The sequence below is a fragment of the Diplotaxodon limnothrissa genome, linkage group LG15, assembly GCF_057381915.1.
Source record: "Diplotaxodon limnothrissa isolate DT_005_m linkage group LG15, D_limnothrissa_male_GT1.1, whole genome shotgun sequence".
In the NCBI taxonomy this organism is placed as follows: Eukaryota; Metazoa; Chordata; class Actinopteri; order Cichliformes; family Cichlidae; genus Diplotaxodon; species Diplotaxodon limnothrissa.
The window spans coordinates 33,706,125-33,778,213 of record NC_140610.1 but is presented as its reverse complement, the minus strand read 5'-3'; the positions used below and the strand labels follow the sequence as shown (position 1 = coordinate 33,778,213).

Below are 72,089 nucleotides of genomic sequence, written 5' to 3'. Positions count from 1 at the left end.
CTCCTGTGTCTTTTCTGTGAATTATTTAGCATGGGGGAAACGTAATTATATCAAGTGAATGTTTATTTTGTTTTATATTATGATTACAGCTCTTACGATGTGTCTATGGTAACTTGTGAATAAATGGGTTGGAATACCCCACCATGGTCCATCGATTATGATCATTGAGTGCATCGTCTGAATAAGGTCCGGCTGGAATGCTACAATCACTTAAGTCTCTTCAAGACATGTGAAAGCATAGTCCACTAGTTTCTTGTATGTTAGGTTCCTGAATTCATATATTGCCATTTGTAGCTGGAAGCTAAATATTGATGTCCTTTTTGATCCATTCACTTACCTAACACACATGGAATAGAGTTGGCCAACTTATTTTGAAATCAGCCATAAACGGTGCTTCATGTACCAATTAACTTATGAGACCAAAGCTTGCTGCCACCCTGGGGTCATTGTTTTTCCTTAGCTCTCTGAACTCTTCTAACATCTCTGCAGGTTCACCAACTGGATAGGTGGGGCAATAATTCACTTCTCTACCTCTTCAGAAGGTAGAGGGCTACATAGTGGCTGTAGCTCAGGAGGTAGAGCAGGTCATCTGCTAATTGGAAGGTTGGTTTTTCCATCCCTGGCTACTTGCCACATATCCTTGTGTCCTTGTGCAAGACACTAACTGCAATGCATCCATCAGAGTATGAATGTGTGTGAAAGGTAGATAGAAAAAGTGCTTGTGGGTGAATGAGATAAGTTGTGTGAAGTGCTCTGAGTGCTCGGATAGATTAAATAAAAAGTGCATTTACTTCAGCTTTTTTTTGGCTTCTTCACATCATATGCAGGAGGATATTTGTGGCATCAGCTGAGTAAATATGGAGCTGTGAGTCACCAGGCTGGGCAGATGCAACTGAGCTGATGATGACCTTGATGGTACTTTTGTCCTGGATGTCCGACATTGACTCCAAGTTGGTGAATTTCTTCTCAAACTCTGCATCCGTGAACTAAAGCCAGATGTCCCCATTAACTCCACACTGTCCCTTTATTTGCTGATCAAGTTCCCTGATAGACTTTGGCATCCCATTTGGAAAGATCAATCTCCACGAATCATTTTCACCAAGAATGATTCTGAGTTTCACCACAGCAGCCATTTCACAACAGCCTAAGAAAAGAAATTAAGACGTTAACCGTTATAACAACAGCAAATCTGATTTCAGCAAAGCAATTAGAACAACAATATGTAATGCTGTCTTCATTTAAATGACTTTGAAATAAAAATGCCACATTTGTTTTCAATACATTTTAAATTTCCATTTCGGTGATGATTATCACAGATTCAGACCAAAGCAACAAGACCATGACAGCACTACCAACACTAGCTGTTTTGCAAAAAAGAAGAAAAAAAGAACAAAAGAAGGAGATAAAGAAGAAGAGAAAAAGATGAGAAGGAGGACAAAAGAAAAGATTAGAAAGTAGATGATTTTGGAATAGTGTGGGAGGCATTATTAGTCTCTGAATGTGAATAAGACTATAGAGATGGTGATAGACTTCAGATGGAATGGATAAGTGATCCCAATATTTATCAGTCTAGCCAGAAGAGTGTTTACATAAAAGCAGTGATGTTGGGAGATGATATACTGTTATATCAGAAAATGTGCATAGGCTGAACATGGATTTGGATCTTAAAACCCAACACTGAACCTGAGGTCAACTGGATAAGTCCTGCTTTGTAGTACAGTCCAACACAGAGGCTTTACAGAAGGAAAGAATAAGCAAGATCTATATCCCAAGGAAACTAAGATCCTTGAATATGTGCAGTTAGTCAGTTATGGTGAGCCTTGTGTACATTTTTGTGGTCTGCTGGGGGAACAGCACTGGTGAAGCCAGCAGACTGAAAATGATCAGGAAGCCTGACTCTTTGAGCTACACCCTGTACACATTTAAAGTTGCTAAATGGTGAATGGACTGATAGCACTTTTCTCCTCTAGCTCAGCTCTTAAAGCAGTTTACATAACTTGCCTCATTCACCCATTCACACAAGTGCCTTCTATCTAACATGCACATGCATTCATATGAAGTGAAGAACAAGATCCATAACAGAAGATCTGGAGGAGCTTGAAAGAGATTCCAGAGAAGAATTGGCTGGGATTGCTCAGGGGACGTGTGCAAGACTTGCAGAAAATTTGAACTAGTGCGGGATATTATTCAACAAAAAAGATAGACAACTGACTATTAGACTCAAAGGGGCTAATGTTTTTCTTTCTTTTGTGAAATAATTTTGTTTCCATGCGCCAAATAGAATAATGTAAGTATCCAAAATAAGTATGTTTAGAAAAACTATGTTACAAATGCTTTGCTTCATCTAACAGCTTTTGGGAAATACAAAAATAAAACTTTCATGATGGTCTGGGGGTGAAGGGTGGGGTTTATTCTGCCCTAATCTGTAAATCTCTTAATATTTTACTCAAAGGCAGGCTAAGGCTAATGCAGCCAGCCTTGTCTGTGGTTTAGGTAGATACTATAGAATACACTGGTTTTACACTAATTCTCCAAAAGAAGAGCAAATTCACACTATCACACATAAAAAGCAGACTCAAGAGACACAATTCACCTGAAATTCACCCCACTGGTCCTTACCATTGCTGCAGCAATTTCACACATTTTTTTGAAGACCTTTGGAGTCCAGCCTCCTTCCACCTTAAATAACATGAAGTTGGGGAAAGCAGAGCTGCTCTATTACATTGCTATGGCACCCCAAGGGGAGATGTAACACCACATCTTATACTTCTATAGGCCTTCAGAGACTAGAAGTGAGGGAAGAGAAGGTCGGAAAGAAAAAGAGAAACCCAGAATGTTTGAGGGGAAAGCAACAGAGACAAAGAGTGTCCTCAATATACAGTGTAAAATGAGTGTTTTGTAGACTAACTGACAGACGTGCCTCAGAGTTAAGATACAGTCCCGATCAAAAGCTTAAGAACATTTGAAAAATGGCAAAAACATGCAACAAGAAGAAATGGGAGTGAGACAAAACATTTTTTTGAGCATGCAGTTTATTGAAAACAATGCTTAAACTGAAGCAGGCTGTTTTACAGCTGATCAAAAGTTTAAGACCACATGCCTGTAAAAGGCCAAATCTGTGCAAAAATGAGGATTTATTGTCATTTTCTGTCAGGTAGTCACACTGACATGATGTTCTATTATCTATGGAATAACCTCCCCATCTGATTCCATTCAATCCTTCAAATCGTGGTTAAAAACCCACTAATTTAGCCTCGCCTTTTCTACCAGTTAATGATTGTTTGTTAGTTAGTTTAATGCTTATTTCTACAGGGCTTAAGCCCGGGTTGTTTTGTCAGAAGCCCGGGGTCTTTTGGAGTGTAATTTTTTCATAGTTAGATGCCTGGCTGACAACTGTATAAAACAAAAAACTACACACAATATTCGAAGCACATAGTGCACACTGTGGGAATTTACGACTGTGCGTAAATCCCCCCTAATATTGGTATGATCCGAGCTCAGGCACTGCCTGCAAGGGCGCTGTTGGAGAAACGGAGCTAGGCAGACAGAAGAGAACTGAAGTTTGACCAGGTACCAAAGCAAATCATTCGTACTGTACAAATAATGTAAATATGATGGTGTATCAAGAAAGATTGATGTCAAACTGATCACTTGACCCATATTACGTTACTTTCTCTTCAAGTGAATCAACAAATGGCGATATGAAAAGCCGAACAACAACAATGCTGTTTTTTTTAGAGAGTCTTAGCTTACATGTGTGTTTATTTCATATTTTCAGTTGTTACCCTCCACGGCTAAATAAATTAGTTTCAGTAATGCACTGATATACAAGAATGGACATAAGGGGCTTCTTTCAAAGAAAAAACTCTGGTAGATGTTATTTTATATATTATGCTTTGTATGTTGTTCAGTATATTTCTATGCAAAACAAGAGGAACTTCAATACACAGCAGTATATTCACAGTTTAAACCAGATATTTACATACACTTTATGGAAAACACAAGAACATTTTTTTTACTGTAGAACATCAATTTAAAGTAAACTTGTTTTGTTTTAGATAAATAAATATTGAAATATCTTTTGAATTAGTTAAATGTCAGAATAAAGAGAGACAGAGCTGTCTATTTTTTATCACTTTCATCAAATTTAGGAGCACATATACACTAAGTTTACTGTTAATTAATAAGAAAACTCCAGACGATTCCATTCTGAGCTGAAGAAGCTTCTGATGGGTTAGTAGAGTCCATGTGAGTAAATTGGTGGCACACCTGTGGATGCATATAAGGCAAAACACAGAGCCTGTTTCTTTGAAATGGGAAAATCAAGAGATGTCAACCAAAACACCAGAAAAAGAACTGTGGAGCTCCATAAGTGTGGCTCAATTTTGAATACAATTTGGTGCCATTTGCAATTAAGAAATACAAATAGTTTCTCTCTTTACTCTTGAAGTTAACAAATATGTTTTTTTTATCTTTATCAATCTAAAATAAATAAACATTTAGTCTGATTTGATGTTACAATTAAAAAAGTGTCTGTGTTTTGATCTGAAGAGTATGTAAATATCTGGTTTCAACTGTATATTTGATGATTGTCAGCACAGAGGGAGAAAGAGAAACAGAGAGGGAGAGAGAGGAACAGAGAGGGAGAGAGAGGAGAATGAGGACAGAGCAGAGATGAACAAGAGCAGGTGAGACACACATGTTAGTCAAATGGTTGTTTACCAAAAGTATCACCGTATCATAGGTACTCATGTATCTTGTACCTAGTGTTTCTTTTTAGGTTTGTTATTTTTCAAGTTATATATTTATTAAGCTATGCAGACTTGTTTGCACAACAAGGCTAAATAATTATATAAACTTTTCTGAATCTAAATAGTGTACTTTGGTAGAATTAAAAAAATAAGTGTAGTGCAGGTGATGATTTTTAGTGCTACTATCATCTAGTTCTGATTCTGGTTCTGTTTTGGTTAAGTCCTAAGTACTCCTGATTTTGAACTGTTGTAGTCCTGTTTTAATTCCGGATCAGTTCTTGGTCTGGTTGAATGGGGGTTTAGTCCTTGTGTCTTGATACAGCCCTGATTTTGTTCTGCCTTGCTGCTTAATTAAAAACCTAGCTTAAGGTGTCCTGCATATGTGATATATATTTTTCCCTATATGAAGTCATTCTTTTTTGAACAAAACTCAAAACAGACCAAGATCAACTTGTAGCAGAGTGATGGGAAGAGAAGAGTATGGAGAAGGAAAGGAACTGCTCATGATCCAAAGCATACCACCTCATCAATGAAGCATTGTGGTGGAAGTGTCATGGCGTGGGCATGTATGGCTGCCAGTGGAACTGGTTCTCTTGTATTCATTGATGATGTGACTGCTGACAAAAGCAGCACGATGAATTCTGAAGTGTTAGGGGCAATAATATCTGCTCATATTCAGACAAATGCTTCAAAACTCATTGGACGACGCTTCACAGTGCAGATGGACAACGACCCAAAGAATACTGCAAAAGCAACCAAAGAGTTTTTGAATGGAAAGAAGTGGACTGTTTTGCAATGGCCAAGTCAATCACCTGAACTGAACTACAAAGTGGCCTCATACGGCGTGCGGCGCGCGGTGAGAGATGCCAAACGCCGATACCGGGAACGTGTGGAGTCCCGCTTCCACCAGGGCGACACACGGAGTATGTGGCACGGACTACGCACCATTACGGACTACAAAGCCAGGGACACTGCGCCGATCAACGCCGACTCTGCATTCACCAACGAGCTGAATCGGTTCTACGCCCGTTTCGAGGTTAGCCAGGCGGCTAATGCTATCTACCGCCTGACTACCGAGGACAGTGACGTCATCAGCGAGAGACCGGTGACCAGCATCGCGGAGCATGACGTCCGAGCGGCACTGAGGAGAGTGAACACAAGGAAAGCGGCGGGGCCAGACGGCATCACCGGCCGTCTGCTGCGCTGCTGTGCTGACCAGCTAGCAGGTGTGTTCACTTACATCTTCAACGAGTCCCTGGCGAAGTCTGTGGTCCCCACATGCTTCAAAAGATCCACCATCATCCCTGTGCCCAAGAACAGCAAACCCTCATCCCTGAACGATTACCGGCCAGTTGCACTGACCTCGGTAGTAATGAAGGTGTTTGAGAGGCTGCTGAAGAACATCATCTCCTCCTCCATCCCAGTCACCACAGATCCGCTGCAGTTCGCCTACAGATCCAACAGATCCACAGAGGATGCCATCGCCCACATCCTACACACCACTCTCAGCCACGTGGACAAGAAACAGGGTAACTATGTGCGAATGCTGTTTGTTGATTACAGTTCAGCGTTTAACACAATAGTGCCCTGCAGACTGTTCACAAAGCTGAGGGATCTGGGACTTAACAGCCGTCTGTGTGCATGGGTGTTGGACTTCCTCACTGGCAGAACTCAGGTGGTGAGGGTGGGCAGGTGCTTCTCCAACAGCATCACCATCAACACAGGAGCACCTCAGGGATGTGTCCTCTCGCCACTGCTCTACTCCCTCTACACTTCAGACTGTGTGGCCACCCATGGCTCCAACACCATTGTGAAGTTTGCTGACGACACAGTGGTGTTGGGTGCCATCTCCAACAACGATGAGGCGGCCTACATGGATGAAGTGAAGAATCTGGCATCGTGGTGCCAGGACAACCACCTCCAGCTGAACGTCAGCAAGACCAAGGAGCTGGTGGTGGACTTCAGAAGGGGTCAGCACAGACTACAAGCCCATTATCATCAATGGAGCTCCAGTGGAGAGGGTGCAGTCCTTCAAGTATCTTGGTGTCCACATCTCCTCAGACCTGACATGGGCTGCCCACATTCAGGTCCAGACCAAAAAGGCTAGGCAGCGCCTGTATCACCTACGACAACTGAGGAAGTTCAGGGTCTCTCCAAAGATCCTCAGGATTTTCTATACAGGCGCTGTGGAGATCATCCTCACACAGAACATGACATCGTGGTTCGGGAACAGCTGTGTGAAGGACCAAAAAGCTCTCCAGAGAGTGATCCGTACAGCAGAACGCTGCTGCAGGATTGCTCTCCCCCCGCTTCAGGACACCTACACCAGGAGATGCCGGACTAGAGCAGCGCAGATACTGAAGGACCCGTCCCATCCTGGCAACAAACTGTTCCAACTTCTGCAATCTGGTAGAAGGTTCCTCATCATCCGGGCAAGGACAGAGAGACTCAAGAGGAGCTTCTATCCCCAAGCCATCCGTGCCCTAAACACACACACCCGCCCGCTCACATCATCTATAATTGACTGAGACAGGACTCTTCCAGACACTCTAAACCAAGGCACAATGTACATTTCAAATTCCTTTAATTTTAAATATGTTTATATTGTCTATCCTGTAAAATAGTCAGATGTCTATTCATATTAATGTACAGAATTCACCTGCTTGCTGCTACTACTGCACATTCACCCAGTGTATATACTATATGTGTGTGTATATATATATATATATATATATATATATATATATATAATGTTCTTCCTCTACACCCCCCCAATTTTTGCACATGTCAAGGAGCGTGTCAGGCTACATTTCACTGTGTGTTATACTTGTATAACTATGCATGTGACAAATAAAGAACCTTGAACCTTGAACCTTGAATCCAACTGAGCATGCATTTCACTTGCTGAAGACAAAACTGAAGGGAAAATGTCCCAAGAACAAGCAGGAACTGAAGACGGTTGCAGTTAGGGATGGGGATGGCACAATCTGGTCAGCCTTTCTTCCTGGCAAGATTGACTACCTCCCCAAGTACCTCTCACTTTAATTGGGAGGTCTTAAAGTTGGTCATATTGTCAGGGCCAATGGCCAAGTCAAAGTAAAACGACTCAAGTACAGAATTCAGACGGAGGCGTAGGATAGACATGTGAAACAATGTTTATTTACAGCCATAGCTGGACTGGCCATCGGGCATACCGGGCATTTGCCCAGTGGGCCGCTGGCGATTTTTTGTTTTTATGGGCCGATCGATTTTTTTTTTTTTTGGAAGGGTATAAATAATGAAAGGTGTTGGATTGGCCAATTGGTCATGATCGACTCTGAGCTGGACCAATTACAGCCGAGGAGGTCGGATGCACCCTCCCCCTTGTTTAGCAATCTTATAGACAAACTAAAGAAAATGGAGAACAAAAAAAGGAAAGGAGGTGCAGAAGAAATTAGGGAGAAAGAAATTTGTTAGTTTGAAATGCTACAGGGAACTATGTACCTGTACATTAATGCTGTGGAAAGACTTCCTGTTCACATAGTCTCCTTCATTTACTGAAGGAGCAATGATTGGAATGTGAGTGCCATCTATACAGCCAATCACGCCTGGGAACCCTGAAAATAAATGTAAAATTTAAGTAGTAGTTCAAGTATCACCACATCATGAATTAAGTTTTGTTCATCCTGCTACCTGCAATTTTGTGGAATCCCTCTTTGATAAATCTTGTGGGTCTATGACCGGGGAACACCACAAACGAGTGCAGGAGACGTTTCAGTGCAACTGTAACATTCCTGACTGCCCGACAGACGGTAGCCTTGGAAACGTGCTCAGCATCACCAATATTATATAGAAAGCTCCCGTTTGCAAAAAACCGAAGTGCAATACAAGTAATATGTACAGAACTGAGAGAATGTCCGCGATGTGTCACATGAGCAATATTAGGCCTGAGGATGTTATTCAAATAAATTATAGATTGTGCTGAAAAACAGTAACGTTCACACAGAAAATCATCAGGAAATGATAAAATGTCCAAACGCGCTCTAATCACTCTCTCCCGGCGGAGAGCTCTGCGGAGAATTTGGGCTTCAACATCTACTGGCTCTTCAAGGAAGGGGCACGCCATGTCTGACACTTCCTACAGTCAGGTTTCTGACAAAGAGGCGGAGAACGTCAGGGTTAGTTGAAGTAAACCTGCTAGGGGGCAGGTTAGCTTCACGGAGTGTGTCGTCATAGTAACTCACTCAGAATTAATCTAAACTCGCTTTGTGAAACCGAAAACCCAGAGTTTTCGTTAACTCAGGGTATACTTACTCAGAGTTTGCACTAAACCGGCTTTCTGAAACAGGGCCCTGCTGTCTATCTGTGTCAGATATAAACCAAGTTTAGTTGTAAGGCAAGGCAAGGCAAGGCAAGGCAAGTTTATTTGTATAGCACAATTCAACAACAAGGTGATTCAAAGTGCTTTACAGAGACATTAGAAACAAGAACAAATAAAAAGCATGATTTAAAATTGATTAAAACAAGCAAATAAACTAACTAACTAATTAACAAACAAACAAACAAACAAACAAACAAACAAAACAGTATATAAAATCAAAACAGATAAAATCAGAACAGTAGATAAAATCAGTAGTTAAATGTAAGTTTTGAAATTTAAGCTTAAAGTGTGGATTTGGTGCTTTATTCAAATGCAGCTGAGAACAGGTGAGTCTTCAACCTGGATTTAAATAAACTGAGTGTTTCAGCTGATCTGAGGCTTTCTGGGAGTTTGTTCCAGATATAAGGAGCATAAAAGCTGAATGCAGCTTCTCCGTGTCTGGTTCTGACTCTGGGAACTGATAAAAGACCGGATCCAGATGACCTGAGGGATCTGGATGGTTCATACTGGGTCAGGAGGTCATTGATGTATTTTGGTCCTAAACCATTCAGAGCTTTATAGGCCAGCATCAGAACTTTAAAGTCTATCCTCTGACGGACAGGCAGCCAGTGTAAGGACCTCAGAGCTGGACTGATGTGGTCCACTTTTTTGGTCTTAGTGAGGACTCGAGCAGCAGAGTTCTGAATGAGCTGTAGTTGTCTGACTGATTTTTTAGGTAGACCTGTAAAGATGCTGTTACAGTAATCAAGCCTACTAAAGATGAATGCATGGACTAGTTTTTCCAGGTCCTGTTGAGACATCAGATCTTTTATCCTTGATATATTCTTGAGGTGATAGTAAGCTGACTTTGTTATTGTCTTAATGTGTTTTTCTAAGTTTAGGTCTGCATCCATCACTACACCCAAATTTCTCGCCTGGTTTGTGGTTTTTAGATGTATAGATTGAAGTTCTCTGGTGACCTGTAATCGTTTTTCTTTGGCGCCAAAGACTATTACCTCAGTTTTGTTTTTGTTTAGCTGGAGAAAATTGTGGCACAACCAGTCATTGATTTCCTCAATGCATTTACCAAGAGCCTGTACAGGGCCTCGGTCTCCTGGTGACATTGTGATATATATTTGTGTGTCATCTGCATAGCTGTGATAGTTTATTTTGTTGTTGTTTATAATCTGTGCCAGTGGGAGCATGTAGATGTTAAACAGAAGGGGTCCCAAGATGGAACCTTGGGGAACTCCACATGTGATACTTGTCTGCTCAGATGTGAAGTTACCTATAGTAGTTTGTTTTCGCTGTGCTGACTTTTTACAGTCACTTAGAATAACTAGTACTGCGTACTAGCTAGCATGACGGAGTTTGTATACTGCTGGGCGGGTGCTATGAAGTTACTGATAGTAAATTTTATTTTATGCTTAAGGTTAGTTTTTCAAACTCCTCAAAATCTTAACAAATTGTGCCAATCCTTACATGTTGCACCAGGCTGATTTATCATCAAAAGTGGAGAAGTCTGTGACAGAGGAGACAGAAGAGCAGCAGAGAGAGATGGAGCAAGAGAGAGAAATAAAAGAGCAGGAGAGAGAGATGGAGATGGAGAGATGATTTTATGTCATCCATGAGGGATGCATTTGACATATGTTTCACATATTATAGCCCAACAAGTTACTTATAGCAATTTAAATACGAGCAATCAGTTTTTGGCAGACAATCACTTTTTGGCACAACACCGGCTATTGCAGTTAATAATACAACAGCTTCTTGCCATTTTTTGTGTTTCTTTTTATCACTGTGTAACTGAGTTCAATTGAAAGCCTGCATGTGCTAGTACCTCTTGCCACAAGTTCCCAGAATCCTTTGCGGTTTTACCCCTGAATGACGTCACATTTTTGGTGGGCCGGTCTCTAGTCAAAATGCCCGGGCCGATTTTTTGTCCCAGTCCAGCCCTGTTTACAGCGCAGTGAAATAATTAAATGAATGAGCATTAACTGGTACGATGAACAATTAAGTAAACCTGAGCTAAGACAAGGACGTGAAATACTAAGCAAAACTTGAGCAAGGCAGAAAACGTGAGCTAGACACTGTTCTGACTGGAGCTTTTGTGATGTGGGGCAAGGGAAAGTCCGGCTGAGTGATGGGAACTGGGGAGCTCAGAGTCACTGGAATGAGAGAGACAGGTTCAGAACTTGTCCAAGGATATGCGGCAGGCATGAACATGAGTCCGATCTTGGTGCTTATTTGTCACAGGTAGAGAAATGCCATGGAGGGGTAAGGTCCGGGTGAGAGATGGTGAGTCTAAGTTGCTCCAATTACTGCAGCAGGGAGGCAGGAAAGTAAGTGGAATGGGCAAGAACTGTGGCTGTGAAGTTGTCGAGAGGCCCAGCGTCCTGAGGAGAGGATTATTTTCAGAGGTAGAATGTGGCAGTCTGGTGAGTAGCTGAGAAACAGAAAGCACGAGGTAAGTTAAAGTAATTTTCTATGAGTCTCGCAAAACTGTGGCGACATGCATTAACTAGGGTTAGCTGAAGATCTGGCGAAGAATGGCTGAGAAGACTGGCCCTAAATACAGACAGCTTGATTACCAGACGGTGTGGAAAATTCGCAGGAATGAGGTGGCTGCTCCTAGAAGTGACACTGCCGGCTCTAATGCCGGCTGAAATTAACAGCAACATTTTTCCACATTTAGCTCATAACCTTACAAAAACATTTTTTTGAGTCATTTTTTACAACATTTAGTAAAATATTTGTAACTTTTCATATTTAAAGCACAATTTCAAATGTTAAATCTAAATGTTAAATATTAAATCTAAATAATATATTTAAATCTAAATGTTAAATCTAAATGTTAAGTGTTAAATCTAAATGTTAAATCTAAATGTTACAGGAAACGAAATATTTAGCTAACATGCAAATTTATTGTACGGATCAACGGAAATACCAAAATAAAAGCTTTACGAAAACCTCCGGTGCAAAAGTGTGCCGGTAGTGGTCAGATTGTGTCTGCTCTCTCCTGATGGTCACTTCTTAACACCATAAGCGGCTTCACTTCTTGCCTACCAGTACGTCCAGCGATTTAGCTGAAAACATCGGAAGATCCGTTTTGTCGGCCATCCAAAGGTTCAGCAGTAGTGGACTCTCAGCAGCTGCAGTCTCCACTTCACAATCGCTGCAGCACATGTCCAGCTAAATCGCTAGAAATGCTCGTAACTAACTCTAACTCTCTAACTCAAGAAGTGAAGCAGCTAACTAATAAAATGAGCTAGAAATTAACATTATGGAAAACTGTTACTTTAAGTTACATAGAACAAAAAAAAAAAGTGATGAGTAGTGTTGATGACATGCATCTTCATAAATCTCTATGGGCATACATCTGAGACTTGCTGGTCTTGATGATTTGACAACAGCAATGCTAATGGTTGACCTTTCTTTCAACTCAAGCTGTTTGTCTTCCCGCTGATTATGCTGGCTTGCATGTCTAAAAGATTATTTATTCCCCTTCTCGTTTCATCTCCATCTGAAGTTTCCTGATATGCCAAAGGGGATGTGATTCAGTGTAAGATCTGTTGAAGAGCATTACAGTGATAAGTTTATTCAAAAGACTTGAAAGGGAATGCCATAATAAGCTGTCTGCCCCAAAGTATTTTAGACTGTGAGAGTGTGTAAGAATTTTAATCACATCGCTGTGTTCTCCAGCACATTTATGTCCTGCCAACAAATGACATCTTTTGCAGGACAAATGAGAACTTTACGGTATATCTAGTTTTAATTTGAAGACAATGAATATTAAGCTACAACGTCTCTCAGCATAGGAGATAAATACCTAAGGATATGGTTCAATCCTAACAGTATGTAAGTGGGTTGGTTGGCAGCACCTTGGCTGCAGCCAAGGAGTACTTGGGCTCATTTTTATAGCAATTTGCTATGAAGCAAGTGTGAAAATCATCCAGCAGGACAAGTGTTAAACAGCATTTTTATTTTGCTTTTCTTCACACTCTAAAACAAAGAACATAAAGCAGTTGCAGAGGTGTATTTCAACCTGTTGAAGTGCTGTATTAATATAGTAGGTAGGGAAACTGGGCATACAGGACATTCGGTACATGACGTACAGTGGTCCCTCGCTATAACGCGGTTCACCATTGTCAATCAATCTCATGCCTTGTCTCCTGTACAGTACAGAATACGTTCAGCTTGTGAAATTTACATAAATCTTCGATCGCTAGCAGTGTGACTCTGAAGTGCTGTACTGTATGTTTGTAAGTTTTCTCCCCAACAAACACAACAATGTCAACGAAACACAGTTTTGCACTGTCAAAGGCACCTGTGCTCGCCTTTGGTTTCATTCTATAATTCTGGACTTATTTTTCTACGAAGGTTTGAACTTTGAGAGTGTTTAAACAAGAGAGAAAAGTGTGAAAATGTTAGTGCCTGTCTGAGAAAATTGTATAAAGTTTGTAGTAAGGGGTTTTACAGCCTTAAAACATCTATAATAATCGTAAAAAATAAAATTGGCTACTTCGTAGATTTCACTTATCTTGGGTTATTTTTTGAATGTAACTCCCGTGATTAGCGAGGGACCACTGTAATTACATTAAAATCCAGCTTATTCAGTAGATTAACTTTGAGCTTTAAAAAATGACTGCATTGTTCGCCTACCAGAATGTATTACGTTTTCACCTACTTTGACAATATTATCAGTGAAAATAAGTAACGTGCAAAAAAACCCCAAATCACTAATAGTGATTTCTTTCCCCCCCTGACCTTTGCACGGACAAATTCTGATCATTGTATTGAGTTGTGGAATTTGATGTCTCTATCTATGTAAGATGCCAGGCACACATACAGTTAAATAGTCAGCTAAAAGGTGATAGCTCTAGGGCAATGTTCCCTCTAATTTTTCATGTATCTGAGCGAACACACAAACTCCCTGAGCGGTCCCTTGGACCACTCTGAGCAACATTAGACGTGTGCACTGTGGTCACGCCAGCGTCGAATCCATCCAAGTTACATGGTTTATTAAAATAATCAAATTACAGCATTTACATTTATGTTAGACTACTTTTAAATAACTGCTTTTAGCCCACTTACAATGAAAATTAAAAAAATCTTGTTCATGACCTGTGTAGTATGTTAACACTGTTGGAAGTAAAAATAACTCAAAAAATAACTTAACTCCAATTTTGAAAACACAACTTTTTTTTTATAAAGCTCTGACTTGTATTATGAGTATGAGTCTGTGGTCTGGAAGAAAGTCCTGTAACTCTGTTTGCAAAATACAGTATATAATGACCAATGTTGGGCAATTAATTACATAGTTACTTCTTCAAAAAAGTAACTGAGTTTTGCAAACAACAAGGTTTTTTGCAGCTGTTTACCTAAAAACTATTAAAACTATTTACAGAACAATCAGGTGTTCTGCATCAAATCTGATGCCACACAAATTATTTGTGCCACTCCAAAAAATAATTTCTGTCCACTATGAGATAAAGGAGAAAAACAGTCTGATACCTGCAGGCCTGACAACAGGAGATGTATCGCTCCTGTAACACCTGTAACATTCAGCAGTCGCCTCATTGTTCTGACACACACAACAAAACTATTGACTACACTATACACTAACTACACATGATTTGCGCTAAACGTCGCACATCTCAAACACCGCCGTCACTCGTAAAACCTCCCCCCGTTTCTTAACACCTAAATGCCATGTTGCCATATAAGTTTTTGATTGGTCGACATGGTACAGTTTTCCACCAATTGGAAAGGGCGGGGTTTTTGCTTTTGTCTTTGCTCACAGGCGGAGAGTTCTTTCGAGTGTTTCTTCCTGCAGTAAAAATAAACAACGATAGTATTCAGGAAGATAACCAAACATTACGTGGCCTATCAACACAATTTAAAAACTGGTATAAAGTCCACACTTTTTCCGTCAATTGTTCCGCCTGTCCTGCTCACATCTCCAATGGTTGTACACGTTGTCATTAACGTGGCTTCACTCCACAGCAACCACGCCGCTTTGCTAGCTAAAACATCGGTGTCGGCACATAAGGACGCTGTCATAGCCTGTCAACCACGTTGATTAGCTGTGTTTAAACGAATGTGAATCGCATTATTGGCTGGACTATGGGATAAGGTGGCATCGTTCTAATCCCATACAGGAGCAGCTAGTCACTTACTAACACTGCAAAACAGAATTGTTAACGTATTAATTTTAATTTCAATTCAGGTTAGATTTTTTTTTTGTTCGCAATTGCACACGCGCGCAGCTTAGAGGGAACATTGCTCTGGCATATGTTGGCTTATCATTTATTTTACCCAATATGTGTGTAATTTAGCAGCTATATGGCATACAGACTGTGGACTGAGATGCAAAGCCAAAATGTGGTGGGCAGGAGCAAGTCAAACTGAAAATCAGGAAACACTAAGCAGGGACACACACAACTAAGTTTTCTCTGTTGATCTCACGTGGACCCACGGCAGCTGCACTTCCTTCATGTCCTGATAAAGAATAACCTGGACCGGAAACTGCTGCTGGCCAATGTGAATCATTTGCTAATACCTAAACACTAAGGATTTGAAAGAAAACATCATCATCATACAGTTGGTGTCACACGATTTGTGTCATTCTCTGTGTTTGGGTCATCAACTCAAACCTCACTGGGTCTGCACTCCCTGCATCCTGCTGGTGAAACAAGTCATTTTAAATTGTAACTGTGGTACTGCCTATTTGAAACCTTCATTCCAAATAGCTGCAAATAGCTGCTCATAAAGGAGTCGTATGATTGTTGGAGTTCTTTTACTAATATTGTAATATCATCCCATAGCATAAACAAGTAGCAAATCTGGGTTTGTCAAAGCCAGGATAAATCATTATCCATGTTTCAAAACACCCAAACAAAATGACTACATGTAAAATGCATAAACATGAACAGTGCATATTCCCACGGCAGGCCACTCTTTCTTATGGTTTCTTTTGAAGATACTCCAAAACACCTTCATGCTGGAAGGGATTCACAGCTGTCTTCAAAATTTTCTTTCTTTCTTGGCAGTTTATTTCTAAACTCTAGAACAATATGTGCAAAAGTTGTTTTTAGGGATTAAAGTAAAGGGTATTTGGTATGAATTTGCATTTCATATCATTGTGGTTTGCAAGAACTTCAAATAGCTGATCTTATCTTTTTTGTTCCGTCCGTGTGGTAACCTCTCGATTTTTTTACTTTTGCATGAATTCTTCACGCCTGTTCATCGAAGAGGGTGGAAAACACATCAGGCAAACAGAAGATTACAATGTATTTTTAAATTACTCCAGTGATGTATTAATGGAAATTTTTGTCTTGTTTGGGATCACTTTGAATTGTTGCCGTTTACATTTGTTTTCACCTGATTTATTTTTACCTGATTTGAAGTTTAAACAATAAGTTTAAAATTAACTAAAAGCCTACACCACTGCAAAACCATTTTTTGAAGTTAAAACATTATTTTCAGTATTTAAGACCAGCAGTGTGAATGTTGTAACTAAGCAGCAACCTGAGCAGAGCAGCTACCTGAACGCTACTCCAACATGTGAGTGAAGTTGCCCCCCCCCCCCCCCCCCCCCCTTCTTCAAATCCAACAAAAGTGGTATCAAACGTTTGTGCTACATTTGTGCTGGTTTGTGCTGCAAAAATTTTCGTTTGTGCTGCTATCATTTTAAAGATATTAATAGAAATTTCTAGAGGTCATCAGAGGTCAACCAGCCCCCCCACATTACCCAAATCAAACAAAATGGGTGTCAATCAACTGTGCTACGTTTGTGCTGGTTTGTGCTGCAAAATTTTTCATTTGTGCTGCCTCTGTTTTAAAGATATTAATGAAAAGGTAAAGGTCAAAAGGTCAACCAGCCCCCCCACATTACCCAAATCCAACAAAATTGATGTTAAACGTTTGTGCTACGTTTGTGCTGCAGAAATTTTTGTTTGTGCCGCTATTATTTTAAAGATATTAACAAAAATTTCTAGAGGTCAACCAGCCCCCCCATATTAATGGAATCAAACAAAATTGATGTCAAACGTTTGTGCTGGTTTGTGCTGCAAAAATGTTTGTTTGTGCTGCTAACATTTAAAAAATTTTAATAAAATAACGTCTTGATGCGTGCTTAATCATCCAGGTAAGTAAATCCCAAAAGGTTGATTCTGTTCATCTGGACATTTTCAGTTGGAGAAACGTTTCGTCACTCATCCAAGTGACTTCTTCAGTCTCAGCTGACTGCAGGTTTCCCCAACCTTATAAACAGTACATTTGCATAGTGAAGGAAACTAGCACCACTGAATGAACAATGTGCTGGGGGGTTAGTTCCATGATTGTTAGTATGCAAATTCTTATGACCATTGATCAATGACAACTAATCAAAGCCTACTGATCAATGGCCATGAGTACCATTCACAGAAAGTGGGGAATGGCTACAATCACAGCATTGTAAGATGGCAAAAGATGTACCCTTGGGCCCCTCTTCTCGATTCAGAGATGATCAGCATCCTGACAGCCTGATGGACTAAGCTGTCTCTCAGTCTGCTGGTTCTGGCCCGGAGGCTCTTCAGTATCCTTCCTGATGGCAGCAAACTGAAGATGCTGTTGAAGGGATGAGTGGAGTCACCTGTAATGGAGAGGACCTTCCAGATGAGGCAGGTGCAGTAGATCTCCTGGGGAGGGAGGCAAGAGAGGTCCCCACAATGCTCTCACTACCCGTTGTCATTTTTTCCTGCAGAACCCAATGCAGGAGTCATACCACACAGTGATGCAGCTGGTGAGGATACTCTCAACTGTGCCTCTGTAAAAGGTGCTCATAATGGGGGTTGAATCTCTTGTGCTTCTCAGTTTGCAGAGGAAGTAGAGTCGCTGTTGGTCTTCTCCACATTCAGGGACAGGTTGTTGTTGTTGCTGTACCACTCTGGCAGATGGTTAACTTCACCCCTGTAGTAGATCTTGTCGTGGGTCAGCAGAGTGAAGAGAAGGGAGCTCAACACACATCCTTGGGGAGCCCCCGTATTCCGTGTTCTTGGGCTGGAGGTGTTGCTGTCGACCCGTACTGTCTGCTGTCTTCCTGTCAAGAAATCTAGCAGCCCGTTATACAGCAAGGTGCTGATCCCCAGCAGATCCAGTTTGTGAATGAGTTGCTGGGGAATGATGGTGTTGAATGCTGAACTGAAGTCTATGAACAGCACTCTGACATATGAGTCTCTAGTGTTCAGATGTGTGAGGGCTGAGTGAGGGGCAGTTGAAATTCCATCATCGGTTGAGCGTTTTGACCGGTATGCGAACTGAAATGGATCCAGGTTGGGGGAAAGCGATAATTTGATTTGATGCATGACTAACCGTTCAAAGCACTTAACTTAATAATGATGGAGGTGAGTTTGACAGGACGGTAGTCCTTAAAGCAGGAGATAGATGACTTCTTGGGTACAGTAATGATGGTGGAGGCTTTGAGGCATGTGGGAACGACGGCCTGACCCTAGTGATGTGTTAAAGATGTCTGTGAAGACATTTGTGAGTTCCACAGCATAGTCCGTCAGTGCTTGTCCAAGGATGTTATCAGGACCTGGAGCTTTGCGTGTACTGATTTTGGAAAGGGATCTCCACACACTGTCTGGGGATTGTGTCACCACGGTCTGTAGAGTGGGCTTGTAGTCTGTGATGGTTTGTATTCCTTGCCACTGCCTCCAAGTATTTCTGCTGTCGCTGAAGCTTTGCTGTAGCTGATGCCACGTGACAGGTTTGCCCTTGCTGTTCTTAGACTCACCTAATTCCCGGCTCTGAAGGCTTGCATTTTTCAACCTTAGGAGCATTTAAACCTGACCTGTGAGCCATGGTTTCTGATTGGCCCGGACAGTGATAGTCCTGGTCTCTGTGACATCATCGATGCATTTTGGGATGTAGGCAGTGACAGTTTCTGTATATTCCTGAAAGTCTGTGGTGTTGTCGTGTGTGGCAGCCTATGGTGGAAAAGCAGTGCCTCTGAGGACCCTTCTGGCCACACCTGTACCTGCTTACGAACTGGTTTGGTGACTTTGAGCAGGGGCCTGTGGGAACCCATGGCACACCTAGATTTCTGCCTGTACTGACCCTTATGCAAAATAGGTGGAATTAAGACACAGTTCCAAAAGCAAACACAACTGATCAGTGCTGAGAGTGGTCCTGTTGCTGAGGTTGGGATGATCCTGTAATCTCTTATGAACGACCTCCAACGCTTCTATGACTGGGATGCAAGTGAAGACAGATGTAACATCTCTCTCTCACTGTACATGTATTGTTTACAAAATTAGGGAAACATAACCTGCACAAACAAAATAAGGTTGGGGAAACCTGCAGTCAGCTGAGACTGAAGAAGTCACTTGGATGAGTGACGAAACGTTTCTCCAACTGAAAATGTCCAGATGAACAGAATCAACCTTTTGGGATTTACTTACCTGGATGATTAAGCACGCATCAAGACGTTATTTTATTAAAAATTTTAAAATGTTAGCAGCACAAACAAACATTTTTGCAGCACAAACCAGCACAAACGTAGCACAAACGTTTAACATCAATTTTGTTTGATTCCATTAATATGGGGGGGCTGGTTGACCTCTAGAAATTTTTGCTAATATCTTTAAAATGATAGCAGCACAAACACAAATTTCTGCAGCACAAACCAGCACAAACGTAGCACAAACGTTTAACATCAATTTTGTTGGATTTGGGTAATGTGGGGGGGCTGGTTGACCTTTTGACCTTTACCTTTTCATTAATATCTTTAAAACAGAAGCAGCACAAACAAAACTTTTAGCAGCACAAACCAGCACAGTTGATTGACACCCATTTTGTCTGATTTGGGTAATGTGGGGGGGCTGGTTGACCTCTGATGACCTCTAGAAATTTCTATTAATATCTTTAAAATGATAGTAGCACAAACGAAAATTTTTGCAGCACAAACCAGCACAAACGCAGCACAAACGTTTGATACCACTTTTGTTGGATTTGGGTAATGTGGGGGGGCTGGTTGACCTCTGATGACCTCTAGAAATTTTTATTAATATCTTTAAAATGATAGCAGCACAAACGAAAATTTTTGCAGCACAAACCAGCACAAACGTTTGACATCAATTTTGTTTGATTTGGGTAATGTGGGGGGGCTGGTTGACCTTTTGAACTTTACATTTTCATTAATATCTTTAAAACAGAAGCAGCACAAACGAAACCTTTAGCAGCACAAACCAGCACAAACGTAGCACAGTTGATTGACACCCATTTTGTTTGATTTAATTAATGTGTGGGGGCTGGTTGACCTCTGATGACCTCTAGAAATTTCTATTAATATCTTTAAAATGATAGTAGCACAAACGAAAATTTTTGCAGCACAAACCAGCACAAACGTAGCACAAACGTTTGATACCACTTTTGTTGGATTTGAAGAAGGTGGGGGGGCCAACTTCACTCACATGTAAAAAATTGAGCCTTAAAAAATAGTTTGCTGCTTTGTAAAAAGAAAGCCCTCTGTGAATCTAGAACATCTTACAGTACATCACTGATTGAAGAAAATAAGAATAACCCTAGATTTGTCTTCAACACTGTAGCCAGCCTGACAAAAAGTCAGAGCACTGTTGAACCAACCATCGTTTAATCTTACCTAGTAATTACTTCATGAACTTCTTCACAAATAAAATTTTAACTATTAGAGAAAACATTACCCATAATTACCTCACAGACATAACATTATGTATAGCTTCTTTCAGTACCCTTGATACTTATTTAGTCTTTTTCTCCAGTAGAGCTTTCTGAGTTAACTTCAGTAATTACTTCCTCCAAACCATCAACGTGTCTTTTAGACCCTATTTCTACAAGACTACAAGGTCAGCCATCATTCAGAGGAAGCTAATTTCTGCCTCTTGTATCTGTGATCTCATTCTTTTGGTCACTACCCACAGCTTATCAACCAGAGGTGAGGGTAAGGACATCGATCAACTTGTAAATTGAGAGCTTCAGTTTTACACAGCTCTCTCTACAGCATGACAAACTGGTACAGTGTCCACATCACTGCAGCTGCACACCAATCCATTTGTCGATCTCCTGCTCCCATCTGCCGTCACTCATGAACAAGATCCAGAGATACTTAAACTCCTCCACTTGTGAGCTGGAGGCCATCACCCGATGAAGCCAACAGAACCACATTATCTGTGAAAAGCAGAAATGAGATTGTGAGACTACCCAAGTGAAAGCCTTCCACCACTTGACTACGCCTATAAATTCTGTCAATAAAAATTACAAACAGAATCAGTGACAAAGGGCAGCCGTAGCAGAGTCCATCGCCCACGAGAAACAAGTCCGACTATTGGCGGCTATGTGGACCAAGCTCTTACAACGGTTGTATAAGGATCGAATGGCCCGTAGCAATGGGCCCATTGCTTCCCCACCCCATACTTCCGAAGCACCTCCCACTGAACATTCTGAGGGACACGGTTGAATGCCTTCTCCAAGTCCACCAAACACATGTAGACTGGTTGGGTAAACTTCCATGCATCCTTGAGAGGATAAAGAGCTGGTCCAGTGTTCCACAACCAGGACAAAAACTGCATTGTTCCTGCTGTAGCCGAGGTTTGACTCACGAACGTACTCTCCCGTCCAGCACGCTGGCATAGACTTTCCCAGGGAGACTGACGAGTTTGATCCCTCTATAGTTGGAGCACACCCTTCGGTCCCCCTTCTTAAAGATGGGAACCACCACCCTGGTCTGCCATCCAGAGGTACCATGCAACAGAGGTGTGTCAACCAAGACAGCCTTACAACATCCATAGCCTTCAGGAACTCAGGGCTAACCTCATCCACCCTAGGGGCCCTGCTACCAAGGAGTTGTTTAACTGCCTCAGTAACCAGTGACATATTCATGCAATAGGTCGTCCTATGCATACATTATATGTGGTTACATTAGCAATATACTAATACACAAACCTACCAAAATGTTAATAAAATATGGCTCTATAATCTTAAGTCAACAAGTACTCACAGATGATGCTTTCGAAGGCATAAACAAGAAATAGGATTGCAGCGGATAACTACAGGAACCCTTCAGCACATGTGAACCTGCTTACCCCAACTAACATGGCCAACTTCCTGTTCTGGTTCAAAGTGCATGTCACATTAACAACAATTTACAAGGCCCAGTAGGGGGCACTAAACCTAAGGCAGAAAACTCAGTGTGGATCATCTGGTGTCAAGTCTCCTGTGTTAAGTTTATTTATGTGTAGTGATATCATGTCAGTCCTTTGTCAGAACATCACCTTCCTTTTGTGCCTCCTAGTTTTACTGCTCCTGCCTTCTTGTGGTCCCACTTTAGGTTTCTGATGGTAGAAGATCTTCAGTTCCCTTTTCTGTTTTTGCATTTCCTCTTTAACTTGTAAATGGCTTTCCTTTTCTTTACCTCACCCTGCCTGCATGTGCCATGGGTCCACTTCCCACATTAATACGTTAAAAGGGAACCATCTGTAAACCAAGCCTTAATTTAACCCTGTCAGGCTCAAATTAAACTTTTTGTTGCTATTGCACAACCAAGTCCTGCAGTGGTACTTCTGAGTAAAAAAAACTCATAAAATATGTATGTGGGGTAATCAGGTTGTTAGATTTCAACTGTTGCAAATGGGCAACGCCTGCCTGGAGAGGGTTAAAGCTTTCAGTCACGACCCCCAAGGGCGGATTCCAGACGCCCTAAACCGTGAAAGGAAAAAGAAAAGAAACATGAGCCAAAATAAGGACAGAAAACATAACTCTGGAGGTCAGATACTCAACGTCCATCACTCAGAATTTCAGGAGGACGACTTGGAGGGTGGCAGTACAATGGTCCAAAATGAAAAAGTTCTGGGGGTCGACCTGGAGGTTGATGGCTTAACAGTCCATGCACTGCAAATTATCTGGTGCTTGCCATGATTTAAAATCCTATTTTTAGACAGGCCAGATTATTTGCCTTGTTTTAAAAAAGATTTACTTGTTTCTAAGTCTGGATTTTAGATAATAAACTTAAATTGAGAATAACCATATAATTGTGTCTATATTAGTACAGAAATCCAGAAATGGGAAGAATAACTCTTAAAATAGCCTACATTAGGTCTCTCACCAGATGTCTCTCAAAATATCACTTGTTTCAAGATAGAGTGACAAACTCAATTTGCTTGATTTAGGAAATTCACAAAAGGCACCTGTTGAAAATATGATTTATTCAAAATCATGTCTGACTTCAAAGTTGTACATATAAAGGAAAAAAATTAACCACAATTTATGATACAAATCACATTTCAAAGACAGCTGTTTGTCACAGCATGCCAGCATTATGTGGTACAACATTGACATTGGTTTAGGGAACATTTAATGACTGTCAACTGATATCATCACAAACTACACTAAGCCAATACTTGGTGCAACCCTAATCTTAAGGGTGATTTCTATGGGAAATAATATCAGAAAGACTGTATTTGATTGGCACAAACACACTGTCCCTAAAACTAATAGAAAAGTATGAAGTATAATCAATGAGCTCATGGGCTAATTCTGTAGCTTGAGCAACAATGGGCACAGTTACTTCATATGCCAATAAGTCTTCATTTAAATTCAAAGTTTCATAGCGTTGGTACTCAAAAGCAATAAAAGATGAGTCAATCAAAAAGATATCCTTTATCAGTCCAAACACAGGGAAAGTGCCATCCACGTCTGCAATAATCATGGACTTCCCAGCAATGTATTTATTGCCATTTAGAACATACCATTTCACTGAGACAACAGACTGCATGACATCTATTCCAAAAAATTCTTTAATTTTTTTCCTAACATATTCATTATTTTTAGCTGATACTGGCCCGGATTCCTTTTCTTTCGCAAAAATAGGATGTTCAGTGCCTATTTCATTTTGACAACACTCAAGAAATTGATTGTGGTTTGCAAGGGATTTACAAATATTTTTAAAATTTAACTTAGAAGCCCACTGTTTAAAATAGGAGTGCTTTGCCTCAAAGCGCATGCACATACTCCTTATTAAAGGTCCAAGCGATAAGATTTGACTGGGAAGATGCAACATATAATGTTGCTTAGGTATTATATTGGCTTCGGGAAAAAGTTGCTTGAACTGATACAGGTGTTCTTCAATCATACTTCTCAGTTGCAATACAGTTTGTAAAGAAATAATGGGAGCAAGAACTATTTGAACTATCATAATTAACTTTCTAATAAATACAACATACTCACTCTCCACACCATACAAAAGAAAAAGTAATATTTTTAAAAGAATTAGCATCTGTCCACAAGACTGTTTCAATTTGTTGTCGTTAGCCGCTAAAGTGCCAAAGCTAATAGGACATGGTTTATCCCGTATTTCAAGAGGTGAGTAAGGAAAATTTTGAATGTCTGAATTAAACTTGTCTAATTCTAATTGTCCTGAGAGAATTAGGTGTTTTAATACAAATTTAACTTCCATTGATGCAACACCTTCAAAAATAACATGCATTATGTCCTGTGGAGTTTGTTTGATCAGGTCAAATGCAGGAACATCAACTAGTCTGCTTCTTCTATTAATTCCATAAGTAGTTTTGAGGGACGCTTTCAATAAATCTGTGCTTGCTTTATCTATTTCAAAACACTGCCTGATATGTTTCTCCAGAGTTCTGTGAACAAACTTCTTCTCCTCAAAAACACTTTGCATATCATCAAAGTTGCATTCACAGTGTCTACATTTGCTATAAGCAAAACCAATCCCTTCTTTAAAGCCAGCAATCTCATGCTGGGCTAGCGTGTCTCCGCAAATGGCTATAACAGCACCAAACAATTCAATTTCACCATTTGACATTTTAATCCTTACACCATTGTAAAGCAGTGATAGATCTTGAAGTATTCTTTTCAGTACAACATCAATACCCCACTGAGAAATGTCACTTGCTTTAGCAATAGCAAGAAGTCGTATTGCAGCTAACTTTGACCTAAATTTTGGATCAATATTTCCTAAAGTATAATAAAACATGACCAATTTGTTTGCAGAAGCATGGGACCCTAAGGGGTTACATATTTCAATTTCATCTGTGTACAGTATTAATTGCAATGCATTTGGCCTCTGAGAAAACAAGGGGTGAGATGTAAAGAGGGACCCGTCTCTAAAATCATAGAAGAATCCCTCTCTGCTTCTTTGTGGTGCAGTGTTCAACATGGTAAAGATTCTCTCATTAGTCATTAACTGCTTTAGACTTTCAATTAATGGTACATAGTAAAAACTTTTGTTCCTTAAAGACATGACCCTTGAAAGACCTTGCTTTACCCAACATATCTTCTGGGATACTACTACTTCCTCTGCGTTGACTGGACAGAACATTTCCCCTATGGCTCTACTCTGTCCATATGCAATGGTGGAGAAAGGATCCATGAATTTATCAAATGTAGCCAAAGCCTCATCTTGAAGCTGAGTGGTTCCCTCGGCATTATCTTCAAACACTGTCTTCATTCTTTCCTTGAGCGTATCCAAAAGAACAGCCTGATACTGTTGCACTCCTGAGATGATATGTTTGACCGTTCTCTGTGAAAACATTTGAAATAAAAGTAACTTATTCTGCATTTATATAAAATAATAATAATTCTGAATTCCATTATGAACAAGTAAGACATTGATTGCCTTATGTAATGTATTGATCCATTAAGACTATAACATACCTGTGATAAGTGGCACTGTTCTTGAACACAGATAGCAAAAGCTGCAGCAGATCTGGTAATATCATGTCTGGTAAAGGATGTTGTAGCAACAGCTTCTTCCTTTAGAGCAGAAAAACAAAGTTACTCCAAATTCCTGGCCAATTATAGAAATTCTTACATAACAGGTATAATCAGTTACACCTAATGATTGGTCCATTAAAAAACAAAGTGCATGACAGTGACTAGTGTTACAGTTGTGAATATTCAATATAATATAAGATAATATAATATTCATTCTTTGGAATAAAGAAAAAAGAAATGGAAAAGAAATCAAAGACAAAGAAACAATAAAAAAGGGGTTGTCCATTTTTTTGATGAGGCTAGGGATTGGATTCATGAGAATGAGATTTTATCTTTTTAAATAATGAATTTTTGTTTGCACTTAGATATTAGTTTCTTTACATGTTTGTTGTATTTATTAAATTATTTATGTATTTTTAAATCACGTAATTTAGATTTGCACTCAGAATTTATGTTAGTATTAGTATATGGATATATTTTATTGTATGCATTTATTAATTTATTTAATTTTCAAGAAAATCATTCTTATCCATGTTTTGGCAGTATTTCTAGCCAACAGATTTTTTTTACAGTGCTTCCAAATACTCTGTGTCTTACCTGAAACTGTAATTCCTACGAGATACCCAAATTGCTGTCACATTGAACGATTTAAGCGCGCTGAGAGTGTCTTTGATGCAAACTTCACCAGGAGACATGCCAGCCGCAGAGTGTGTGCCTTCTCCGGCTGCAGCATAGCCTGTACTATCTACACTGAACTGCTATTCTGTTTATTTATTTTTTATTTCATCCTGCAGGATGAAATTGTGATTTAAAATCCAACCATAGTGGAAATCGCTTGTAACAGTTTGGAGAACAATATCTAGCGGTATAATATCGCGAGATCTCGTTAAATTTCTCTTGACTAAAAATGGAGAAAAGGATTAAAAGTAATATAGGACCAAATACGAGGAGTTAGACATAGCTAAATTTGTCATCAGAAGCCACACTACATTTTATTTAGTTTAACACTTACCGTGATCGGGCTGTCAACAACCTGAGGCTCCTGCACTTCAGCCAAAGATCCACCAGTTGATATTTCCACGGTGCTGGTTGTTGTTGCAGTACTACAGTTGGCAAAGACTGAAACACCAACATTTTCCGATCCTAAAGAGTGGGATGTTGGGGGGATCCTCCATCCTCTTGGTGGGCTTCCATTCGTCAAATACAGAGGGTGCGTCCGTTTAATGTGGCGAAAGAATGAGTTAAAAACTCTGAAATCTTGTTCACAGCCATCTATTCCACAGTAAACCCAAAAATCCTGCCTTCGACCATGAGCTGCATTTATGTGGCTAAGGAGCACCTTCAGAGTTAAAGAAACAAAGATAAAACAGATCATACATCTCCAGAGCGCCATGGTGAACTGTTTTCGCGCTGTAGCCATACAGCATACTTTACCGCTCTCCACTGAAGGCCACAGATGAGAGTGTGGGACCATGGGAAAGGTAGGCAATTTTTAAAATATATGTATCCTTAATTATCCAATTTTTCAGGTTTAAATTACATCAGTTATATTTATTTTTAGGCAATAAGTGTTTAAGACTGAATTTATATTTTTCTTTTCTTTTTTTTTACTTAAAAAAAATTAAATATACATAATTTTCTGCATGCGCATTCTCAGTTCCTGTCGTGACGTTACTTTCACGCGGGACAAACTCTTTTCCCCTGCTTTGTTAACCATCAGGACCGTTAGGAAGATCAAAATTATTTATCTAAACAAAGCGAACAGTAATTTAAGGTTGGTAACATTAAGTTGATTTGAAAAATACTATGGTACAACGGTGTTATTAAGATAAAGTCGTGTTTTGTGAGGGCTGCTGCTAGTTAGCAATCTAGCTAATGTGTTAACTTTAGCTAAATGATCTTATTTAAGCTGTAGGATATTTCCAGGCACTGTGAGTGGAGGCTTTGGAACGAACTAGAGAACTGCTGTCACGGCATGGACAAGTTTGACGATGCCATACTGTCTGTGTTGCAGGGTAAGTCTTATTTTTCAGTTATTTTGGTACGTTAGCTAAGCAGCCTTAGCATCTGTTAGCATCATTTCTGAAACTTGGAGCTAGGATTGCACTCTACTCTGACCTTTATCCACATTATAGCCTTGAGCTGTCTTTGCCTAAATAGACTTGGAACATCATTCTTGAAGACAGCCAAAAATAGTTTTATTGCATTCCCAAATATTTGATAAACTGTTTTAAGTTTGACATTTTATCCTGTTAATATTACTTATTGCTAAAATACATTTATTGACAAAAAATGACCTCGACATGTAATAAGCCACGCCCAGGAAAAGAGAAATAAATATCACTTTTGAAGTTGTTTTTCTCTTTTACAGCTGCGAATATTGATGAGGAAACTTTGAGAAGCTTTACCCGGGATGACCTAAAGGATCTTTTTCCGGGCCATGAAAATTTCTTCCGTAGAAAGAAGATTTGGGATTTTATCAGCCAAAAGGTAAATACACATTATACCACTAAGAAGATGATTACTGTCCATATTGTCTAGCATTAATTTGCCTAATTGTGTATTTTTGTTTATATCCCACAACTGTTATAGTTTAAGAGTACTGACCAAGATGCCAACACTTTCCATCGAAGCGAGAGTAACCCCTTAGGCTTTGATGTGTCACAATGTGAGCCTCAAACTTCCACTCCCATTTCCTACACTGCTGACAAAAAAATGAAAATGCCAGACCCACCAGAGTATGTGGTGTATACAGATTCAGAGTTGGACATGGTGCGCAGTCAGTACTTTGCATTGCTCCACAGTGGAAAGGAAAAGGACTGCAGGATGTCGAAGGAGCTCTGTTGCAGACTTGTAAGGAACACAGTCACCAGCATGGTTGCAATCCTCCGTGTTAGTCCCATGGGGAAAGAAGTAAGACACCCCTCCAAACTCGAAATGAGAGCAATGTCACAGAAGATTGTCGACTATTACCCCATGTTACGTGATGCTGACACACACATGCCATACGTAAGTCATTCTTTACCCACTACAATATCTAAAATTGAGTGAGATAATAAAATGATGTACAAATATATATTATTTTACCACAGCTGACCATCTACACCAAACTGTACAAACGACTCCAAAATATGAAGTCTCCAAGGAAGAGGCAGGGCTCCATGCCACAACGAGGCAGGCCCAGGAAGACTCTTTTCAGCTCAGATGACACAGACAATGGGACTGAAGGTGACCTAAGTGGTGAAGCAAGTGGTTCAAGTGACTATACCACACTTCTTGAGAGCAATGATGACCTCAGCGAGGATAACTCAAATGCAGGTGTGTACTTTGGTCTGCTGTACTAATGACTTTTGGTCATCTAAAACTTCAAAGAGACCACCTGCCCTCAGTTTTCTGTTCAGAGTGCATCACAAGATTTATACAGTGTTGAGTATTTTCCTTAACTTTCTAGCTATTCCCTGTTATTACATTCTGTTCATCTTCTGTTTTTTCCTCAGAGAAAGAATCCCAATTGCCGCTACCCTCCACTGTACCAACTACGTCAAACAATACTACGCTGGCTTTACCACTATTATCCAAGTCAGCCTCATGCTCTGCACCCAGGTCTGATATAGGTCCTTCAACTGCACCTCCAGATGATGTTGTTGGTAAGTCCACCATCACCCTTATCTACCTCTCAGTCTGACTGTGGTTCCTCTTACAGCTCTTTCCAAAATATGGTTGCAGCAATGAACCCCGTTCTAAGTGTTTATTCCAAAAATCATAGTGGTTTGGCATTAACTCGAGTTGGTGTGTAAAATCAACATATGATAGATCCCTCATTCCAGTTTGCCAGTTAGCCATAGTAAGTATTTTACCACTTTGTGTTGTAATGGGTGTTACTCAGTGCTGATTATTTACACATGTAAATCCTCATGCTGGTCACATCTATCATGCCTTATCACAGTGTTTCTGTCATAGATCAAATTACCTAAAAGATTTTTATCCATCAGCTCATAATCACTGTTCACACTGATGTGAACGATATACACAGTAAACAACCTTTACCTTATTTTCACCACAGTTTTATTCACGGGCATCTTAAACTGTCGTTTTAATATTTGATTCTGTTCAAACTAACAATTAACATAAATCCATGATCATTATAAGAAAAGGACACAAAGGGAAATGATTAGGACATATAGGGTCAGTTCATTACTCAAACATATTTAACCTAAACATTAATTCTCATAAATATTATACTTAAAAACAACCATGCAACCTTACTAGAAATGACTGATTAGAAAAATCTGAATTTAGTCTAGTTACACCATGTCTTACAATTGCTCTTTGCTTTCCCTAGCAGACCATGACAGCCTGAAGATGCAGGCAAGACATTACAAAACCTTGAGCAACATGTACAGGAAACCCAATGCAAAACCCAACCAAAGTGACGTCGCTCAAATTTTGGACCTGGAGTTTGAGGCCAGACGAGCTTTTATTGACGCAGATGTTACAAGGGAAGAAGACAGGCCTAGAAAAATACTTGAAGCATACCCGTGCTTCAAAGACATACGAAATGTAAGTTCAACTACCTTCAGTTAAATTCCTTGCTTTCTCTGGATAGGTTTAGTTAGTTCTTGACTAACTGAGCACAACTTTGTCATAGGCGATGGATGAACTGCGTCGCATCATTGGTGGCTCCAACTGCAAATACATAGATCAAATGAAGGGTCGATGGGCAGAGTTTTGTTCGAAGGTGCAGTTCTATGGCATTTGGAAGAAGGTCCTGAAACCTCCTCTCCCCTTGGATGTATGTGGAGGTAAGTGGCCTTTTCATACATTAAATCCACACATCAGATATGTTCGGATTGCTTTGTTGAGATACTTTTCTCCGTTCACAGTGGATTTTACTGTCACTCTCTTCAATGCACTTCCATCTCTTTTTCCTTCAAAAACTACACCACCAAAGCGGCTGGGAAGTGCCAGTGAGGCTCTCCTTCATATCCTCAAGGTGCGAACAGCTGCAATACCAGCCACTGTAACTTGTACTCCATTTACTTGTATTGTTATTATTAATATTATTATTTTGCTTTTCCTGCTTAATAAGAGTGGGTTGAAGTTCAATTCAGCAGGGATTAAATTACTCCTTATTCAGGATTTCTTAATTGTTATTCAAAACCTACTCCAGAGAGGCAGCACAGAGCAAAAGCACATTGCAGTTAGGATACAAGTAGAAGCAGTAAAATGATATATTTAAAAAGGCCTTCAAAAACTAGAATATGTAACAAAGTTAAAAGAAATAGTTTTAAAAAACAAATGAGAAAAAAAGCACAAATAGACATGATAAAAATGCTGCAAACTAGAGAAAATTCATGCTCAGAATTAATACACAGCAAAATCTCCAGTGTTAAATTAACACCTTTGACAGTGTTATATGTTTAAAAGTAACCTAGTCAGTTTTGAAGATTAACAAAGACTAACACTGAGCAGTGCTGATTTTCTAACACTGGAAAATAAATCAAAATGTTAGAAATATTCCAGTGTTAGAAAATCAGCACTGCTCAGTGTTAGCCATTGTTAATCTTCAAAACTGACTAGGTTACTTTTAAACATATAACACTGTCAAAGTGTTAATTTAACACTCAACAGTGTTGTATTTAACACTCAGAGGAGTGGACCCATATAGACACTCTCCAGTGTTAATTTAACACTGGAGATTTTGCTGTGTACATTTCCAAAATTTCATATTTATGTAAGTCAGATATTTTACATTTATTTCTTCTATTCCAACAGTAAATCAGTTGGAGCATTCTAAACTCTTGATATTGCTTTTTGTGTCTTAAGCTGTTTGGATGCACAGCAACCCTTTCATTGAAAATCTTGAAGAATTTGTCCTTTTTTTGTGCTTTTCTAGCCGGGTGAAGATGCAATGCTATACCTGGAGAAGCGGCCTCTCTCCTCCCCAGTGCTGCTTTTTGATGGAACAACCAGCATTGTTGCTGTAGGAAACATACCAGTGACCACTCTCTCCTTGGAGGATTTCTGGGAAGGAATGTTGGTGTTGATGGCATATTACTACACCTTGCACTTAACATACCCAAAATGTGTTGCAACGGTCCTCTCTGTCATACAAACTGAGGTAATAACTGATGCCATCCATGATCAAGATGCCACTAGTGCATATAAGAAAGCAATAGCTGAGTGGAAGTCGTTCTTTGAAAAATAGGTGAATACCAAGCAGGATTTTATCAGGTCATTTGCAGTTTGTTTAGTTTTGTAGTACGTTTGTACAACTTTGTTCCTAATTTGCCTAGCAATGTCCTGAGAAACGGCTGTACTTATAATGCTTTACAAATGAAAGTTGTTGTTTTTTTTTCTTAGTGACACTTTACCTGAGGCATGTAAAGTTTTAAGTCAGTAATGCCATTATTTACAACATTGTGAGACTATGTGACTGTCACAAAAGTTTAAGGCCAAAAATGTAATTTCTTTTCTCTGTTTAGGCCTTTTAAAGGGTTGATTTAGACTTTTAGGGATTGTGCAGCAGCCCTATATTGTTTAAAAAAAGAATTTTGTTCTCATGAGAGAAATAAATGTTGACATATATCACTCCTGTCCTGGTTGTGATTTCAGTAGAAGCCAAGGAGTATTCTAGGAAAAAGGTCTGTTTTAAGGTTTTTTTGCCTGGATTTAATATTGATTCAGCTCTATTTTAAGATAAGCCAACCTGAATCAAGAAACAAATTAATCATACTTCACTAATATTGAGTAGTTTTTCATAGTATTAGAACTATTTTTCTCGTTGCAGTGCATTCATTTGCTGCAAGTAAGAATTCAAAACATAAAAAAAGACTGTAATTTAGCATATTTAACTTACTTTTGGGACTTGATATAAAGTAATTTTATCTTAAATTGAGCTTTTTAAAGCTTATTTTAACCCTCTTCAATTCTCAAATGTGTTCTTTTATTTCTGGATTAAAAAATCTTATTTCAAGATTTCTTATTAAGTAAAATAAACTTGCTGCATGGACAGATAATTTCACTTGTTTTCAGTGCTTTTTGTATCAAATGTAGTATTTTTTTCCTAAATATAGACTAGCCATTTTTGCAGTGTGCTTATGCCACTCTGGGGGTCGACCAGGAGGCCCGTGGCGGTGACTGAGTAGTTTTGGAGACTGACCTGGAGGTCAGCAGCACGAAAATCCATAATTCAGTAGTTCTCCAAGACGGCGATGGTGCCAGTGTATACGTGACAAGAAATCATCCAGTCACATGGTAGGCTCCAGACGTGCTGAACGTGGCTTGGCAGGTGCCGGACGCCCTGAACATAATGGCAGCATGGGGGCTGTGAGTGATGGAGTTGCAGGCAACAGTGAGGGAGCCGTGAATAGTGGAGCTGCAGGTGACGACGAGAGATCTGTGAATGGTGGGGCTGCAAGGGACAGCGAGGGATCTGTGATTGAAGGGGCTGTAAGTGACGGCAGGGGAGTCGTGACTGATGGAACTGTGGGCGACAGCGTAGCAGGGTCAGCAGGCGCGAAGACCTCTGGCTGCCACAGCACCGCGGAGTACCTTGGCATCTCCCAGGCTTGGAGTGTCTCCTTCGCCTGGACCAGACAGCAGACCAGTGGAACTAGATACAACGAACAAAAAACAAAAGACTCTTTCAAAATAAAACAGGAAACATGGAGACACAGACATGACAACACAAGAACTAATAATCACAACCTAGCATGAAAGCTTAAAAACACAGAATAAGCTCAAAAATGCTAGGTCTGAGACCCAGCCAGTGACACTCTTTGAACTGCTATGGCCATTGATAAATGGCAAATTTTCATAGCTATTGATCAATGGCCATGACAATTTGCACACTAACAATTATTAAACTGAACTCATGATTTATTGTTAATCAATTGTGCTAATTCTGTTCATTATTCAAATATACTGTGATGAGGTCTGCAGTAAGCTACGACTAAGGAAGTAACTTTGATGAGTGACAAAACATTTCTCCCACTGAGACCACTATGTGATGAATAGACACATTTCTGGGTGCATTTCCTTTCATTTACCCTCTTCATACTATTGGTTTGTAATTTTAACCTTCTTGTAGAGCACTTGGTGTGTGCAAAGATGGAAAACAAGTAATTGTAAGCTGTGTTCAAGGTCATGAAGCACTTTATATCTATGTATCAGACAGGTATCCTTTCTGAACTGTGCTCCTGTGCCTATTGAGCTCGGTTGCTATGATGCCTAACATGAGGTCACACAGAGCTCAAGTTTTCACTCGCGAGGGGTAAGCAGTTGTTTCCAATCCACTTCAACTTGCTTTCCCCCTGCAGGTTTTTTTTTATTGGTTACACACATGAATATTCATAAAGCTTGTTGCTGTATTACCTGTGAGAAATTACTATAACTGGTTACAAAGTGTGATGGTGCTGTGCAAGCATGGTTATACAATGTGTGTGGTTATATGATGGGAGTGCAGCTCTCCCAGGATGTTGTCGGTATCTCGTCCCAGCCAAGTGGCTTCCTTCATTGAGTAGAATCTGTTCTTCTCAAGGCTGCTTGTTCCCCTTATCGAGGTCGTGCACGTACTTATATGCGTGGGTTACATAGAGAGCAAACAGAAGCATTCTAGCTTTTTAAATGGCAATCTACAACACATACATTAAACCTAACAAGGTTTAAACTCTTGGTGGGTTAGCAATCTTTATCTTCAGCTCAGAAGATGTCATTTGTCAATGCAGGTGGTTGGGCATCATCTAGTTCAGTTTTACTGCGCTCTTCTTCCAGGGTTGGCTCATTACATCCACATTGCTCACTATTTTTTCTACTGTGCTGTAGCTTCTCCTGCTTTGATAGTAGAAAAACTATCAAAAAGGAGTCCCACTGTTGATGTGATTAGTGGGACATGTTTCACATATAACCCTTCTCACCCTCTGGAACGAATTAATTTCGTAAGTTGGGGTTCCACTGTACTTTGAACTAAACAGTGTGAGAAAAAAAAAGTTGCTCTGAATTGATGTTCATACAAAGGCTATAGCCTGTAACAAACAGCTACAGTTAGATATTTCTTCTTTTTTCCCTTTTTCCTGAGAGTTCCCATGTTCACAATATCATACCAGAAAAGAAAAGTAATAATGTGTACTGCTCTAAGGGAAGATGTCCACCAGTACCGCTGACCTCATAGTCACCCATGGCTCAAAAGTGACATTTTAGGGATAATATTTATTTGGGGATCTGAAAATTCCTCACTTGTGATTATAAAACATTGACCACCAAGCCTGCTGCAATATTACAGTAGGTCATCAGAGCTGTCATCTAAGCTTTCCCTAGATTAATTTCTGTAAGTTGTTAATTAATATTACTCTACTAATAAAACTTAATCTCTTTGGGTGCCTTCCCAAATAGGGCCAGCTACAATCAGTTAGAGGAATGAATAACCACTCCACAGGTTGGCAGTCCATTTTTAGTCACTAATCAGAAAGTAATATTGCTGCCAAGGTTCTCTATTATGAGAATATAAATCTCCTACATTGATAAAGTGTCACAAAATGGCTTATTGACTATAGCTGGAAGGTCAGCAGAAGACAAAGCCACATCTACTAACTCCTGCGTGAACAATAAGATGTGAACATTAGCATAATAATAAAATATATATTGGAGGATGGGAGGAGACTACAACTCTGACAAGATCTCTTTCTTATAAACACAGCTCTCAAGAGGTAAACATGTCTCTAGAAAACATTTTTACATATGAAGCTTTTGCAAACACAAATGTGACTTCAGAAAAATGCATTTCCACTCAAGCCCTTTTGCATAATTAAAGTTTTGGGAATACATATTATATATGAAATTATCCAATTGTGGAATGTTTTCTTTGCAGCTAGTGTATGGCCCATGACTCTTTATGTAGAGGACTGAGCACTCCTTGCTGCACTGCACAGCATATGCTACATTGTTTAGTTTGTTTCTCCAAACACGGCATCCCAGTGTACTTCAGACTCAGCCGTACACTCAGAAAAAAAACACTGGTTCATCCCAAGAACAAAACTCCCAAACACAAACCATGCAGTATATGCAGCAAAGAGTACTTAGACCTCTACACTGAAGAAAGACCAACACCCAATCCATTAACACAGAACACAACATAGAAGAGTCACCTTGAGAGGACATGACTCAGCTGTACATCTGCATCTAAAGGGTAAAGGTCACTTTTTCAAGGATGCCAATGTTCACATTTTGGACAGAGAAGGCAGATGGTCTGGAGTGAAAGAAGCCATTTATGTCCACTGTGAAGACCATCCTTGAACACAGGTGATGGCTTAGGACGCCAACTGTCTGCCATCTATAATCCAGTTTTGAGATTCCTTCACTTATGCCTTAACACCCACTCACATGTTGGGCCATTTGATCTCAGTAAGTCACATGATAGGGTGGGGCAAGATCTCACAATGGGTTAATTCATGCCATACTACTAAATTCAGTAAATACATTACAGTTTCGATTTTATTTTTTACTGGCATTCCAAATGTTCCTGTTATCTGTGTTTAAAATGTATTTTTATTTATATTTTTACACTGGAGCTACAACTAGCTGGTTTAAGTTCATGTGTGGACAGTGATACAGCTTTTGGAGTGGCGATATGAACATTACATTTATTTTTATTGCACATAATGACAAGAGCTCAATGGTAAAGTGGAAAATGCATTCAGGACAGAAAGACCTGCGTTATACTGCTTACACAACTTGGACTCTTTTAAGTATCTGCACAGAATCCTAACTCCAGCCACAGTGAGATCCTGATCTTCAACAGGTAAAAAAAAGCAGTGATCAGGAGTCAGGAATGTTGTTTTTGTTTCCATTTATAATGTAGAGCCACTGTGACGATTGCTTTGAACTTGAACTACAAGAGAAATTAATTACATTCTCTGGCTAGGAACCACAGATAAGCCTGCAGTCAGAGAGCAAAGTATTTTGTTAGGATAATAAGGTAGTATGAGGTCTTTAATGTTTTTTTGTTTTTTTTTAATGGGGCCTGATTAACACAAAGGTATGACAGGGAGACAATGAGGAGTAATATGGCAGAAATATGGCTTCTTCTTCTTCGAGTCCCAGTTAATACTCAGCATTCTGGATCAATTTTCTTTCAGGGAGATTTTGGCATAATCCTATAAATGAGAATTAAGGTAGTAATTACTTATTGAACACATACTCACTTATGGTGTTTTACTTCTGTCACTTTCACAGACATATTTTGCTTTTAGAATTTGACTGCTAGCATGAGGGTTATGATTCAGGTACATGCGCGCGCGGGGGGGGGGGGGGGGGGGGGGGTGTTGATAAAATTACTGTTTTATTTTGGGTGAAGATTGTTGAGGGTTTTTTTTTTTTCCCCATTGCTCTTTCTTTTTCCATTGGTAGAAATAAATATATATAATAAATGTAGTTAGAAGAAATGAGATTTCAAGCAAAGGTTTCAGGCCACTTAATTCAATTCAGTTTTATTTATATAGATATGTAAAATAAGACAGGGCAAAAGACACACCATGGAAGAGAGTAAAGAAGAAAAACTTAGTTCATGGGAAGGCCCCAGCATCCAGGAGGATTCAGGGGTTACCTAAATCAGCTCTATCTCTATACTTTGGGTTTAAAGCTTTCCCTTTTGACAATCTCAAAAGTAGAGAGGGTTTCTATATCCTGAATCCAAACTGGGAGCTCGTTTTGCCTCTACTTTTAAATACTCTCGAGACCACAAGTAAACCAGCAGTTATAATGCAAAGTGCTTTATTGGGGTGATACTGTCACGGCTGGGGCAGCAGTCGTGTGGTGGAGTACATGAGGACCCAATTTGGAGACAGTAGTGGAGATGCGAGTGAGGTTTATTTACATTGCTTGATAACAAAAGTGAGGGCGGAACTGAACAAAAACCTAAACTGGGGAGAACTAAAAGTAACAAAACATGAAACCATAACTCACAAGGTCACATGCAGAGAAAGACATAAGGAAGTGAGCAGGGAATGGGGAGCTGGGAACGAAGAGCAGGCCGTGGCACAGAGAGACGCAGAATAACAGATTAACACTGAGTAACACAGACGAACCAACAAGGAGCACAGACTGACACCCACTATATATACACACAAGGTAATCAGGTAATGACACACAGGAGGGGAGCACAGCTGAACCTAATTCACAAGACGACAGGAAGAAACAAGCTGACACAGTGATAACGGACACAGACCTTCAAAGTAAAACAGGACATTCACAAAGACAAACTCAGGAACACAAACAGAGCATACAGGAGGGAGAACACTAAAGCACTAAACACAAGAACCAAACCCTAAGAACTAATACAAAATAAGAATTAACACAAAACATAAGATGATACCAAAATGAACACAAAACGCTGGGTCAACGACCCAGGACCATGACAGATACGGTACTATGAGGTGAAAGCAGTAAAGTGATGAGATGGGGCCCTGATTGATTGACCTTGTATGAATAGTCAGTCAGTCAAAGCAATTTCTTTTTTTTATTCTAAAGATGTATGTTACTTAAATGAACTGCTTTTTTTTATAGCACATGCACTCTGTTTGAGTACAGAACACACCTCATTCACGCAAGCTTTTGTTTCTGTCAGGGCGCTGGATCTGTGACCCAGCATTTTGAGTTTGTCTTGTATTTTTGATTTCTTATGATGTACTGGAGAAATGTTAACTTCTAGTGGTTATTATTAGTCTTAGTTAGGTTTTAGTTTAGTTAATGTTGTCACCCATGCTTCTGTGTTTAGGCATCATTTCCTGTTCCCTGTGTAAGTCTGTCTTGTCCTCTATGTATTACTTTTAGCTATGCCAATGCCTCGTCCCCCTTATCTATTCCCATGTTCCTCTTGTGTTCCTTTCCGTTTCCCCCAGTCTGTCATGTGTTTCATGTCTGTGGTTTCCATGTCCTATTGTCAAGCTTGTGTTGTCTTAGTCTTCATCTCATTATGTTTTCCGTTTTATTTTGACAGTCTTGTGTTTCCATGTTCATTGTGTTTAGTTTTGCTACCCCTGTTGCATCACGTTCATTTGTGTCAACTGTGTTCCCCAGGTGTTTCCACTTGCCTCATTACCCTTCTGTGTATTCTGGTCCTCTGTCTCCCTTTGTTCAGTGTCAGGTTGCCTGTTTATCTCGACTAGTTTCCATGGATTCTCATGTCTCTTCAGGTCTCTAGTTTTTTCATGCTCTGGTTCAGGTTCATGTAATAGTTTTCATGTTTAGTTCTAGCTGCAGTTAAGATAATTGTTTAGCCCTTACCTCTGTTCTCCTTTGCCTTGGTTTTTTCACTAACAGACTAAATAAATGGCTCGCTTTATGTTACACTTCAGTTTTGCCTCCTGTGAATTCTGCTTTTGGGTCCACATCACAACACACCGGCAACTCAGCCATGGCAGTTTATATGCCTAGATCTTTCTAGTCAACATTCACACACTTTCACATGCCAATGAATGCTTCAGAGAGCAACTTGGTTTTCTGTAGCATGCAGACTGGAGGAGCCAAGGATTAAGCCACCAACCTTCTTCTCGTCTACCTCCACCTTCATGAGCAAAAGGTTTACATTGCCCATTACGAAGTTACCAAGGTATTCTCGTGTGGACATGACAATTTATATTAATTATATTCGGAGGGCCAGCTCTGTTCTAGGATGCCCTCTGGACATTGCAGTGGAGGTGGTGAGTGACAGGAGAATGGTGGCTAAGCTATCATCCCTGTTGGACAACATCTCCTACCCCATGCAGGAGACACTGACAGCACTGAGCAGCTCCTTCAGTGGCAGGGTGCGGCACCACGATGTGGGACGGAGAGATTTCACAGGTCTTTCCTCCCCACTGCTGTCAGACTCTACAACAAAGACTTCAACTGATCAAACACACACAAACCCACACATGTGAATTAAGACTGCTATATATGCAATTCTTTTTCTGACAAAGTTGTACTTTTGTATTTTCTTACTCAGTTATATATAGCATTTGTATTCTATTTTATTCTATTGTGTATATAGTATTTTATTTTATTCCATTCCAGTGTTTTCTAATTTATGCTACGTAACTTTGCACTTTTGCTGTAATGAAACAAGTTTCCCACCTGTGGGACTATTAAAGGTCATCTTATCTTATTTTAAACTGATACTTTGTTGTGCACATCTGCTTCCAAAGTAAGACAGGCAAAGTTTTCACATCATTTAGACAACATTGGCTGTAAAAAAGGTTATCTCATATGTGTCAATTTACATTTGGATTAGCCCAAAGAGAAGTAAAAAAAGGAAATAACCCAAATAACTGGCATTTGTTATTATACAACTTCCAAAAACTCTAAATGAAATATACTTTGTACATGGATCATGAAACAAACAAATTCAGGTAGCAATGAGAACACTGCAGCAGCTTGCAGTGCCAAAGCAGCAAAGTGAAGTTAGAAATAAAACATGCATGCATATGTCTTGTGGGCTAACAATCAAAGACACCCCTCACCTGGGATATAAAAGAGTAAATTATTGAATACACAATTGCACAAAGTGACTGAGCAAACAAACACCAGATAATTATTGCTGCTTTGAGAAAGTCACACTCACCAAGACTCCTCACAATTATTGCTGGCATGAGGTTCAGCAGAACAGAACTGAAATGCTAGCTTGGTCCAATTGCAAGAAGTAAATCAGGCTGCCTGATAATTGCTAGTTGTATGAACTTTAATGTTTTTTAACCAGGCTAAAATCACTGCACCACAAACAAATCACGAGGAGCACACTTGAATCTCTCAAACATTATAACATTATTGTTATTGGTAATGTGTGATAATCAACTTGCAGCCCCATTGTGGTTGTCAGTTTGAGTACAGAGAAGAAAACCAAAGTGAGGTGTCTAATGCTGTGATGATTTGGGGATAAAGCGGTGAATTATCCCCCAAAACCCATATACTTAGAGACTCTGCCAGCTCCGAAACAGACAAAAAACAAAAAATCAACAAAAAAACAATTTAAACATAAAAAGCCACAAAGAAAGAATAATACAGTATCCACATCTCCACCAAAGAGTAAAACAGTGAAATGTGGATTATTTAACATTAGGTCTCTCTCTTCCAAGTCTCTGTTAGTACATGACTTAACAATTGATCAACTAATTGATTTACTCTGCTTTACAGAAACCTGGTTACAGCAGGATGATTATATTAGTTTAAATGAATCAACACCCCCGAGTCATTCTAACGATCAGAATCTTCGAAGCAGAGGCCGTGGGGCGTTGTGGCAGCAATCTTCCACATCAGCCTATTAATCAACCAAAGACAAAGACGGAGTTTTAATTCATTTAAAGGCCCGATGCTTATCTTTGCCCACCCCAGCTGGAAAACTCAAAAGCCAATCTTATTTGAGATCATCTATCGTCCACCTGGGCCTTACAGAGTTTCTGTCTGATTTCTCAGACTTTTCTCTGATTTAGTGCTCAGCTCAGATAAAAATGATTATTCTGGGTGATTTTAATAACCATGTAGATGCTAAAATGACAGCCTCAACACAGGATTTAATCTATTATTAGACTAGGTTCGATTCCTGAAAACAGTCTCTTGGCTGATCATTTACTAATAACATTTAAATTTACAATAATTGATTACACATCAGATTTCATCACAGTACCGTATTTACCGCACTATAAGGCTCACCAGAGTATAAGGCGGACTGTTGAAGACTGGCTCTGTTTTCATACATAAGGCGCATCATATTATAAGGTGCATTAAAACAAACAAAAAATAACTCGACCTTTATTAAGCTCATTCACAGTAACTCTTAACACTGTTAAGCTGTAACACATTAAATATTGAAAAATACACTTTTTCCAGTACGGTACATTCAACTTCCACAATTCCATCAAACTCTTCACCTTCCGTGTCTGAGTTACGGTAAACAGCTGGGCAATTTCGGCATCAAGCATGCCCGGATTCCTCTCACACCGGATTAAAAAGTGTTTCAAGTGCATTCAGCAGAATAAAACAATCGGATGAGTTAAAATTTAACCAACTCATTCACAGTATCTCTTAACATTGTTAAGCTGTTAAACATCAAATATTTAACAATACACTTACATTTCTAGTACATTCAACTTCCACAAATCCATCAAACTCTTCACCTTCCGTGTCTGACTTACAGTAAACAGCTGGGCAATTTCAGCATCAAGCATGCCCGGATCCCTCTCACGGCAGATTAAAAGACGTTTAAAGTGCATTCAGCAGAATAAAACAATCGGATGAGTTAAAATTTAACCAACTCATTCACAGTAACTCTTAACATTGTTAAGCTGTTAAACATCAAATATTGAACAATACACTTACATTTCCAGTTCATTCAACTTCCACAAATCCATCAAACTCTTCACCTTCAGTGTCTGAGTTAAACAGCTGGGCAATTTCGGCATCAAGCATGCCCGGATCCCTCTCATCATTATCCGAATCAGTCTCGTTGCTGTTACTTAGCTGTTCAGTGATTATTCCAGCCTTCGTGAAAGCTCGGACGACACTTGAGACTGATACCTTAGCCCAAGCAGCCACGATCCATTGGCAGATAGTGGCGTAACTCGCTCGGCGTTGCCTCCCTGTCTTGGTGAATGTGTGTTCGCCTTCTGTCATCCAATGCTCCCACGCAGCTCGTAATTTAACTTTGAACGACCTGTTGATACCAATATCTAGTGGTTGGAGTTCTTTGGTTAATCCACCCGGAATGACGGCAAGCTCCGAATTAGTTTGCTTCACTTGGGTTTTGACAGCCTCGGTGAGATGGGCGCGCATGGAGTCGTAGATCAAAAGAGACGGAGATTTGTGGAAAAAGCCATCCGGTCTCTTGACATAAACTTCCCTCAGCCACTCGCTCATTTTCTCTTCGTCCATCCAGCCCTTTGAGTTAGCCTTGACGATGACGCCGGCCGGAAACTTTTCTTTTGGCAAAGTCTTCCTCTTGAAAATGACCATGGGTGGTAGTTTCTGGCCATTAGCTTGGCAGCCCAGAACTACAGTGAAGGATGACTTCTCGTTCCCTGTGGTGCGTATAGATACCGTACTGGTCCCTGTTTTCTCGACAGTAGGGTTCACGGGGATGTCAAAGGTGAGGGGGACCTCGTCCATGTTAGTGATGTGTTCTGGCCGGATCTTCTTTTCAGTGATCTTATTCTGGCAGTACGTGCGGAAAATGGCCAACTTTTCTTTGTAATCGTTTGGCAGTTGCTGTGAGACAGTAGTTCTTGTGCGGATTGAGAGATTATGCCTTTTCATAAAACGGAAGCACCAAGAATGTCCCCCTCGAAAGTCATTGATCTGCATGCCACGTGCTACCGCTGTTGCCTTGAGTCGAATAGAGACTGTAGAGACACTTCTACCTGCTGTTCTCTGTTCAATAACCCACTGTTCAATTTTGTCCTCTAACTGCGGCCATCGCGCCTTGTTCCCTCGGAAACTCCTTTTGGTCTTCTTTACTTGTTTTAGGTCATCTTTTTGCTTCCTCCACTTGCGCACCATGGACTCATTAATGCCGAATTGTCTGGCAGCTGCTCTATTTCCATTCTTTTCTGCATAACTAATTGCTCGAAGTTTAAAATCAGCTTCGTAAGCGTGTCTCTTCGCGGGTGCCATTTTGGAGTCGTTATACACACACAACACGGTAATGTTGTGTTGAAGCACAGTACGTATTACTCTGCGAGGCTCCTGGCAACGGTAACCGTAATGCTCCAAAAAGTGGCACTAAAAATCTTTTTTTGACAGATTTTTGAGCATAGTGTGCCACATAAAACTGGTTCGAGGTCAGTAAGCACAAACCAAAATTCATACATAAGGCGCACCAGATTATAAGGTGCACTGTCAATTTTTGTGAAGATTTAAGGATTTTACGTGCGCCTTATAGTGCGGTAAATACGGTAGATGTCTTTATGACAGTGCTGTAACTAAGTTTAAGAATATAATCTACCCACTGTTATCATCTTCAATGCCATGTACCAACACAGAGCAGAGCAACTAACTGAATGCTACTCCAACAGAGGTTAACTGTCTTGTTAAAAATTTTGCCGCCTCACTACATTTGACACTGGATACTGTAGCTCCTGTGAAAAAGAGAGCCTCAAATCAGAAGTACTTGACTCCGTGGTATGATTCTCAAACATGAACCTTAAAGCAGATAACTCGTAAGTTGGAGAGGAAATGGCTTGTCACAAATTTGGCAGATCATCATTTAGTTTGTTGCTTTATAAGAAAGCCCTCCGTAAAGCCTGAACATCTTACTATTCATCATTGAGTGAAGAAAATAAGAACAACCCTAGTTTTCTCTTCAGCACTTTGACAACCTGACAAAAAGTCAGACCACTGTTGAGTCAACTATTTCTTTAACGTTTACTTCATGAACTTCTTCACAAATAAAATTTTAATCATCAGAGAAAAAATGACTCATAATTATCTCACAGATATAACATTATCTACAGCTACTTTTAGTACCATTGATATTAACTTAGAGTCTTTTGTCCAAATGATTTTTCTGAGATAACTTCAGTAATTACTTCCTCCAAACCCATTCCTACAAGACTGCTCAGATAAGTCCTGCCATTAATTAATGCTTCAATCTTAAATATGATCAACCTATGTCTAATAACCGGCTATGTACCACAGGACTTCAATCTGGCAGTAGTTAAACAGTTATTTAAAAAGCTGTTTCTTAACCTTAGTTTTACTTAGTCCAGAAAAAAAAGTTTCTTTCCAGTCACAGTAATCATAGTTTTAGTGATGATTCAAACAACTGTTGTTTTAAAGAAAGAAAAAAAAGGGAAGTTAGATCTAATGTCTGCTCGATGTGGCTGTCAGAAAAGAGTTGTAGACATTTTAAAATTATGATTTATTTCTTTACTATATTTTGGAACTAATTCTTTAGAAGTGGACAATAATCAGCATTTTTGACATAATAGTTGACAACGCATCTCAGAGCACAAACCATGCCATGAACTCTAAGGAATTGTCTGTAGACCTCAGAGACAGAACTGTATCATGGCACAAATCTGGAATAAGGCACATAAAAAAAAAAATCTACAGCACTCAAGGTCCTAATGAGGACAGTGACCTGCATCATCTGTAAAAGGACGAAGTTTGGAAACACCAGGACTCTTTCAGGTAGGTTGCGCAGAAATGGCTCCCCGGCCTATCTGAGTGACCAGGATAGAAGGCCTTAGTCAAGGATGTGACCAAGAACCCAATGGTCACTCTAACAGAGATCTAGCATTTCTCTGTGGAGAGAGGAGAACCTTCTAGAAGGACAACCATTTCTATAGCACTCCACCAATGAAAGAAAGGCTACCCAAAAATGTGTGCCAAGCTTGTAGCATCATACTCAAAAAGACTTGAGGCTGTAATAGGTGACAAAGGTGCTTTAAGTATTGAGCAAAGGCTGTGTATGGATATGTATATAAATGTTATATGTGTGTTGGATATTGTGGTGAAAATGAGTTTAATACATTTTAACATATGGCTTTAAAATCACAAAATGTGGAACAAATGAAGCACTGTGAATACTTTCAAGATCCAATGAATGCCAGCCTGGGTTTTAATAATATTATAATATTAATATAATTGCCATCATTTAATATTCACATCATGATAGCACGATGTTTTAAAACATTGTGTTGGTTTTTTCAGAAGTTTACACCAGCAAAGAAGCTCATGTTCACTTTATTCTGATCACTACCTTCACTGAAAAGTAATGTTCATGCTCACTGTAAATACAAAGAAAAAACAAGCTCCCAAGAAATGGCAGCTGTTTGCAGAAAACATATCCTCACCAAAGAGGGAACGGTTTATTGTGAGTGGATAAATATTTGATGTCGAAGCTTCAGTATTTGGTATCAGTCATTTCTTCTGAACCTTGACTTATTTTCCTGGGAATTTACAAAGCTGCTTGGCGCATCTTGAAAGCACACGAATAGATGGTAGAGCAATTAAAACGTGCAAGATGAAATCATCTGTGCTGAAATGTTCTGCTCTATTCCCTTGTCAAGGAGACATGGCCTCTCCACAGTAATCCAGCATTAATAGGATGGGTTCAACCAGAGTGTCAAGAGCAGCCAAAGCTGGAGATTTTCAGAGCTGCCTGACAACTAACCCACTTCTAAAAAACACTCTATAATCATTGGGATTATGAAAGCACAACTCTGTAGTGCAGTGATCAAAACAATTACACTTATTGCAATGTTATAATTAGTGCTCAGGGCTCCCGGACACTGTTGTTTTTCATGTACTCAAGTGCTGGGTAGGGAATACATTGTAACAGTATAAGATGAGCTCTTTCTTCTTTGGCCTTGATATACTCTGTGTGTGTGTGTGTGTGTGTGTGTGTGTGTGTGTGTGTGTGTGTGTGTGTGTTAGCCTTGTAGCTGTCCAACGGGCGAGTCCTTGCTTTCATTCTTGTTCCCTCTTTTCCCATATTCCACATGCAAAACATGTCAAAAATATCTTCAGTGTAAGTGGGTGTAAAAAAAGGCTACAAATGTATATAAATATATAAATACATTTATAGCCTCTCATAATACATACATTATAACATAAATAATTGTTGCAAACAGCCCGTGCTATTCAATTAAAATAAACTGATATTAATATTATTTCATCATCAAATATTTTATAATAAATTACTATTGTTTGTAAAATTTGATTTGCAATATCATCCTTTTCAAAAAACCCAGCAAAGGGAGGAGGGGGGGGTGCACTGTAGCCAGTGTACTCCTTTTTCTGGTCACAAGCCAAGAAAAAAAGAGATGTGTTGGACAGATGTGAACGGGCATCCAGTGTAAAAACTAATAACAGTGCTGATTTGTTGGGTACATATAGTACTAAGGAGAGAAATGCAGAACAAGAGATGGTAGATTTTGGAGGATGGAAGTTTTTGTGGTTAACATAAGTGACGTGCAAGTCATGAACGAATCGTTCAATACTCGAGAATCACTTTACACTTAGACCCCCGGAGAGCAGTCATTTTGGTTTTCTACCTTAGACCCCCGCGGAGTCATCATTTTGCGTTTCTACCTTTAAAAGCCGGAGAGCAGTCAGTCAAATGCTGGAGTCATTCATATGTATATTAGGTCGTTACCTAGGAATTCTGGAGGGAGGGGAGTGGGGGTGAGTGATTGAGGGGGTGGGGGAGTGGAGCGTTTCAGTTTGCCATCTTAGGGAGAAATCAACACATGTCCTTTGTATGTCCTTTGTTGCTGACATTTATTGATGAAAACAGTACAAAAAACCAACCATTTGTACACATATTTACAAATAATGATAAAAAGTGAGTGAGTACATTTCAACATTTTCAGCAATCACTCACAATCCTGGCACTGCCACGGTATCTGTCGTCTGCATTTACCACATGTGTACCTGTAGCAGTGAACACATCGCACAGTGGCCTGATTTTTTTTGCATCTGTGTTTGACCTGACACGTGGCCCTTTTTCCAGGGCTCGGTGTGGAGGGTTGTGTCCGAAGCAACTGATCTTTTCTTGCCTTCTTCGCAGCTACATGAGAGCGAGCCAACTCCCTTGCAAGCTCCACCAGGAAGTCCACCCGTCTTTCCTTCGTCCCGGTGCCATGTCAATCATGTTATAAAACACGGCGACTGGCCAGCGCCGTGTTCCTTTGCGGACAGTGTACTCCCGAACCATCTGGTCCATCACATCCACGCCACACTTTGTTTTGTTGTAAAGGGTGACAGTGTTTGGCTTCCTTTTGGTAGTGTTATCAGTCTGAACCACGCTGTGCATGCTGCTAAGAATATAGACTGTCTTCTTCCGTTTGGCCGCATACGCCGTCAGCGTGGCAGCAGAGGTTGAAAACACCTAAAAAATAAGATAAATTGTTATTTCCATAGCCCTTTTACACACAATGAAACACATAAACATAGAACCACAAAAGACCTGCAACATACCTGAGTGGTGAATTCATTGCGATCTGTCTGTCTAGTGGATTGAGGAATTTCCCTGCGAATCTTGTTGACTGTGCCGAGGATGGTGGTTTTCCGTCCAAGAAGTTTTTGCGCAAGTGAAAGCGATGTGAAGAAATTGTCCGTGGTAACATTTCTGCCCTTGTCTAGGAATGGTTCCATCAGCCTCATTACTACATTTTCAGAAAGTCTCTCCCCAGTGGGACAATTGGGGTCCTTGCCAAGATATGGGAAGACATTGCAAATGTACTTGGATTTTAGGTCGCAGGCCACCCAAAACTTGATCCCAAACTTGTCCGGTTTACTTGCAATATACTGCAGGAAACAGCACCGAGTCTTTGATGGGAAAAGCTGTTCATCAACGGTGATATGTAGACCAGGGTTGTAGCACGTGATGCAGTTGGTGACAAATGATCCCCACACACTGGAAATTGCAGCGAACTTATCAGTCTTTGCTCGATCACTGCGGGTGGACTTGTCATCAAAGCGTAGGTGTTGCATGATGTCTTGGAAGCGGTTTCGTGCCATAGTTCCAATTATCTGTGGGTTTCCCAGGTTTGCTGACCAGCAGTCATTTACAGATGGAAGCCTGCAAACCCCCCGCAAGATCACAATTGCAATAAATGCCATTAGTTCAGGGAGGTCCATGAACCAATGAACATGCTCCGTTTGCTGTGCATGTTGAATAGTCCATTCTTGAATGCTACGAAGCATGTCAAGAGTGACGAAACACAGGAAGCTCTGAAGGCGACTCGAGATACTTCTCCTGGCCTTAGCCGTTGGCTCTCCATCTGCAGCGTACGCTTCTATTGGGGTGAAAGGGAGACAGGTCCCCACATGTTCTTCACGCCACACTGTGCCATCTTTCGCTGTCTCAGTCCCCAAACAAGGTCTCTTTTTCGGTGGAGAAGCAGTCTCCTCATCAGGTCAAACACAAATGCAAGAAAAATCAGGCCACTGTGCGATGTGTTCACTGCAAAAGATACACATGTGGTAAATGCAGACTACAGGTACCATGGCAGTGCCAGGATTGTGAGTGATTGCTGACAATGTTGAATTATTTGTAAATATGTGTACAAATGGTTGGTTTTTTGTACTGTTTTTATCAATAAATGTCAGCAACAAAGGACATACACCCATGTGTGTTGATTTCTCCCCAAGATGGCAAACTGAAACACTCCACTCCCCCACCCCCACTCCCCTCCCTCCAGAATTCCTACTTAACAGCCTAATATACATATGAATGACTAGCCAATTTAGCTTCCACTTCCACCATTTGACTGCTCTCCGGGTTTTATAGGTAGAAAGGTAGAAGCCTGGGGATGCTAGTGAATGCTAGGATGACTTGTGAATCATGACTCATTCACTGACTCATCCCTGTTACTGTTAGCAAACTAAATTTATTAGTAGAGCTATATCTAGCTCATAATTAAAATTGTGGAAAAACAATAACAGCCAGTTTCTTAACAAAAACATTTCTGCTCTGGTCTGGAAGAAAAAACCCAGAGTAGAAAGCTCACATCAAGACAATAGCTCATCAGTTCACAGTAGCATGCTAACATGCTAACAGCACATTTGAGTTACTCACCCCCTCCCTTCCTGAGAGCTAATGTCCGGTATGGAATCCTAGCATGAACAAATCAATCAGTTCCTCCGTAGCCGGACTCATTCAGGACTAGGGACTCACTCACCCCCTCCCTCCCGGCTCACAGCTCAAAAGAGTTGAACGAATCAACACCCCCCCTGACAGCTTCTTCTTCTTGGTTGGCAACCAACGTTAAGGTGCATTACCGCACCCCGGCACACAGCTCAGTGGACGCTTGCGCTACATACGACTCACTCACCCCTGCCTCTCGGCTCTCAGCTGTTGAATCAGATCACAATCAAAGCGTGTTACCGTGCAAGAGTCGCTTCTTCACCTGAGATGAAGTCTGACTGACGCAATATAACATTCAGTCACTTTAACAAATAGTCACTTTAACAAACATTCACTTTGTTTTGCATAGATATTAAGCAGAAATAAGCAGAAAAAGGAGAAAGTATATGAACTCACTACTATCACCACCACTATAAAAAAAAATATCTGCTGCATTAAATGTAAGTAAAACTGAAAAGTTGCAGAAATTGTAAAAACTTTGCAGAAGCAAAGGAACTTTGCTAAAATGTAATAACTTAGCAGAACTGCAATATCTTAGAGGAAACATAATACTTGGCAGAAATACAATAGCATAGCAGAACTTAGCAGAAATATTGTAACTTACCAGAAACATGACAACTTCTCAAAAAATACAAGAATTTAGGAGAAATAGTATAAGATAACAGAAAGAATATATTTAGCCAAAAATACTTAAACATTACAGAAACACTATGATTTAGAAAAATAGTACAACATAGCAGAAATACTGTGTTTTACCAGAGACACTGTGATGAACTATGAATATTGTAATTTTAAATTAATACTATGTTTTAGCACAAATACTATAATTTGGCAGAAATACTATCATTTGGCAGAAATACTATGATTCAGCACAAATACTCTGGTTTAGCACAAATATTATAAGATAGCAGAAATACAATTATATAGCAGAAATGCTATATTTAGAAAAAAATATATAATATAGTAGAAATAGTATGATTTAGCAGAAATACTACAATATAGCATAATAACAATGATTTAGAACAAATACTATGATTGAGCAGAATAGTTATAACTTAAGTGAAAATACTGGAAAACTAAAATGACAAGCTGAGAAAAAAACAGAACATGGTTAAGCTGTCTCAAAACTAATTATTGTTCAACTATGGGGAAAAAAAGAAATACAAATAAATAAATACAGAAATGTAAAGAGAGAGACACACACACAGGGTCTATGCCAGTCAAACAATGAGATGCTGCCCTAAAGAGGGTCTTTCTCTCTCTCTCTCTCTCTCTGTCTCTCTGTCTCTCTCTGCCTCTGTCTCTCTCACACACACACACACACCGGGAGAGAAGCAAGTTTCTAGGTCAGTCAAGCAGCCTGGGAGCTGATAAATTTGAATCCACCAATCAGAGAGGCTGTGTACTTTTCCCGCCAAAACAGGTGCACACACGCAGCACAGAGACAGGATTTTTGTAGTCTATTTCTCATAGTGAGGATTCCCCTCAAACAAATGACCATAATTTCCTAACCGTAGGGGCAAGAACGGTCATTTTTACACAGTTTTGTTCATAAGAGATGGGGGAATCGTCAAGTGTTGACAATTTATCAAGGCCCCAATATGCAAATTTGAATGCCTTAGCCCACATATATGATTGGCTGGCTGGGAAGCCGTGGAGGCCCTGATATGTAAATTTGAATGTCTCAGGCCTCACAGAGGATTGGCTGCCTGGGGACCTGGCAGTAATATATGGAAATAGTATGATTAAGCATAAATACTACATTTAGTAGAAATACTATATTTTAGCACAAATACTATAAAAAGCAGAAATTGTATGATTAAGCATAAATACTACATTTAGTAGAAATACTATATTTTAGCACAAATACTATAAAAAGCAGAATTACTAAAATTTAGCAGATATACTATATTAAGCACAAATCTTATAAAAAGCAGAAATAGTATGATTAAGCATAAATACTACATTTAGTAGAAATACTATGTTTTAGCACAAATACTATAAAAAGCAGAAATACTATATTAAGCAATATAAATATCCTATAAAAATCCTATAAAAAGCAAAAATACTATACTGTGATTTGGTAGAAAAACTATAATTATTCAGAAATACTATATTTGGCAGAAATACTATATTTAGCACAAATCTTATAAAATAGCAGAAATAGTATGATTTAGCACAATAGTAATATCTTATACAGAAAAATTGGAAAAGCAAAATGGACAGCTGAAAAAATGCTGAACATGCTGAGGGTCCCTCAAATATGCTTGTTAAATGAAAAAAATCGGCAAAAAAATATATAACAGAGACACACACAAGATCCAATTCAGTCAACCACTCTAAATATATTGAATTTGAATCTTACAATGAGATCATCCCATTAAAAGACTTTCTCTCTCTCTCTCTCTCTCGCTCTCTGTCACACACACACACACACACACACACACACACAGAGGGAGAGAGAAGTAACGGTGTGTTCACACCGAACGCGATGGACGCGAATAGAGCGTCAGGTTTACATGTAAAGTCAATGGAAAGGCGCGATGACGCGCGATTGCGGGTCCCGCGAAAATTCGGAAGCAGATTTGCGTCGCGAAAACGCCAAAACGCGTGAAACGCGCGTCAGTGTAGTGCGTCTGGCGCGTTTGACTTGCGAATAAAACCACGCGCGTGAGTTTTTGTGTTGCATTTTGTGCATACGCGCGTTTCGCGTCTACCACTCGAGTTGGAAAAATCTGAACTCCAGCGTCAAATCGCGCCGCGACAACCAATCAGGAGCCTGGTGACGTGGCTGTTACCTAGGTCAAAGGGGCAGATCCAGCCAAAGCCTTTCATACTTCAATGGAGGGGAAGGCTAATCAATGCGGTAGCAAACAACTTGGAGCTGTACAACACCAGCTGCTTTCAGTACCGAGACAGGAATAAAAAGGACCGAGCTTGGAGGAAGATATGTGAAGAGATCGGGCAACCTGGTAAGTTCATTCATTTCTCTTTTGAAAGTTTTCACTGACCCGGGAAGCCGCACAAAAGCTAGCAAGCCACCGCTATTTTCCCACTGACGTACAAATACCGTTCTGCTTTTATGCATGTTATCATTTAGGAATATATTTTATTGTTTATTAATAAACAGCACACAGTGGTCCCGCTGTTCATCCGTCACTGCTTTGCTTTTTCGCTGATTTTTTATTGCACAGTACAGCATTGCATTCTGCAGCCTGATTGACAAATCTCCTGCGCTTGCCAAATTTATCACGTTTGGTTTTGATAACCATCGCGTCCAATAGAAAAAACAGCACAAAAACACCCATAACTATGAGCCTCATTCGGAAATAGACACCTGCACCGTGAGGGAAAAAGGCGCACGAAAGTGGCGGGCAGATGAAGACAAACCGCGGCATAATAATACTTTTACGTTTTGCAATCTACAAAGGTTTGCACTTTGAGAATCAATTGTGAGAACTGTGACCAGGGGCTAGTTATTCTGAGAACCCCTGCAATAAATGAGGGACCACTGTCTACTCTACGATTATTATATCCAACCTGTTAACATTTAATACTGTATTGATAGAACCAACTGATTCTGCAGCAGAGCATCCCCAGTCCCTGAGCTCCTGCTGCTGCACCCACAGATATGTACAGCAAGCACTGATACCTTTTTAGTCGGTGGGATTCCCTTTTACTAAATATCTACAACCAATCTGATTATATCCTGTTATTGTTTTTTTTTTTTTTTTCAATGTTGAAATTAAAATCTAGTAGCAGCCTTCTCATTTCTTTGTGTTTTGTGCTGTTTTACAGGCCCACAGAGGAGGACGGCTCCGAGGCAGATGAGGGACAGGTCCCAGGACGGTCCATCGGCGGTGGAGCTGGCCATCCTGGAGTCCCTGAAGAGGCCACACCAGTCTCCAATGGAGCTGTGGCGGAGGCGTGGCCCCGGGCGCAGCTGCAGGGGAGGAGTGGAGCGGAAGGCTCATCAGGGCGGCGCTGCGAGGCCAGTAAGAACAGCTGATGTTGTTTATGGACTGATGATGGTTTCCCTCCCCTGTGTTATAGTGAGACGGAGAGGAGCGGGAGAGGAGAAAAAGAGACACACATCAGCTGGGATGGAGCTGTCATTCTGTGCGATAGTATCAGTGTGTGAAAGTGTAAATAAATGTGGAACTTGGCGATAAAGACCTGTGTGTGCGTGTACCTGTGCCTAGTATATTCCACAAGTGGTGCCGAAACCCAGGAAAGTGCCGGTGGGGAAATGTCCGACCCACAGGCCGCGCCACCCGCCCAGCCTCTGCAATTCTTGGCGCAGATGCTGGCGGAGATGGCGACGATGAGCCGGGATCAGGCGGCCGACCAGCGTGCCCACCTGGCCGCGCTGCGGGAGCAGACGGACCGGCAGACGCAAGTTCTGGAGCGGCTGGTCGGGGCCGCTGCCACGCCGAAGCCCTCGCCACTGTCGGTGGCGGTGCCCCGGATGGGGGACGGGGACGACCCACAGGTTTTTTTGGAGACCTTCCGTGCCACGGCGGAGGCTTGCCAATGGCCGCGGGAGGAGTGGGCTCCGCGGCTGCTCCCCCTGCTGTCCGGGGAGGCACAAACAGCGGCCCTGAGTCTGCCTCCGGCGTCGAGGAGCAGCTTCGCGGACGTGAGCCGGGCGGTGGTGGACAGGCTAGGGCTCACCGCCGAAGACCACCGCCGGCGGTTCCGGGCCTGTCGGCTGGCTACAACGGACTGACCATTCGCCTGGGCCCGGCAGCTGCGCGACGCGGCGGTACGCTGGCTGCAACCGGGAACATCGGAGGGGGAGACGAAGCTGGTGGACAAGGTGGTGCTGGAGCAGTTCACGGAGGGATTGCCAGCGGAGACGGCGAGATGGGTCCGGTGCCACCGGCCCGCAAGCTTGGAGGTAGCGGTGACGCTGGCGGAGGACCACCTTGCCGCTGGAGCAGGGGAACCCGGGGACGCCGGACGGAGGCCGAACAAACAGGCCCCGGTGCCGGCCCCGAGGCGCCGTGTGCCGGCACCAGGGCAGGCAGAGCGGCTGCCGGCGCTGAGCCCCACTAACCCTTTCGCGGCGTTGGTGCCGTCCAGGGCAGCCGAGCCAAGTGGAGCCGCCCCCGAGCCACGGAGAGCAGCACAGACGCCGGGGCCGGAGTGTTGGAAGTGCGGGCAGCCGGGGCACCTGAGGAGGGATTGTCCGCTTATGGAAGTGGGGCAGGTGTTTCGTGTTGCTGGCGCCCCAGCACCCTCCCCCGGTCCAGGAGGGACATACAGTATTCCGGTAAGGACTCGAGGGGGTATACGCCAGGCGTTGGTGGACACGGGCTGCACGCAGACCCTCGTACACCAAAGCTTGGTTCGCCCCGGGGCATTGCTGGAGGCAGAATGGGTGGAGGTGAGGTGTGTGCATGGTGACGTTCACAGGTATCCCATAGTGCCGCTGTTATTAAAGTATAAGGGCAAAACGCATAGAGTAACGGCGGCGGTTAGCCCGCGCCTGTCGCACCCCCTGATTCTGGGTACCAATTGGCCGGGGTTTCATCAGCTACTGGGACAGTACGCGGGGGTGCGATCACGACCGGAAGCGGGGTGTAGCGTGTGCGCGGCGTTCAGCGGTGACGCGGGGTCGTCCGACACTGACTCCGGGGGGGAGGAGCCGGCGGGTCCCTCACGGGACGTCCCGCCGGCCCCGGAAGTGTCCCCCATGGGTGATTTCCCACTGGAGCAGTCTCGTGACGGCACCCTACGCTCAGCCTTTGACCAAGTGATGGCTATTGATGGTCACGTGGTGCGCCCTGAGGCCGCGCAGACCTACCCGCGTTTCGTCTTATTAAACGACCGATTATATCGAGTGAGTCGTGACACTCAGACAGAGGAAACACACACCCAGTTGTTGGTGCCGCAGGGCCGCCGGGAAACGCTTTTCCAGGCGGCCCACTATAACCCCATGGCAGGGCATATGGGCTATGAGAAAACTCTGGAGCGAATAACGGCCCGATTTTATTGGCCGGGCATCCGAGCGGATGTGCGCCGCTGGTGCGCGTCCTGCCCGGACTGCCAACTTGTTAACCAGCCGGCCATACCGAAGGCGCCGCTGCGCCCTCTCCCCCTCATTGAGGTCCCGTTTGAGCGCATCGGCATGGACCTCATCGGGCCGTTTCACCGGAGTGCACGCGGCTACCGCTTTGTGTTAGTCTTGGTGGATTACGCAACGCGGTACCCGGAAGCAGTTCCGCTGCGCACCATCTCTGCAAAGAGTGTGGCGCAGGCACTGTTTCAGGTCATCTCCCGAGTCGGAATCCCGAAAGAGATACTGACTGACCAGGGCACGTCGTTTATGTCTCGTACACTGCGGGAACTGTACGAATTACTGGGCATTAAATCTATTCGGACCAGCGTCTACCACCCTCAGACTGACGGGCTGGTGGAGCGGCTGAATAAGACTTTAAAGTCCATGATTCGGAAGTTCATTAACGAGGATGAACGCAATTGGGATCACTGGCTAGACCCTCTGTTATTCGCAGTGCGGGAGGTGCCCCAGGCCTCCACGGGATTTTCTCCCTTTGAACTGCTGTTCGGCAGGAGGCCACGTGGGGTGCTCGACCTGATTAAAGAAAGCTGGGAGGACGGTCCGAGCCCCGCCAAAAATGAGATTCAGTACGTGTTGGACCTGAGAGCAAAACTCCACACTTTGGGGAGGTTGTCACGGGAGAATTTGCTCCAGGCTCAGCAGCGTCAGCAACGCCTGTATGACAGAGGGGCTAGGCTCAGGCAATTTTCACCGGGAGATAAAGTGCTTGTGTTACTCCCTACTTCCAGCTCGAAGTTGCTCGCCAAGTGGCAAGGACCCTTTGTGGTCACACGGCGAGTCGGGGACGTGGACTATGAGGTCGCTCGGTCGGACAGGGGAGGAGCCACGCAGATTTATCACCTCAATCTCCTCAAACTGTGGCGAGAGGTTGAAACCGCTTCTCTGGTGAGCTTGGTGAAGGAGAGAGATGAGTTGGGGCCTGAGGTGCCAAATTCTATCATTCCCGCCTCCCTCCCTTGTGATGACCATCTCACACAGGCCCAGAGAGCGGATGTTGTCGCGTTGCAACAGCGTTTTGCGGACGTGTTCTCCCCCCTGCCCGGCCGGACGTCCCTTATCGAGCACCATTTCGTGACGCAGCCTGGCGTGACGGTGCGTTCACGGCCCTACAGGCTCCCGGAGCACAAGCGAAAAATCGTGCAGAGGGAATTGGCGGAAATGCTGAGGATGGGAGTAATAGAAGAGTCGCACAGCGCCTGGTGTAGCCCCATCGTTCTGGTGGCGAAGAAGGATGGGTCTATACGGTTCTGTGTCGACTATCGCAGGGTGAACGAAGTGTCACGCTTTGATGCCTACCCCATGCCTCGGGTCGACGAGCTCCTGGACCGGTTAGGCACGGCCCGCTTTTTCACGACACTGGACTTAACCAAGGGCTATTGGCAGATTCCCTTGTCTGCCGAGGCCAGGGAGAAAACGGCCTTCTCCACTCCGTACGGTTTGTACCAGTTCGTGACACTTCCGTTTGGCCTGTTCGGGGCCCCGGCCACTTTCCAGCGTCTCATGGACCGGGTACTGCGTCCGCACGCAGCGTATGCTGCCGCCTACCTGGATGACGTGATCATCCACAGCGACACCTGGGCGGAGCATGTGCTGCGGGTGGCCGCGGTCCTGGAGTCCCTGAGGGGGGCGGGGCTCACGGCCAATCCGAAGAAGTGCGCGGTTGGACGGAGGGAGGTGCAGTATCTGGGGTACCACCTGGGGGGCGGGCAGGTGCGTCCACAGGTGGAGAAGACGGCGGCTGTCGCATCCTGCCCGCGCCCCAGGACGAAAAAGGAGGTGAGACGGTTCTTCGGGTTGGCGGGTTACTATCGTCGCTTTGTGCCGGGGTTTGCGCAGCTAACCAGCCCCCTGACCGATCTCACTCGAAAGGGTGCCCCGGATCTGGTCCAGTGGACGGGGCCGTGCCAGGCGGCGTTTGTGCAGGTGAAAAAGGCTCTCTGTGGGGAGCCGCTGCTTCACACTCCTAACTTTTCCCTCCCTTTTGTTCTGCAGACTGACGCCTCGGACAGAGGGCTGGGAGCCGTTTTGTCCCAGCAGGTAAGGGGGGCCGACCGCCCTGTCCTATACATCAGCCGGAAGCTAGCAGAGCGCGAGCGCCGGTACAGCACCGTGGAGAAGGAGTGCCTGGCCATCCGGTGGGCGGTCGGCTCCCTGCGCTATTACCTCCTGGGACGCTCATTCACCCTCTGTTCGGACCACGCCCCGCTGCAGTGGCTCCACCGCATGAAGGATGCCAACGCCCGGATCACCCGGTGGTATCTGGCGTTGCAGCCCTTTAAGTTCAAGGTGATCCATAGGCCGGGGGCGCAGATGGCAGTGGCCGATTTCCTCTCTCGCTCGCGGGGGGGGGGGAGTTGGCTCGGCCGGACGGCTCCCCGGCCTCGAACGGGCGGTGGGGGTGTGTGGCGGAGGCGTGGCCCCGGGCGCAGCTGCAGGGGAGGAGTGGAGCGGAAGGCTCATCAGGGCGGCGCTGCGAGGCCGGTAAGAACAGCTGATGTTGTTTATGGACTGATGATGGTTTCCCTCCCCTGTGTTATAGTGAGACGGAGAGGAGCGGGAGAGGAGAAAAAGAGACACACATCAGCTGGGATGGAGCTGTCATTCTGTGCGATAGTATCAGTGTGTGAAAGTGTAAATAAATGTGGAACTTGGCGATAAAGACCTGTGTGTGCGTGTACCTGTGCCTAGTATATTCCACAGGAGCATTTCCTCCTCAGCCTTGTTCCTGCTCTGGAGAGCAGCTGGTCCTTTTTATTCCTGTCTCTCTGTAAATTCTTATATTTTATATATTTATGTTTAATGTTTTTCTGTTTGAGACTTTTAATATTATTTCAAATAAATGTTTATAATGACTAATATCTCAGTTCTACTACACAGCAAATGTTGGCACACAACTTGACACATGTAGAATTTATTTCATATTATACTAATGACAAAATATACTGATACAGTGGGATGCAGAAGTTTGGGCAACCTTGTTAATAGACATTATTTTCCTGTATAAATCGTTGGTTGTTACAATAAAAAATGTCAGTTAAATATCATACAGGAGACACACACAGTGATATTTGAGAAGTGAAAAGAAGTTTACTGGATTTACAGAAAGTGTGCAATAATTGTTTAAACAAAATCAAGCAGGTGCATCAATTTGGGCACCACAAAAAAGAAATGAAATGAATATTTAGTGTATATCAATGTGTGTGTCTCCTATATGATATATGGGGTGCCTTTGTCTGGATGTGCTTCCCATCCAGAGCTGCACAGCACAGAGGAAAGTTCCAGCGCTCCTGGAATCCCTCTGTGATGGACCGCCAGTCTCCAGGTGAAGGCACAGCCATGAAGTCGTCCACTAGACAGTCCCAGATGGACGTCGCTGCCTGGGGGGTGATCTGGCTCACCGTGGACACACCGACTCTGAAACTGAACGCGATGGTCCTGAAGGAGTCCCCGGTGACAAGGAACCTGGACAAAATTGTTCAAAATCAGTATTATGTGTACTGCAGTTACAAAATACATTATTCAAATTCCAAAATACTTTTGTGATGTCAGATATAAATCACAAAACTTAAATCTTACATAAAACATTTTGTAATTATAAGGATAATTACAAAATGTATATTAGATAATATCTAAAACAGTTGTGTTTTGTTTTAACTTTAACATATCATAATTTGATTGGTAGCAACTTTCACAACTACAGTGAGCCAATCACTCATAATTCCTAAACATGTCAATCAGGTAGGAATGAAGTGAGACATTAATAGAAATAAAGAGTTGTGTGTTGACATGTAGCCCTTTCCTTGCTTAAATCATTAATATTTTTGAAAAATTAATCTGTGATAAGACAGCTTATCAAGATAGAACCATGTAACTAGAGATGAACCAAACTGTTCACAGTTTTATCTAACTCTGTTTTAATAAAGGCTGTGACCCATGCTATAGAGTCTGACAGCTGCAGGGATTATATACAAATATTCAACTATCCCAGAATTAAACCAGGTCTAAATAAAAAGGAGTGAGTATCACTACAAAGGTTAACTCAGTGGTCCTAATGCTACAGTTTGATATCAGCAAACACCGAGCGCATACATTGATGTGACACCACAGCCATGCTATCATGCAAACACTGATAACAGCAATAACTAGAAATATTATAAAGAGTCGTCTCTGTACCACAGTTTGCTTTCAGTAAACACCGACAGCATTCACTGTTAGCATAGCACATCCATGTTAGCAGTGTATAACTGGATGGATTAGCATATTAGCACAGATATCAATAAAGGACTACCGTATTAAATAGTTTTACTAACCTCAGGCAGACGGACAGGCGCTCTGCAGGTGGGATTGAGCGTCTGTAGTTGGTGTCTAGGCGGGCGATGCTGGGACCGACGAGGGAAAGCAGGTCCTCAAACTGGCCGACGGTGATAGCGCTGGAATCGGCCGTCATCCAGGCGCAGCTCCTGGAGCAAGTGGTGAAACTCACCAAACTGCTCATGCCTCTGGAGGACCTGATGGACCCAGGTACGGCGAGGACGTCTTTTACGCTGCTGCTCTGCTCTCCACAGTACATAGAGAAGGGAGACTCTCTCTTCAAGCGCTAGCTCGATAGCTGCCATCTTGCAAAGATACCGGTCTGGCACAACTCCCTCCCACATTCCTCCCACATTTCCGGTTCACGCGCGTCAAAATATCATATTTTGACGCGCGATGGATTTTTCTTGGACACGCGTTGAGACGCGAATGTACACGCGTCAAATTAGGGGCGTTTGGGGCGTTTTATTCGCGTCCATCGCGTTCGGTGTGAACACACCGTAAGTTTCTAGCTCAGTCAAGCAGCCTGGGAGCTGCTGAATTTGAATCCACCAATCAGAGAGCCTGTGCACTTTTTCCCGCCAAAACAGGTGCACGCAGCACAGAGAGACACAGGATTTTTGCAGTCTATTTCTCATAATGACGACTCCCCTCAAACAAATGACCATAATTTCCTAACCGTAGGGGCTAGAACAGTCATTCTTACACCGTTTTGTTCAGAAGAGATGGGGGAATCTTAAAGTGTTAACAATTTATCATTAAAATATGAATTATTAAAGATATTTGACTTCTAATGCACCATAACTGAGTAGAGCAAAGCAAAAACTGCCTTGACTTGCCCTCAAACAACACTTTCTAACTCTAAATCTATTTGGAGTATCAATATCATTCTTTCACCGTAAGAGACAGCAGGCTTTGGTGAACAATCATGGAAATTTTCAGGTCTCTGTGGAAATCCATTAAAAAGATATGACGAGAGAAATAAGTGGTTCATTTCCAGAGTTTGAAATCTGAAGAAATCTGAGCGAAGGACGAATTTCCTACCGTCAAACAAGTCTAACTCTTTTCAGAACGGTAATAGGTGAGAAAATAATTCTTGAATTGTGAGCGTCAGGAGTGTCTGAAGATATACTGGGACAAGCCTTATGTCTTAACTTTGCTTCATTAAGGAGATATGACGATTCGAATATGCCTCTCATTACAGAAATCAAGCGGTGATTTTGAACAAACTCTCCATTGACTTTCTATGGAGAGTTTTGCGACTTTGTGTTGGTCTGAGGAGATTTGCCAAAATTCTATAAATCCCACAACAATGATAGTGACATTTTCGGAAAGCCAGCAAAAATACCTACGTTTTGATGTATAATTTGTGGAAGTTGAGTGAAAATTGAGCAAGTAGCAAGAAGTTGTTCGGACATGAAGAAAAGACTGCAAAACCTTCAGTGGCACACTGGAAGCCAAGTGCATAGCAACCATAACAACGCATGTATTTTGTGAAAAATCACAATTTTGCAAGTGAAAACTTTAAGAGGCATAAAAGTAAAACGTTAAAAGATTTGAAAAAGCTGATTTATACCCGAATAGCCCAATAATTTGAGAACATTTTAAAGTTTGAATGGTTGTTCTACGTGAAAATATGAGGAAGTAGTTAAGTTTCAAAAACAAGAAAATTTTAGCAGAATTGCAGAAGTTTCCCATTCATTTCAATGGGACAAATTAAGCTTAATATTTTAAAAAGTATAATAGTGAAAAATACAAAAAGACATAGCACATTAGCAGAAATAGCAGAATAGTTTAAAATTTGAACGGTGAAAATCGGCTGAAAATTGTGGAAGTAGTTAAGTATCAAGAGGAACTCAATAGTGTGGATGCTTAAAGCATCCACACAATAATCAGAAATTTGCTATTTCACTAAATCATTTAGATGAGAAAATATATATTTGACACATTTGAGGAAAATTTTAAATAAAGGTGTCTGTGTTTTTTTTTCATGGTGTTGTTTGCGGGCAGTGCAACTTAATGATAAGAGGGAAAAATGGATAGTCACTGAAGAAGTAATATTTGGATGCATTTTGAAATGAAAAGTGCAACACCTGCACAATGCAACATTTGCAAGGCGGTTTTATCTTTTCGAGGGGGAAGCACATCCAATTTGAGAAGACATCTCAGTAGCAAGCACCCCACCATCATGCTACAACAATAGCAGAGTCAAAACCCAGCTACTACCATTGGACAACCTAGCAGCCAGCAGCACGAGCAACAATCTTCAACAGCAGCGTTATCAACAGAGATCACATCACCTGATTCTTCCAGCAGCACGTCAACAAGTACTCAGTAAGAAAATACGAGCACACACACAGCAGGGCAAGGACAACAAGCAGCAAAAAGAAGACAGTCGGGATCATTTGTGTCAAGGCCCATGATGCCACTTCAGCAAAGCAAGGTTGACAAGGCTCTGGTTAAAACGATTGCCCAAGAATTTTTCAATTGTAGATGACAGAGGATTTAGGGAATTCACTACAGCACTTGGTCCTTCATGCGTTCTTCCCAGTAGAAGTACAGTATCCAGACAGCTAATGCCTGATTTGTTTGAGAAGATAAGAGCTGATGTTCGGAAAAAAATCAAGACAGCACCTGCTGTGTGCTTAACAACTGACTACTGGACTTCCAGCACATCAACAACTTACATGTCTCTTACATACCACTATGTGACACGCTAGCCCAACAAGTTAGCAGCAGTCTAACTTGTTGGACTGTTTTAATTTAACGGACAACCATACATCTGAAAATCTGGCTAGAGAGCTGGAAAGGATTGCAAGTGAATGGGCCATTATGGAAAAGATAGTTGCATGTGTAGGTGATAGTGCAGCCAATATCAAGAAGGCTGTAGGCAACATTCTGCACTGGACCATGTAAATTGTTTTGCACACATTTTGAATTTAATAGTCAGAAATGGAATCCAGCAGTCTGAAATTCAAGAAATTATCACAAAGGTAAACGCAATAACTGAATATACACGCCGCAGCACAGTGGCTTCTGCTAAACTGCGAGAGACACAGCTGCAGATGGGCCAGCCCCTACTATTACTGAAGCAAGACATGCCAACCAGGTGGAATTCCACTTCTTACATGGTGAAGCGGATTACAGAAGTAAAGGGTCCACTCATTTCCACTACTCATTTCCACCCTGGCCTTGGTAAATCCTCAACTGCAAATCCTGTCACTTGAAGAGTGGGAATGGTCAAGGAAGCCTGCAGCCTTTTGAGGAAGTGACTGTGGAACTGAGTGCCGAAAGGTATGTTAAAATAGTGTCATAATACATGTATATATTTCATGTTCTGTCATTACATTTGCCTAAGCACATTTTTCATTAATAGCATTAAAGATGTTTCTTAAAATAGCTTCCAAATAAATGTAAACTCAATGGTTGCAGAAACTCTTCACTTTTCGATGAAAATGTATGCTTAATGTAGGGGTTGTAACTGCATTAAAAAGTATGGTACTATAGTCTTTCCTTGATTTCTCCCCAACAGGTTTTTTTCTGCATCGAAAGCCATTTTAATGGCAAGAGAGCTGCAGAGGGTTACTGCACCTAGACAGAGAAATCCTTCCATCTATCAGCCAATCCGCAACATGTTCGACATCCTCATGGCAGAAATTGTCAAATGGCCGGGGGGACTCAAACAAGTCTGCTTGCAAATGCTACACTTTTGGATCTTAGGTTCAAGAAGCATGCATCTTTGCATGATAGACTTGCAGAAGATGCTGTAACAAGAGTTGTGGGGGCTGCATCAAGGTCTGTAAGACCACTGCCATTGGCAACACCCAGCACAGAGGAAGGGGAGGGTAACCCACGGGTCAATCCTTCCACTGAGACAGTGCCTATGATTTGGGTCGATTTTGAGGAGCGGGTTGCATTGTCCAAAACCCCTTCACAGAGGCAATGCTGAAAATTAAAGGATTCCTGTCAGAGCCACTCTTTCATGGTCTTGAGTCTAACGACTCAGTGTTTTGTATTTCCTTATTATGTTTTTGTTTATTCTAGTTATGTCTTTTGTTTAGATTTACCATTTGTTAGGTTAGGTTTCTGTTCTGTGCCTGCCCTGGTCCCACTTCCCTGTGTTCTCTCTGTCTGCCCATGATGTCATGATGTCATAGTGTCTGCTCGTTAGTCTGTCTGTTGAGTTCAGTGTCAGTGTCAAGTCAGTGTCCTTGTGAATTGTTTCTTATTTCCTGTTTTAATTTGAAGGTCTTGTCTCATGTGAGTGTATTCAGCTTTGCTTCCCCTGTCTCGTTAGGCCCAATTTCTCCCTGCTGTGTCTCCCCCTCCTGTTTTCCACTCCCTGATTACTCCTCTGTGTATATAAGCCGTGTGTTTTCCTTTGTTTTCTGTCGCGTCGTCCCCTCACCATGCTGTGTGCCTCCCTCCGTGCTCCTTGAGTTTCCAGGTTTCCCAGAGTTTTTTTTTTAGTTCTTAGTTTCTGGTGTGGTTTTGTTTTTTGCAAGATTTTTGTTTTTGTGGAAATCTTACTACTGCAATAAAGTAGCCTCCCTCAGTTAAACCTTTGAGTTCGAGTCCTGCGTTTGGGTCTACATCCTGCCTACCAGACAGCCGCACTGTGACAGAACGACGCGACCACACTATGGACCCAGCAGTACTTGCTCCATCTGAAGAGCTCCAGGAGGACCTCATTCACTCAGCTATGCAACCAGTGGCTGGATTTTCCTGTGGAGGAGTATCGTCGCACTCTAGCTAGCCGGCTACAGCGATTGATTTCTGGTCTGCCCTGGCTACTGAACTTTCTCCACCCGCTTATACAGGACTTTCTTCTTAATTAACTGCATCTCCACCCCCTCCAAAAAAGCCACCAAAGGCAAATTCCAGTGTAAACGCTGTTCCCTCCCAAATGGAAAACAGGACTGACACACCTCTTGCTCTCAGACCTGCAGGGTTTAGGCCTGTGGTGTCCTCCTCTGTCTTATACTGAACACAAACTATTTTTTTGGACTGGCACAAATAATTTGTGTGCCTTCTTATTTGATGCAGAACACCTGATTGTTCTGTAAATAGATTTAAATGGTTATATTAAAAACGCCTGAGGCTGCATTTCTAGGTAAATAGTACCATATAACTTTGTTTGCAAAACTTGTGCATAATTTTTAGAAATGTACATTCTATTTGCATTTCAAGTTATGAAAATGATTTGCTAAACATGTTTGTGGGTTTTACAGTAAAAAATATAACTTTTTTCTACTCAGATTTTGAATTTTTTGTCTGAATTTAGATCAATTGTGCTAATATAGTATGTCAAAATGAAAAAAATAACTCAAATTTCAGATATGTGAGGTTGGGCTGAAAATAATGATACCAACCCATGCAAGATAAACAGTTTTTAAAGGTGAAATACAGAGGTAAAATCAAAAGTAGTCAAAAATGGCCAATTATACCCTAGATCCCAGAGGGTTAAAGAACTGGCTTTTCTAGAGACTCTAATTTTCCTCAGGGCTTCCCCAGAGGTTGAGTTACTGTCCTCAGCTGATTCTGGACCCCTGGAGTTAACAGAATCTGTACAGTCGGTGAAATTAACAGACTGCTCTTTATCTTTTCATGTGGAGCAGAAAAGTAATCTCAAAAAGATTGTTTTCCCTGAGCCTGCCTCCCTGCCTCTTTGTGCTCCCGTGCGTAGGACAGCTGCGGCCCAGCATTCTCCTGCTCCTGTCCCAGTTCCCTAGGAGAGGAGGGCTGGGGCCCAGTTGATCCCCATTTCGATTTCCAGTCCACCTGAGGCTCTGCTGGCCTCTGCACCTGTATCAGCTCCTCGGGTGGGGACAGCAGCTGCCCAGCTGCGACCAGGCTCTGTGCCGACCCCTGAGGTGAGGTCCGCCTGGACACTGCCGACCTTCGCACCCGTATCCACTCCTTGGGTGGGAGCGGCTGGTTTCCAGTAGGTGACTGCACCTGTGTCTGTCTTCGCTGGAGGCTCTGGTGAGTCTGTCCAGCTGGTCAATCCAGGTTCTGGAGGTTCAGGAAAACCAATATCTCCACCTACTCTATTGCCACTTCAATCATCAATTCGGTGAGCCCTGCCGTTAGACCTGCCTGTCGCTCAGTCTCCCTCAGTTCAGTGTGATGCTCGGTCTCTCTCAGCTCAGTGTGCTGCTCGGTCTCTCTCAGCTCAGTGTGCTGCTCGGTCTCTCTCAGCTCAGTGTGCTACTCGGTCTCTCTCAGTTCAGTCACCTGCTTAGTCGCCCTTGGCAGCTCAGTCTCCTGTTCTGTCACCCTTAACAGTTCAGTCCCCTGTAGCTCTGTCTCCTAGTCAGCTACACATTCAGCCAGTGGTCCCATTACCCTCTGGCCCTGCATCTGCTCCTGCTGGAGGCTCGAGTGAGCTAATCAAGCACTCTGCGGCTCCCGCGCCGTCATCTGCCTCATCCGCTGGGCATTCTGGAGAGTCCAGCCAGCATTTCCTTATCTCCCCTGGAGGGTCCGAGCGGCCCGTTCAGCCATCTCCTGTTTCCGCTGGAGGGCCAGAAGGGCCAGTTCAGCAATCTGTCTCTGCTGGATTGCCCGAGGGGCCCGTTCAGCCATGTCCTTTGAGCCCTGGAGGGTCTGAGGGGCCCGTTCAGCAACCAGTCTCCGCTGGAGGGTCCGAGAAACCCGTCAAGCCTTCATTGCCTGCAGCGCCACCACCGTCGCCTGCAGCGCCGTCGCTGAAATTAATAGACTGCTCTTTATCTTTTCATGCAGCCACTTTCCAGTTTCCGTGGAGGGCGGCCCCCTGAACGAGTTTGTTGCCGCCACCGCTGGCTTCGCGGCCGGCCTCGAGACCTGCCCTGCCGTCGCCACTGCCTTCCGCGTGGCCTGCCTCTCGACCTGCTCTGTCACCGCCACTGCCTTCGGCGTGACCGGCCCCCTGAGTTTCCCTGTGTTGGAGTATCGTGCTGTCGACCCCCTGAACTATCTATGAATTGCTCCTTTACTTCTTGTGAACTTTTTTGTTTTGGACTCTTGGTGCTCCTGTTTGGTTTTGTTCCACGCCTACCCCAAACAACTGACCCCCTGGAGTAGTGGAAGTCCTGTACCACTGTTTTCAAAAAAATCTGCGATGTTATGAAGATGAGACTGCATAGTGGCAACTTCAGTTCCATTGGAATGGATCTTTTCAAAGGCAGGAAAAATAATTACAGACAAGAGAAACCGTCTCAACTGTGGAAAGGTTCGGGAGCTTATTTTCCCTCAATGCCAATCTGTAAGGGACAATTCATTTAGAAGTGGACTAGTAATTTTGAACGCATTAATCTGTGAACTTTATTTTTTTATTTATATTTTGGATTTTTATTTTGTTGATTCACATTTCATTTTCTAGATCTTTCAGCCCAATTCTACTTTTTCTGCATAATCCATTATACAAAATGTAATCAAATGGAAAAGTCTCTTTTTTTAACTTGCTTTATCAGTTTTAATCTTTTAACTTTATGCATCAAGCAAAATTTTAATTATATGCAACATTCTCTGACTTGAATAAATTAGTTTAACATTTAAACCTATTTTCTGCACATTCCAGCACATAAAATAAAATATTTTTTGTGTTTACACTCACTCTTTCAAATAGATGCAAGTAAAACACAGCAGAAAATAAATAAAGTCAATGACTCAGCGGTCCTGTTGCTCTATTTTCACCTGTAAAGCAGGACTGGGGTAGGCGGAGGTTTACCCTGGTGCAGGTGTGCCGCGGTCAGTTGAAGAATCCGCGAGTTTCTCTGTGAATTTCCCATTACGTCGTTGCGCACTCGGTGCTTGCTCAGAAGTTTAGGGGTTTTTTTCGCTGTAAAAAGTTTTCTTTCCACGCACAACGGACGCTAATGTTTTTGTCACTTTTTATGGAATCAAACTCAAAATAAGGTCAGTACTTCCACGCTTTAAACGCTGCACGCTCATACTCTCTCCCACAATCGATATATGATCCCTTGTTGCTCTGCACACAGCTGTTGTCACCAACGGCGCACTCGCTTACGTCACTGTCATGAGACATTCTCGCAAAAAAATCACGGTTTTAGTAACGCAGTAACGCAGCGTTCCTACGGGAAAGTAACGGTAATCTAATTACCGATTTTGCAATAGTAATCCCTTACTTTACTCGTTACCTGAAAAAAGTAATCAGATTGCCCATCTCTGCTAGTGAATATGTACTTTACAAAGTGTCATGGTCTGGCAGCACTTGGCGGTCGACCTGCCCATTGTGTCCATGTATTTTGTTTATGTTTCTACTCCCCTCTCATCTTTGTCTCCTTGTTGTGTTTGTTTTTTTGTGGGACGTTCGTCCCTGGGTTCCGAGTGTCATCCGACCCAGAAGTGTTCCTGCGCTGGAGTCATCTACACTGATTACCATCGCCGGTTTCCCTACTTGACTGTGTGGCTGAGCTTCAGTCGACACATTAGGTGATTCTCGATTGTAATGGAAAATGGTCAACTTTCCACTAGGTACTAGTGGAAAGGGGCTATAAGGAAGGAGATGCGGACTTCTACCATTTGTCTAGACAGAGAAGTCAAGATAGAAGACTGGAGAGAAAGACAAATGGAGCAGTTTTAAATCAGGAAGTGAAGAGGATTAGTGAGGAGGAAGTGAAGTGGCACACCTGCTGCTCCCCGTCTCCGCGTCGCCCTCCTCTGCGACAGGCCAGAGACCACACCTCCGCCACACATCCCCACTGCCCGACTGAGGCTGGGGCCACATCCGGCCCAAACCTACTCCCCCCCCGCAACCGGGAGAGGAAATCGGCCACGACAATCTGCATGCCTGGACGGTGGACCACCTTGAACTTGAAAGGCTGCAAAGTCAGATACCACCGGGTGATCTGGGCATTGGCATCCTTCATGCGGTGGAGCCACTGCAGTGGGCCATGGTCTGAACAGAGAATGAATGGGTGCCCCAGGAGGTAGTAATGAAGGGAGTCGACCACTCACTGGAGCGCCAGGCACTCCTTCTCCACAGTGCTGTAGCAGGTCTCCCAATCTGCCGAGCTTGCAGCTGATGTAGAGGATGGGACGATCGGCTCCCCCTACCTGCTGGGACAAAATGGCCCACAGCCCTCTGTTCGAGGCGTCTGCCTTCAGAATAAACGGGAGGGAAAAGTTAAGTGTGAACAACAACGGCTCCCCACACAGAGCTTTTTTTACCTGCACAAACGCTGCCTGGCACTGCTCCGTCCACTGGACCAGATCTGGGGCACCTTTTCGGGTGAGATCTCTCAAGGGGCTAGTCAGGTCTGCCAACCCCGGAATGAACCGGCGGTAGTAGCCTGCCAACCCCAGGAACCGTCTCACCTCCTTTTTGGTCTTTTTTTTGAGGGGGAGGCTGTCTTCTCTTCCTGTGGTTGCACCTGCCCACCCCCCAAGTGGTACCCCAAATACTGTACCTTTCTCCGTATAACTGCACACTTCTTCGGGTTGGCTGTGAGCCCCGCCTGCCTCAAGGACTCCAGGAACACGGCCACCCGCTGCACATGCTCCCCCCAGGTGTTGCTGTAGATGATCACGTCATCTAAATAGGTGGCAGCATATGCAGCGTGCAGCCACAGCACCTGGTCCATAAGGCGCTGAAAGGTGACTGGGGCTCCGAACAAGCCGAACGGAAGTGTGAAAAATTGGTACAAACCGTACGGAGTGGAGAATGCTGTTCTTTCCTTAGACTCCTTAGACAAGGGAATCTGCCAGTAGCCCTTGGTTAAATCCAGCATCGGGTAATACATGCACTTTATCTCCCGGTGAAAATTGCCTGAGCCTAGCCCCTCTGTTGTACAGGCTTTACTGATGTTGCTGGGCCTGGAGCAAATTCTCCTGTAATGCCCTCCCCAACATGTCCAATTTTGCTCTCAGTTCCAGCAGGTATTGAATCTCATTCTTTGCAGGGCTTGACGGTTCCTCCCAGTTTTCTTTAATGACATCGAGCACCCCCCACGACTGCCTGCCGTACAGTAGCTCAAAGGGAGATGGCACAATAAATGGTGAATGTTGGGTGCTCATGAGTAATTGTCTTGTCATGTTCTTAAAACAAACTTTTTGCCTGAAATGATCAGATACACTTTAATGGAATCTGTGGGTTTTTATTTTTTTTCTGTAAACAACAGAAAATTAATTTAAAGGAATGTAGATATTTAAACCTGAGATCTAAGATAAACCTAACAGGTAGTTTTGCTGAAATGGATGTTAGAAAGCTAAAAAAAATGAACTTAAGATGTTCAATACACATTTTTTTTTACATCCAGTCAATCAATTCTGATAATTAAAATGAAACTGATTTACAAGTTCACTCAGCTACCTTAAGGAGCTCAGATAATTAATAAACTTAAATCAACTTGGCTAACAGATTATGTTAGTTAAGCTAAAATAGATTCCTAAGTTAAAAGAACTACTAAAGTATTTGAATTAACTAAAAAACCCAAGTGAACTGAACTAGGACAAAAGTTTAAACAATAGATTATTTTAATTTAGCTGAAAGGGTTTTCCCAAGTAAAAATGACAATTAAAGGAGTTGAACTGACTAACAAATCTCAGTCAACTAAACTAAGACGATAGTTTAGGCAACATGTGATTTTTCATCAACATAACATTTGGTTGTGTTACAAGAACAAACTCCATTTATTGACTTAACTTAAAATTTTAAGGCAGCCCTTTACCTGATATTTTTAAGTTGAAAGAACAAGTTATATTTTACAGTGCAGTATTTTACCGTAATATTCAACTTTTTAATATTTATTTTATATAGTTTCACTGTATTTTACAATGCAAAACTGTAATCAGGTTAATAGAGTGCTTGTTGCTTTTACATGAGTTACCATGAACAGGTTTATGATTCTTTATTGTGAATTTTACATTTATCAACAAAGTATACCATTATATATTCTACATTATCACTATATTTTCGACAGTGAAATTCTGGCAACCACAGCTGCCAGTAATTTACCGTAATATTCAACTTTTTAGGTATGATACCGTATTACTTTATACAATTTCACTATAAGTAAGACTGTAATCAGGTTAATGGAATGTCTGTTGTTTTCACATGAATTTATGTTTAAATTCAGTCATTTAATGCAAAAAATTATTATTATTTACTGTCAAATTTAAGGTTACCAAAATAGGATACCGTTTTGTGTTCTACATTTACAATTTATTTTTCACGGTGAAATTCTGGCAACCACAGCTGCCAGTAATTCACTGTAAATTCTACAATATTTTTTTCCAGTGTAGCTTAGAAATGCTAATTAGATAGCTAGCACATGTTTTTTTTTTTTTTAACATGGTAGTTAGTGATACATAATCTCTAGCATATTAGCTAAAGTCACTTTATCTATTCATAAACAAATTACCTTTAACCCACACAAGATGACGCAACAGACACAAAGACTTATTAAGGGCTTTCATGGACAACTACAATTTCTTTTTTTTTTTTTTTTTCATCACGTGGAAATACAAACTATCCGTTTTTTTTAAGCTGCTTGATGGTCCAACCTGAGGCCTGCTTGACCTAACTTGCCAACAGAACCTCTAATGTGTGTACAACTGATATGCACTGCGTGGCAGGCCCCTTTGAATTTTGTCAGAAATGTTCTTTTATTAATATTTTTTAAATGATACTGGAACAAACAAAGAATTTTGCAGCACAAACCACACAAACATAGCAGGAATGTTTGACATCAATTTTGTTTGATTTGGATAATGTGGGGAGCTGGTTGACCTTTTGACATTTACATTCTCATTAATATCTTTAAAACAGAAGCAGCACAAACGACAATTTTAGCAGCACAAACGACCACAAACGTAGTACAGTTGACTGATATCAACGTTGTTTGATTTCATTAATGTGTGTGTGTGTGTGTGTGTGTGTGTGTGTGTGTGTGTGTGTGTGTGTGAGACTTTTACTTAAATTAAATTTAACTTTGGAATCTAAATGTATAATTTAAAGATTATACAATTTGATATGTTATAATAGTTGATATGGATTGAAAACAATACTGCACCCCGGCTGCACCTCCCGGAAAAGTTTCGTCTGGGCTCTTATGTAGTGGTTGCAAAGCTCACTTTTCCATTTTAAGCAAACAACAGTAAATTTCCCCGAGAGCCCTTTATATAAGGTTTTAAAGCTGTGGGGTAAATTTTTTAAGTAACATGAGCTGATAGCCAGCAGCATTCACAGAAAGCATCGGTAATATAAACTGTCATGTCTCTTTG

The 72,089-nt window shown here is 41.9% G+C and overlaps 3 protein-coding genes and 1 pseudogene across 3 annotated transcripts; 2 read left to right on the top strand and 2 right to left on the bottom strand.

Moving 5' to 3' along the window:
- Positions 1-17,942: 17,942 nt before the first annotated feature.
- On the bottom strand, positions 17,943-27,246 carry LOC146617803 (uncharacterized). The gene is made up of 9 exons (XM_085373527.1): positions 26,855-27,246; positions 25,783-25,881; positions 24,548-25,648; positions 21,719-21,835; positions 21,519-21,626; positions 19,112-19,192; positions 18,921-19,061; positions 18,445-18,580; positions 17,943-18,331 (listed from the first exon to the last, which is right to left on the bottom strand). Exons 1-9 carry the CDS (start codon positions 27,233-27,235, stop codon positions 17,943-17,945), a joined length of 2,553 nt encoding a protein of 850 aa, XP_085229653.1. The 5' UTR covers positions 27,236-27,246.
- Positions 27,247-27,485: 239 nt separating this feature from the next.
- LOC146617802 (uncharacterized) lies at positions 27,486-32,050 on the top strand. Its single transcript, XM_085371841.1, has 10 exons — positions 27,486-27,616; positions 27,769-27,857; positions 28,214-28,332; positions 28,435-28,851; positions 28,935-29,160; positions 29,340-29,489; positions 30,185-30,402; positions 30,491-30,644; positions 30,726-30,835; positions 31,739-32,050. Exons 1-10 carry the CDS (start codon positions 27,486-27,488, stop codon positions 32,048-32,050), a joined length of 1,926 nt encoding a protein of 641 aa, XP_085227967.1.
- A 21,565-nt stretch (positions 32,051-53,615) lies between these two features.
- On the top strand, positions 53,616-58,174 carry LOC146617801 (uncharacterized; annotated as a pseudogene).
- A 238-nt stretch (positions 58,175-58,412) lies between these two features.
- LOC146617800 (uncharacterized) lies at positions 58,413-60,199 on the bottom strand. The gene is made up of 2 exons (XM_085373111.1): positions 59,858-60,199; positions 58,413-59,009 (listed from the first exon to the last, which is right to left on the bottom strand). Exons 1-2 carry the CDS (start codon positions 60,115-60,117, stop codon positions 58,739-58,741), a joined length of 531 nt encoding a protein of 176 aa, XP_085229237.1. The 5' UTR covers positions 60,118-60,199; the 3' UTR covers positions 58,413-58,738.
- Between the last annotated feature and the right edge of the window lie 11,890 nt (positions 60,200-72,089).

What these genes read in the sequence shown, in the direction of transcription:
- LOC146617803 (XM_085373527.1), bottom strand. Translation starts at nt 27,235, where the DNA reads ATGGCGCTCTGGAGATGTATGATCTGTTTTATCTTTGTTTCTTTAACT. An exon ending in TTGTTGACAGCCCGATCACG is followed by an intron (nt 25,882 to 26,854) that starts GTAAGTGTTAAA and finishes TCTGCTCTAAAG; the next exon opens with GAAGAAGCTGTTGCTACAAC. An exon ending in AGGTGCTTCGGAAGTATGGG is followed by an intron (nt 19,193 to 21,518) that starts GTGGGGAAGCAA and finishes ATTTTGCATAAG; the next exon opens with GGTCAGTACAGGCAGAAATC.
- LOC146617802 (XM_085371841.1), top strand. Translation starts at nt 27,486, where the DNA reads ATGCGCATTCTCAGTTCCTGTCGTGACGTTACTTTCACGCGGGACAAA. An exon ending in CTGACACACACATGCCATAC is followed by an intron (nt 28,852 to 28,934) that starts GTAAGTCATTCT and finishes ATTTTACCACAG; the next exon opens with CTGACCATCTACACCAAACT. An exon ending in CCCCTTGGATGTATGTGGAG is followed by an intron (nt 30,645 to 30,725) that starts GTAAGTGGCCTT and finishes CTCCGTTCACAG; the next exon opens with TGGATTTTACTGTCACTCTC.
- LOC146617800 (XM_085373111.1), bottom strand. Translation starts at nt 60,117, where the DNA reads ATGTACTGTGGAGAGCAGAGCAGCAGCGTAAAAGACGTCCTCGCCGTA. An exon ending in CGCCTGTCCGTCTGCCTGAG is followed by an intron (nt 59,010 to 59,857) that starts GTTAGTAAAACT and finishes AATTTTGTCCAG; the next exon opens with GTTCCTTGTCACCGGGGACT.